A 72,089-nucleotide genomic window follows, 5' to 3' on the forward strand; every position below is an offset into this window, starting at 1 on the left:
AAACGGTCTGGTGAAATGTGTTATGAGGATTTTGTTTTGTTGTGCATAAATTTTGTTTCATGCAGCAGTTTCCAAACATATTTGACAATGGAACCTTTCTTTGTTTATTTAACAGAGAGTTTTATTCATTTGTCAATGTGTCATGGAACAGGTTTGGGAAATGCTGCTCTGGAAATGAGCTTCCAGAATTCTCTTTAATCATTTATGGAGCACCAATGTTCACAGTGGGAGGAATTAATTGAACAAAATCTGCTTATCTGCCTACTCTTCAGTTCAGCCACGATTCCAGGCTCCCTGACCACCTCAAATCCTCTGTCCTTTCGAATACTACCCATGGTGCCTGGCTCACTCGGCATTGTGGCTAGACTACAATACTTTTTGCTCAATGCTTTTGGGATTAGGAATTTGGGACTTCAGACTACTTTTTGAGATATTTGCTCAATGCTTTTGGGATTAGGAATTTGGGACTTCAGACTACTTTTTCAGATATTCTGACTGATGAGAAATCTGCTAGCAGTCTAGTCGTCAACCGTTTATAGGCCACCTGTCCTTTCTCCCTGGTAGCTTTCAAAATTCTCTTTTGGTGTTTGATTTCTGCAATTTCAAAGTGATGAATCTGAGTATAGGTCTTATTCATTCTAGTCTGCTCTGAAAATACTATTTCAATCTGATAACTTATGTGTATATGTGTGTACCCCAATTCTGGAAATTCTTAACCATGATCTCTTTGACAGTTTCTTCTTCACAATGTCCTTTATTCTCTATTTCTGAAAAAAAAAATTTTTTTTGAGATGGAATCTCACTCTGTTGCCCAAGCTGGAGTGCAGTGGTGTGATCTCAGCTCACTGCAACCTCCGCCTCCCAGGTTCAAGGAATTATCTGCCTCAGCCTCCCAAGTAGCTGGGATTACAAGCATCCACCACCATGCCTGGATAATTTTTGTATTTTTAGCAGAGATGAGGTTTCACCATCTTGGCCAGGGTGGTCTTGAACTCCTGACCGCATAATCTACCCACATCAGCTTCGCAAAGTGCTGGGATCACAGGCCTGAGCTGCCATGACCGGCCCTACTTCTGAAACTTTCATTAGAACTATGCTAGAGGCTTTCCATCTAACCACCATTTCTCCAACTTTCTGACTTTTTATCTTGTTACCTGTCCATGCTTCATTTTGGTTGAACTTTAGGTTTTTTTTTTTTTTTTTTTGTAATTTAGGTAATTTTTTTGTGATTAGGTCTAGAATTATTCTATTTATTGAGCTCTTCAATGCAATGGCTGTATTTTTTATTTGAAAGATTACTAACTGGTGTTTTTCATTTTCATTTGACCTTAATTTATAGCTATCTGCCTATATTTTATAATTTCTTATGGACATTTTTCTTTCTGTTCCTGCTTAAGGATTAGTGACAGACTTTCAAGTAATTTTAAGATGCTCTGTTATTTGCATTTTGTCCAGTGAATGTAACTTTGTTTTATTGAATGTACTGTTTCTCTTAAATGTTAAGGTTTCTGTATGTACATGGAAGATTAACTTTCAGGCATCTCCTGGGTGGAAATTATTTGCTAATCCTTTCCTCCCAAATCCGCCCCTGTGCCCACTGGTGGGCTTCTGTCCCTGGCGACCCTGGGGACATTGCAGAGGCAGCTGTTGGATCAGCAGGTCCTGCTTGTTTGGCAGCTTCTGCCCTCCCTAGCAGCTTTCAAAAGCCACAGCCGCAGCCAGCAGTCACTGTGTTCTCCTATCTCCTTTCAAGGGTGGAAAACTCCTAGACCAGCCCCAAGTTTCCTGCCATGAACTTGGATCCAGGTCCCCAACCTGCATATGGTGATTTTTGCCCTTGTCACCCTGGAGGAATTCAACTTCCTACGGTACAGTGGCCCATGGCTTTAGCCTTCATCCAGCTTGTTTTTGTTCTGTTTCTGGTTCACAGTGAGTTTAAAGTACAGCTATATATTTTGATTTGACATTTAATATTTTATCATTTTTATATATTTGGATTGGATGGTGAGATTTTAAAGCATAAGTTTATAGCGTCACTACAACCAGAAATCTTTGAATAATTATTTAAGCTCAAGTAAATGAGAACCTATTGTTAAAAATAGTGTTATTTGACAATCCACGTGTTGTAAATAATTTGTATGAACCTGTGGTCATTGTTGCTGTTAGGTTTCCAATGAATGATAGAAGGTATCTAAGAATAAAAAATTTTCCTTTGGAACAATCCAGGAAAAATCAAAGTGGTTGATCAATCTTTCTTTATTCAGGGTCTTTGTGTGACATAGGCTGCACATATCTACATTACTTTCAATATTAGAATTTAGTCTATGTCACCGGACTTAAGTTTTAATCAATGTTTACTGCAAAGTGTTTCTAATATGTTGTCTGAATATTTCCCAGCTAATATAAAAATTGCCTTCTAACAGTGCAACTCCTCATGAAATAGAATCAATTATGAACAGAAAAATCAGATTGAAATATTGTAATGTGCTTGAATCTATTGGGTATCTGTTCTAGTGGTCATTTAATCAGCATGAAATGATGTGAAGAGGTGATCTGCTACCTTATGATGGCAGAAGGATAACAGGATCTGAAGCCAAGAGCCAAAAGCAGAAGCTTTTGAAATTATAGTCTTCTAAGCTTGAAGATGAGAGGCAGAAGAGGTCCTCTATGGCTACATAATTAAGGGAGAATGGTTATCCTTAAAGAGGAATCCCCAGAGAATAATCAAAGGGTTCTATAATTCATTAATTGAAAAAGCCTGACAAAGGTGATTAAAGGAGTTTTTGGCTCCTTGATAACTGCTGGAGCTTTGTCCGTTTATGTGTAACGTATATGTCATTGTTCTTGCATAGTGAGCAGTTGGTTTCTTGATGCCATCTGGCATTTTTTGGCTAAATACAGATGCAACACCATAAGGTGAAATACCAATTTTAAGATAATAATAGTTTATATTTATCATAATGTACTAGTCCAGAATCCGAAGCTGGTAACTACCTAAAAATATGTCTTGATATTGTTTTTATTGTGCTTATGTTGTATTTTCTTTTTGATAACAGTAGGCAATGAAGTAAATCAGCAGTAATTAGATTTTGAGGGGGGAAGATAATATAATTTTAGTGAGCTTTTGTTGTTTGAATTGGCACACTATTTTGAATAGGGTTAGTGCATGGATGCAGTAGTCTAAAAAACATGTTTGGAAACTTTTAGTGTACTTTTCAATTAGATCACCAAGAATGGATTATTGGCATCAGATGTGCAATGATGAGCAACATGTATGTAAAAGCCATCATGTGTAGTATTCAGTCGAACACCCTGAAGCCCTTTCGGAGGTGAACTCTTAGTTGATAGCAAGATCAAGCCATTCAATAAAATATGGCATCATTATTGTAATCTTAGGGAAACAGAGACTCGTTTTCATTTTCCAGAGCCAATTGAAATTCTTTACTTATGGAATTTAGATTATTTCTTTCTTGATGAAGATAATGAATATGTAGAATCATATATTGAAAATCAATTTTAAATATACGTGGCCATTTGACCTTTGTTTTTCCCTTGAAATATGGCAATACATTGATCAGTGGCAGACAGTACAAGAGATGAACCTGCCTAGGTGTCTGATTCACTGGGAAGTTGTGTGTTCACACTCATACCTTTCCAGGGGGCTGTTGTGTTGACAGCGGTGGCACAGCCCTCCAGACGTGTGGAAATGCTTAGACAGCATATTTTAAAATTAAAAGCTGAAGATTCTCACAAAGGTTTTATTATAGCAAAAGGTAAATTTATAGTTATGAAGTGGTTGGAGCTAGATGAAACAAGTTATAATTTGTAGTTCCCAAAATAATAACTTAAAAAAATTATTTTAAAAACTCCTTATATTCATACTCTATATAAATATATTTTTCAATTTTTAAATTGATTCATAATTGAACATATTTATGGGATACATGTAATATTTTGATACTGGCATACAATGTGTAATGAGCAAATCAGGGTAAGTAGAATATCCATCACCTCAAACATTTATCATTTCTCAGTGTTGGACATATACCAAATTTTGTCTTCTATTTTGAAATACACAATAAATTATTGTTAACTATAGTCACTCTACTGTGCTATCAAAACCTAAAATGTATTTCTTCTATCTAACTGTATTTTTGCACTTGTTAACCAACCTCTCTTCACCACTGGCCTTCCCAGCCCCTGGTAACCATTATTCTACTCTTTACCTTTATGAGATCAACTGTTTGAGCTCCCACAAATGAATGAGAACATGTGATATTTGTCTTTCTGTGCCTGACTTATTTCACTTAACATAACGTCCTCCAGTTCCATCCATGTTGTTGTGAATAACAAGATTTTATTCTGTTTTATGGCTAAATAGTATTCTGTGTGTGTGTGTGTGTATGTATATATGTATATGTATATATACATATATATATATATCACATTTTCTTTAACTGTTCATCTGTTGATAGAAACTTAGTTTGATTCCAATCTTAGCTATTGTGAATAGTTCTGTAATAAACATGGAAGCACAGGCATGTCCTCAATAATTATCTTGAAGATAACTTACACAAGTATAAATAAACTCATTTTTCAATATTCCTCTAAAAGACTGTGAGACATACCTGATTATTCAAATTTCCTCCCTTTCTTCAGGTCATCAAATTCTTTGGTATCAGGTTCACAGTATTCTTGTGTGACACCTAAGTTCCATCAAGATTTGAGGAGATTTTAGCAACCATATAGTGGCCACATCTTCTCTCCAACTTCACCATCCCCTGACTTCCTTATGTTTAGACCAGGTTTGTCCAACAGGGTAGCAGCTAGCTACATATGATATAGAGCATTAGAACAGAGCTATCTCTAATTAAGATGCGCTGTGTGTGAAACACAGCCCAATTGCAAAGATAGTATGAAATAGGAATGTAAAATACCTTATTATTGTTATATATTATTACTTATTGATTGTATGTTAAAATGGGAATATTCTGGATACACTGGGTTAAATTATTAAATTTCATATATTTCTTCTTACTTTTTAAATGTGAGTACTAGAAAATTTAATATTAGATATGTGGTTCACATTACATTTCTGATGGTGCTGCTATTCTAGAGAGTTGCACTTCCATTGTTCTCCATAGGTTACCCTCTGGATCTTGTCATAAATGTCAAACTCCTATGATTTGTGTTGTGGCTAAGAACTACTATATGATTAAGAATGTGTGTGCATGTGTATAATATCACCTAATTATGCAAATTGAAACTTCTAAAAATTCAAAGCACCAACATGGACTGGACGTTCATTGCTTCCTGACAATCTTGTAAATGGCGTTTGACCAGCAACCTTTTTCATTCCTCTCAATAACAACAAACTCTCTTTAGTCTTAAAATTTCTACTCTCTACCCTAGCTCTCAGAAAATAGGCTTGCCTTGTATTTATTGTAAAGATTGAGTTCATAAGGTGTAAACTCTCTCAACACCTTTACACCTCACCAGTAAAATTTTCTGTGTCCTCACTAACATTGTTCTCCTTTTTTGCAGTCTCAGAGTGAAATATTTTTCTTCTGTTCAATGTTTTCCTTTCCACCTGAACCCACGATCCTAACTACTTTTAATTTTCCCTGCAATCCTAAACATTATCATACTCGTACCTTCAGTGCCTTATACAAGCTTTTTTCCTGCCAGCCTGTAATGATGGTCAGGTCTTCTTTATCTTAGGCACGATAATGAGTACACACACACACACACCAAAAACTTTCTAGCTTTTGACTGTTCTTTCTCTTCCTAATTTCAAAAAAAGAAAAAAGTTAGTGCTTGCTTTCTCCTAATTATCATTTTTTAAATTTATTTCTCAATCTATTAATTATGATTTCTGTACCTAACCACAAAAACTATTCTTACTAAACCTAGCATTGATCTTCTAAATGACAAATTTGTGGTCAATTTCAGATCTATGTTCCTTTCTACCAAAACTGACAGAGTTGGTCACTCCCTTCAGCAACAATACATTTATTTGTTTTATTTCTAACACTCTCAGGAATTTATTTTCCATTCTATCTCATGGGTAGCTTTGCCTCTGCTACTGCCATAAATATTGGTGCTCTACAGATTTTCTTAGTCTGTATATTTCCTTTTTCCATGTACTCTTATTTTGTGATCTCAAGACAACAAAAATGGCTCAAGAATAAAGTCACAGTTTCACAACCCTGAGTGCATAATTAGGTCACTTTGGAGAATTAAAAATATTTTAATGCCCAAGCCCCAGCACAATAACAATTAAATTAGAATTGCTATATACTTTAAAGTTTCCCAGATGAATCATTAAGCAACTGAGTTTAGAACCATTGACTTTTGTTGTTATCTGTATGCTGATGTCAAACAATAGCTCAAAGGCATTTAATTATTTTCCAAATCATTTACTTACATGTAAGACATTTGGTAGACCAAGTCAGGAAACAGAGATGGATATGGGATCTGTAAGCTTAAAAAGTATAACTGAACTATTTAAAACCTTCACTGTATTATTTTTATAAGACATAAAAAGGGAGACTGTTTTCATAAGCCCTATTTTTATAAGACTGAATTTCTTATAAGATCTAAGAAATTTTTCAAATGTCTCACAAGTTCTTTACAAATATACATATATTTATACATACATTCACCCTAGTCTTTTTTGCCTAGACACAGCTCCTCCCCAAATATACGATCCCCAGACTCTCTGGCTTTGAAAGTTTTCCCATCTCTCATTATCGTCATTTGTATAACAAAGGCCTAAGAGTTAATCAAAGCAAATAAAGAGCACTCTCCTTACATGCTGCAAAAGGGAAGGATTGAGACCCTCACTTTTAACTGTAATATATGCTTATATCTCTCTCTCTCACAAGTCATTCCAATGAAACTTTGGGTTCCTTGAGGGAAGCCATTAAAATAGGGTTTTTTTCCTACCACGTGATGTAGTATGTGGGTCCATAGGAGTGACTCAAATTACACATGAATAAATAAGTAACATTGTATGTTCCCTACTCAACCATAGTTACACTCATTGCATTCCTTTTTTCATTTATTGATTCATTACTTCCATTTCTCACCAAGCATTTATTGAACATCCTTTGCATGCTAATGCCAAGAGATTAAGAGATTAAGAAACATATCCTTTGTTTCAGTGAATACACAATCTCATACAGAATTTGTAAGCATTTGGATTAGTGGTGGGCGCATAGTAGGAATAATAAAAGTATTTGTTAAGTTAAAATAAAGTAGTACATGCAATGTAAGTATTACTGTAATTCAGAAGAAGGAGGGACTTGAGAATGAGAGCAATAATGAAGACAATTTGTCTCTGATTGGAGTATCTAAGGATTGTGAACTTTCCAGGTTGGAGGGGGCTGTTTCTAGACAGTAAGAAAAATTGTTCTGGAGCTCGGAGCTCAGGATAGAGGATTAGATTTAAGATGAAAATCCAGGAATCTTCAGGGTTTAAGTCATGGTTAAATCCTTGACAAAATCCAAGAGTGAAAAGGAGAAGAGGATCAAGGGAAAATCCCTGGGGAGATTAACAAGTCAGTGCAAACAGAGGTCTTCCAAAGGAGAGAAAAAAAGACTGGCCAGAAAGGTGAAGAGCTTTTCAGGACTGGCTCTTTCTCGTTGCTCAAATGTCCCCTTTTCAATGAGGTCTTGCCTTATCACATCATCAAAAATAATACACACAGCTTCCAAATCATGTTGTACCCCATTCCCTGCTTTGAATACAAACAGAAGTAAGGGAGGGAAGAGAGAAGAAAGAAGGGAAAAAAGAAAATCAAAGGAAGCAGCCGCTACTTGACAGCAGCTATTTTTGACTGTATTCACAGTCCTCATGTGGCCAAATCTTTCAATTTGCTCAAAGAAGCCAGAAATTCAGATATTTATCATATTTTATTATTTTGAAAATATATTATTTTTTCATATTTTAACAACTCTGAAATCTCAGCGTGTCTTATAAATGGTGACATCTTAGATTAAATGAAATTAGGGATGCAAAATTTTCTGTATTAAAATCAGAAAACATTGCTTGGGTCAAGCAATACACCCTTGTTGTCTTGAATAATAATTTCCCAACTGAGACTTTTAGCCTGGACATTTTCTCACAACACCTTCCTTATATAAGCTCCATTCTATGCTGTTTTTCAATTATATTCTACCCAACAATTAAAATGTTAAAACATGAATACTGTGCAGAATGGCCTAGTCATTATCACAATAGTTTACTTAAGGACAGTATTAAGTAGAAGACAAAGCAACATATTATCTTAACTTTTGGACAGTATACAGTGTGTGCCAAATGCAATATATTGCACATATACAAATGCCTAATCTTTGGCTTTTGTTCTAACTATAGGAAGCAAAAAAAAGAAAAAAGGAATTAAAAGAAAACAAGAAGGAAGAGAAGATATTATCAAGGTGCCTTTGTTTGGCATTAGTATCTTTGGCTGGTGAATACAGTCCTAGTTTATTCTCAGTCTATTTTCCTTTGAGGATTATGTAAACTGTCTCTTTATAGCCTTTACCAGATGTTAAGAAATTACGTAAATGAAACTATATATAAATAAATTCCTCTATGCTAGGAAAGTGAGTAAGTGGAAGAAAGTTAAACTGTATTTTAGCTATTCCAAGATTTAAGGGGAAGAATGCAAAATCTACATAATTTTCATTCTACTTAGGACAAAGAAGCCCAAGAAATGCAATTTTCCATAAGGGGAAAGAACTGTTGCTTCTTTTTCACCTCTCCTTTTCATCTTGAGGTCTGTTTTTAGCAGGAAATACTAGTTGAGCTCTAGCCAATGTGTTATGCTTAGAAAAGAAATGCAAATGCCTGTTATTACCTTCTGAAATGCAGGCAACAGCTTCATAGTTCTACTGAATATGAAGTAATAAGCTGTTCTAACTGCCATTTTCATCTTGTGATGTGTTTAACAAAAAACACATAGCAGTAAATGGTTGTGTTTGGTTCATGTGTTGACATAAATCAATGGATAAACTCTAGGTTACATTTAACGTGTATTTTATATTTTGCAAATAGTGCACCAAGAACACTTCAAACATTATGGCTTTTATTTCATCACATTAATGTCAACAATGAGCTTTGATGTTTTATGATGTTAAATCACCTCTAAGGCCTTAATTTATCAGAGAACCATCTAGAAACCCATTTCTTACAGAAGTTGGGGAAATACATGTGAGAATGATTTATTGACTGGCAACTTCTACTTTCTAAATTAAAAAATGCAAAAGAATATAAAAAGTAAAGATTAAAATGTTCTATTTAGTATATAAATTTTAAATATAAATACATATCTTTAGAAATCAGAATTTTAAGGACTGACAGTTTATAAGAAAGTACAACTTTTAAAATGGTTACTTTTTAAGCAATATTTTTAATATATGAAGGATGACATAGGATTAATATTTTAGTTCATGAATTTAAATATACTCTTTAAATATGGCGTCTATAGACCATGAAAGAAGAATTTCAGGGATAATGGAAATTATATTGTTGTACAGCAAAGAGAAAATTATGAAATACAGAGCCTATTTTTAATATAGCACAGTTTAAATTATAGAATTTGGAGTGTGTGATATGTTTAACTTCAAAGCCTACCTTTGCTATTCACTTGATATGTAGTCTTCAACAAGATTCCTTGCCTATCTCAGACTAATTTTTCTATCTACTAAAGAAAGGTAACAATATTTAATTCACAGAGTTATTGTGAAATTAAATAAAATAACAGCTATGATCTGTTAGTACCTGGTTAGCACATAGTAACTCATCAACAGTTGTGGTTCAGTTATTAATTCAACAAATAAGTATGTAGTGTTTGCTTTGTGCAAGATAATCAGAAGGTAGTTTTTCTATTTTGACAGGCTCAGGGTCTGGAAGAGTAAAAGATATAAATACATAATTAGAATAAAATGTATAGAAGTACGGACAAAGTATAAGGGCTACAGAGGACTCCACTTGGCCTTGAAGCTTCAAAGCTACTTGAGGCAGCCCGGGCAAATACTAGGGTCTTAAAGGCAACTGAGAGTCTGTCTGGTTCTTAGGAAAATCTGTAGACACTCATGGGGATCCAAGGGAGTTAGTAGAGGAAATTGCCAATGAGACAATATGTGAGAAGTCTTAAACTCGTGGACCTTATATTAAAGTGAGTGGTTCAAAAAGACTGAAGCCATTGCAGGTTACTTACTCCAAGATCCTATTATTAAGTGGTATTTTTTTTTTTTAACAAAATGGTAGTACAGGAATTATTGTTTTATTTGTGTCAAGTCAGCAGGTATTTATTGAGTACCTATTATGTGCTAGGCTAGAATCTCAGAATATAATGGTGGGCAAAATGCACAGTTCCTGCCCTTGGAAACCTTAAAATGCAGTGGGAAAGAGTAACGTTAATTTGATTTGAACCATTTTAATATCTTCAAAGGAGGAGCACTTGATGCCTGTGGATTTGACCTAATTAGATTGATTTGACCTAGTTGGAATACTTTAGAAGGACCTGTGGAACTGAGATCTAAAATATGAGTCATGTTTAACTCAGGATGGAAGGGAAGGTAGAGACTTCCACACAGAGTGGCTAAGGTAAAAAGGTCCTATCAAAGAAAGAGCTGGGGCTTTAAGAATCAGCTGCAGTGGAAATTTTAACAAAACATGTGGAAGTAAACAAGGATCAACCAAATGAGAACAATCCAAGGCTATTTATTCCAAGCTTGCTATAGCAAGGGAGACAGCCACCATCACTTGCATCTTGGCAGAGACTCAAGAGCAGGAAGAGGTGTGGGAAAACTTTAAGGTGGGAAAAAAGAAGTCCTGAAGTATGCCCTGATTGGAGAATGTTGGTTTTAGGGAGCTGTAGGTGGACCCATTAGACATGGAACATTTTATGTAATTGCTTAAGGCTTTCTCTAGTTGAAAGTTTGGACAAAAATGAGGGAAGGTGTCAGTTATTAATCAAGTCCTGCCCATTTTGCCCAATTGTTACAAGCGTTATTACCGGCTTCCTGGAATGGTAACTACAGATAGAAACTGGACTTCCTACAATTCTGACTTATAGTTGGGCTGGTTACTGTAGATAATGGCTTGGTTTGCTGGGCTATGTGCTTCAGGTTGTGGGTCAGAGTCTTATTGTTATATATAGTTTGGGTGTTATCTGTTTGTATAATCAGTCTCTCAAACCTATGCCTTTTCAAAACTGTAAACCAAATCAAAATGAATGTTCTATCAGTAGGGATCTACAAATCAGCAGAAGTATATGTGTGTGATACAATTAACCTTCATTTAAATATGCAACTTTATCCATATTAAGCAACTCAAAAACTCAAAACATCAGGAAATAATTTAAGTCCAACTAGTTCTATGTTGAGAAGGTGAAGCAAAAACATAAGAATGTATGGTACTTTGTACTCAGGGAGAACAAAAATATTTAGAACAAAACATTTTTTTTTTATTCTATCTACTTCGCTTTACATGAATTAGTTTATTAATGAAAAACTGAGGGAAAACTTTTTTTTAAATAACACCATATATTAGGTCCCCAAAACAACTTATAATTGCTGCATTCAGCCTCAAATTTAATTCAGTAATGAAATTCTTTTCTACACAGGCTTGTTTTTTGGTTCTACACAGTGATGATTGCTGGAATATTTTACACATAATTTTAAAGCATACAGCTTTCTTCCACACTCATCCTCCAAACCTAGCAGCACACAGATTCAACTTGTTGCTCAGTTCTATTTTAACATTTCTGGAATGAAAAAAAAATTAAACACAGGATAATTTTAGACATTTCATTTAGATGAATTTATTCTTTGAAGTATCTGTTTCCCTGGGGCTAGACTTTTTTAGACATCTCTTTTTTAGCCCTCCGCTGCCCTTTCTTGTGAAGGTTTCTCCATATGGTTCCCAGGTTGAAACTGGGGTCTCTAATCTCTCAGCTGCAGAGTTACATCCATGAGAAACTACCTATCCCATATATGACTTTTTTCAGTACATTCTTTTTGAAGAAAAATTCAAGTGTTTTTAAAACCGAATAATTTGCCTTTTTTTTATTTTTTAAGAATGACTAAGTTTTAATGATTGTGTTCTTAACAAAGACATTATTTGGATCTTGGCCAGCTAAAATCTCAATTCCATCTAAAAGTATTAAAATAATTTGCATGGAAAGATCAGTATCATGATAAAATCTTTCAATTTTAAAACACATTCAAACATATCATTAAAGATAAAAATAAATTTTCTAACATTCATTATGAATTTTGTCTTGTTGGGTGGTAACTGGAGAAATAGTTTCTTGAGCCTGAACTACTATTTGAGGTACACAATTTATAACCATGTTCTTGCTGCTTCTGTATAAGATATGTCATCACTACCATGAGAAGAAAAAATTCTACAACTCTAGGTCGGCACAAACATAATTAGGTTATTACGCACTATACTTTTCTTGACTCTAGAAAATTATTCTCTATTTTCTCCCATTGGAAATATTTGATCCTTGAAGAAAAATGGTGTATTAGTCTGTTCTCAGGCTGCTAATAAAGACATACCTGAGACTGGGTAATTTATAAGAAAAGAGTTTTCATTGACTCACAGTTCCACATGGCTGGGGAGCCCTCACAATCATGGCATAAGGTAAATGAGGAGCAGAGTCACATCTTACATGGCAGCAGGCAAGAGAGTGTGTTTGGGGGAACTCCCATTTATAAAATCATCAGATCTCATGAGACTTATTCCTATCACAAGAAAATATGAGGGAAACCGCCCCTATCATTCAATTATCTTCACCTGGCCCTGCCCTTGACATGTGAAGATTATTATAATTTGAGGTGAGATTTGGGCGGGACTCAGCCAAACCAAATCAAATGGTGTTCATTCTACAGCAATTTACAAAATGTTCTGAAGGGCCACAATTAGGGATCAAATATAAACTCTACCATGTAAATTTTGTAAGAATATTTTCCAAACACAATTGACTCTTCATGAACCAACTTTTCTCCTTCCTCTCCCTGTCGTTTATCCTCACACCTAAAATATCTATAAACCCACATGTGCCTGCATACTTTTTACTTCTAATAAATTAAAGGAAATGTCTCTCTTCAAGTTAAAGGCACATCTCTCCCATGTGAATGAGGCCCCCCACCGCCCCGTGTTCTCAGGGACCTCAGTCCATTGCTGATTTCCTCTAACTCGTGCTTCTTCAACCTTTCCCACTCTACAGGATCCTTTCCATAAGATTTCAACAAGAATTAATGTTGCCCATGTTTACTTTTTAAAAATAAATCCTGGTCCTATATCATTTTGTTAACTCTATTCTACTTCATAAGCACATTTTTTAAAGCCACTATTTCATTCACTCAAAAATAAAAAAATTCATTGAGTCTCTGCTATGTAACAGGCACTATTTAAGGCATTCAGTGAAAAAAGCTAACTGAAATTCCTGCCCTAGAAAGAAAAACAAAAAGAAGGAAAGGTGAAAAAATGGAGCAAGATTGAGTAGAGGACAGTGGTTGATGGAGAACTTAAACTGATAAAATAAGGCCTTGCTGGAATGAAAATTTTAAAATTCTCATTTCTTTCTATTTTCCTGTAAACTTCCTGTTTCCTTATATTTTCCTGAATCACCAGGACCAGGACCAAGGGTTAAATTGTACATATTCCCCACTGTATGACACAATGTAATTGGTGGTCTTTGATTCTATTGCCCTTGGTTTATTTCATTTTGTCTTTTTCTTTGTTCCTGATCCTCCATTCCCCTGAAAATAAACCCACTATGGTGTTTTTAGGATATATCCTTGGATGTATATGTGTCCATGTAAAAGAAAGAGAGAGAGATAGGGAAGAATGGGGAAAGGGAGAATATGTCTATAATAATTGTTTTGTGTACTTGTTTTAAATTTTCATCCATGATTTTCTGCTATGGAGTTCTGTTTATAAAATTTGTTGTAAAATGTGGCATACAATATATAAACATATGTATAATTTAAAGAATAATTATATATTGGATATCCATGAACTCATCTTTAGATTTAAGATATAGAGAATTAGCAGGAATTAGAAGTGCATGTATTTCTCTTCTCAAATTCAGGCCATTTTCTCCTCAACAGAGAGAACCACTATTCTGGAGTTAATATTAATAATTTCCTTAATTTTCTTTGCAGATCTGAGCAAACCTATGAATATACAAAATATATTGTTTAGTCTTGCCTGCTTTTGAAATTTATATAAATGGACACAAAGCATATATGTTCTTGTCACATTTTACCCCAAGGTTAAAAAAAGATAACATCCTATATTGTCTTCATGAAGCTTTACATTATTAGATTCTACTAATAATCTAGTAGAATCTATCTTCTATAACCTCTCTTCAATTAAGTTTTATATATAGTGAAAGATAAGGGTGGACATTTATTGTTTTCTCAGATGGAAATTCAATGTTCTAGCACCTCTGTGGAAAGCATTCCAATCAGAAGATATTAAAGAGAGATATAACAACATGGATTATCTTAAAAATTTATGAATAACTTAAAAAAAGATCCAGAATAATACTTTTAGGTCTTAGCCTATGACAGAATAAGTTCTCTGAATAAATTTCCCAAAGGAAAAAATGCTGGATAAAATATCTTTTAAAATGTTTTACTTTAAATGCTTTGCTGAATTAGCAGACAGAGAAAGCTTCAGAAGCCAAAAATAAAGTAAAAGCAGACACCATGTAAGATAATTAAATACCAAAGATCGCTCTTGCCCTAAGGGTTTAAGCTGAGCTCAGGAAATCTTAAGCTTCTACATTGCTAGCTGGAAAGGAAAAAGGACTAAAGTGATAAGGATGATGACCCTTCCAGGGTTCGGATTCTAACTGGAGCCTCCACATAAAGCTGGGACCCAAAAGAACAATATACTCAGTATCAGAAATAAACCAACTGTCCAGAAGATATAGTGAGGAAAATTACAATTTTAGACTTAAATGCTGTCAAGAGGATAATAAAAATTCTCTTTTAGAATTCATAGCCAGAAGGCAGCCTTCAAATGAGTTTATGACCTGAATTAATACTACCTGTGTGGTCTGTGAAAGCTCAGATTTAAAATTTACTTTAGCGTCATTTCAGTTTGGTTTAAAGCCAATTGCTGAAGCAAAACTGAATTCTATTTAGAGGGAAACAAAATTTCTAATGTTTAAGAAGTTCTAAGAAAATGAACAGTTTATACCCCAAAATGACAAAACACACAAGGAAATAAGTCACCGACAGCGACAGACAATAGAAAACAGCAAAAAGTATCTGACTCTCAAATACTAAATATTGAAATTATGAGATAAATTTATTTAATGCGCTGAAATAAATCAAAGGGAAAGTTTGCAACTATAAGCAAGAATGAAGGCTCTAAAATTAAAAGACCAAGAAAATACTGAGGTAAATCATTACATAGAATTTTCAGTCATTTATAGAGATAATTTTGCTAAGACTATTTCTTTACTAATTGAGTAAGCAGACTATTTGTTCAAACTGGAGAATGCGGCATTTTTTATATGAGCACATAGTTACTTTGTAGAAATAGTTAATGATTTGGGCACTTTTGCAAATACTCACTGTAATTTTGCCTTAGGAACCTGCTTGTTGGAGTTTGTAAAAAATGTACCCCCTTTGTCTAGGACAGGATTCATTGCAAGAAGTGTCTATCATAGCTCCATTTAATAAGGATTGATTGGACACCTAGTACGTTTGAACACCTACTATGTTTCTGGCAGCACGAATTTGTTGAGACAACAACAAAAGAAAAGAGTTAATAAAAGCCTTGCTTATCTCAAATATCTAAATTTTTTAAATTGCTATGTTGATATCTAAGTTGCCTTAAAATTTTCCTATAGTTTCTACATTGTTCATAGGCATAGCCCATATATAACATCTAATGTTAGAATATACAATATTAATAAAGTGTCAAAAGTTATGAAGATAAATAGTTCTATTTGTATCTTGTCAATAAAAATATTCAACAGTTTTGCTAGATTATAATAATACTATGATTTTACGAAGGCTTATTATTTTTAGTTAAGAATACTAAAATCTGCTAAAAGGTGCTTATCTGATTAAAACATACAATTTTATCCAAAACTTAGTATGTGATTCCTAAAATATTCTTACAAATAGAGCTTTATGTTAACCTCTTTCTCCATAAACTGGTAGGCATTCTTTTATGGGTGTTTGAGTAGTACATATTGTATATATTCATATTTAATATAATTAGAGATATCCAAAGCATTAATATATACCAGCTTGTTTTCAAAGAATTCTCAAAATTTATAATACTCAACTCAAATTTAGACTTATTGAGCACCTACACTGAACTAAGTGCAACTAGTCTTATAGTTCTCTTTACAATTTATCAACCATGTGAAGGAAATTCTTTTTGCCTTTGCTTTCTTTTTTGCTTTCTTCTTTTTTCTATTGAAAATTACACTAAATTTATAGTACAATACATGCTGTTTATAAGATTTTAATAATTCAAAATAATATAATTAGAATAGTCTTGATTATCTTACATTCTCTACCATGGATAAACACTTAAAATTTCAACAAATCGGAGGACGATCCAAGATGGCCGTTTAGGAACAGCTCAGGATTGCAGCTCCCAGCGAAAGCACAGAGGGTGAGTGGACGCCGCGTTTTTATTGCCCACAGACTAGGAAATTCCCGGGCAGAGGAGCTCCACGGTCGCCAGCGCGGCTGTGCCGGCCAGCGCGCCGCTGCTTTGCCCCGCGTGGCTGCTTTGTCGGCGCCCCGGAGCCGCGGTTCTCCGTACAAAATACACTGGTCTGGGTGCCCTTTTGGCTGGCGACTGGAGCCATGGGAAGTCGCCCATTCACCGGTTCAAAAAGGGGACTGAGCAGAGAACCAGGACAGTAGATTCCACGGCAAAAAAAAAAAAAAAGCGCCACAAATCTCAGTGCCACTGTTTAAGCCAGCGCAGTGAGTGGCCGCAGGGGAAAACAAACAGACCCCAGTGCCTCTTCAACAGGCGACTGGAATACCAACTTAAAAAAGGAGCTGAGGCAGAGAGCCAGGTGATCAGGCTCGGCTGGCCCCACCCCTACAAAAGAACAGCAACCAGAAACTCTGGATTGAGAGTTTCACAGCAAGTGCAGCTGAGCCCGGGACAGTCCAGCTCTGCGCGGAAGGGGCATCCGCCATTACCGAGGCAGCCCGCCATTGCCAAGGCAACCCGCCATTGCTGAGGCAGCCCGCCGTTGCCAAGGCAACCCACCATTGCTGAGGCAGCCTGCCGTTGCCAAGGCAACCCACCACAGCAAAGAGACTCCTCCTCAACAGAGGCGGGCCACCCTCGCCAAAGCAGTTCTAACTACACCCATTTAAACAGGACTGCAGGGAAGTTCACTCGGCAGCGGGGTGGAGCCCACAGCAGCTCAGCAAAGCCTCTATAGGCAGACAGTGACTAGGCTGCCTCCTTGCTGTGCTGGGCAGGTCTGAAGGAAAAAAAAAAAAAAAAAGAAGGCGGCAGCATAACGGAAACTCATAAATAAAGCCCTAAATCCCTGGGACAGAGCACCTGGGAACAAAAAGCAGTTTATGAGTTCTGCTGCAGCAGACCTAAAAGTACCTGCCCAGCAGCTCTGAATGAACAACAACAGAGCTCACAGCTCACCATTTGAACTCCTATAAAGAAGAGACCGTCTCCTCAAGCAGCTCCCTGACCCCTATATATCCAAAAAGACACCTCATAAAAGAGAGATCAGATTGACACTAGGCGGGTATCCTTCTGGGACAAAGATAGCAGAAGAAGAAAACTGGTAACAACCCTTGCTGTTCAGCAGCTGCTGCAGGTGAACCCCAGGCAAGCAGGGCCTGGAATGAACCTCAGCAGACCTACAGCAGAGGGGCCAGACTGTCAGAAGGAAAACCAAGAAACAGAAATAACCTCATCATCAACAAACAGAACGTCAATCTGAAAGATTTGGGACCCAATCTGAAAGCCAGCAACTACAAAGTCGACAGGTGGATAAATCCTTAAGGATGGGAAGAAACCAGTGCAAAAAGGATGAAAACACCCAAAACCAGAACACCTCTCCTCCTAAAAGGGATCACAACTCCTCACCAGCAAGGGAACAAGGTTGGATGGAGAACGAGTGTGATGAAATGACAGAATCAGACTTCAGAAGGTGGGTAGTAAGAAACTTCTGTGAACTTAAAGAACATGTTCTAACCAAATGCAAAGAAACTAAGAACCTTGAAAAAAGATTTGACGAAATGCTAACGAGAATGGACAAAATAGAAAGGAATATAAGTGAATTGATGGAGCTGAAAAACGCAACACGAGAACTTCGTGAAGCATGCACAAGTATCAACAGCCAAACTGACCAAGCAGAAGAAAGGATATCAAAGGTCGAAGATTAACTCAATGAAATAAAACGGGAAGGCAAGACTGGAGAAAAAAGGGTAAAAAGGAATGAACAAAGTCTCCAAGAAATGTGGGACTATGTGAAAAGACCTAATCTACGTTTGATAGGCGTACCTGAATGCGACGAAGAGAATGAATCCAAGCTGGAAAATACTCTTCAGGATATTATCCAGGAAAACTTCCCCAACCTAGCAAGGCAGGCAAACATTCAAATCCAGGAAATACAGAGAACACCACAAAGATATTTGTCAAGAAGAGCAAACCCAAGGCACATAATCGTCAGATTCACCAGGGTTGAAACGAAGGAGAAAATGCTAAGGGCAGCCAGAGAGAAAGGTCGGGTTACCCATAAAGGGAAGCCCATCAGACTCACAGCAGTTCTCTCAGCAGAAACCCTACAAGCCAGAAGAGAGTGGGGGCCAATATTCAACATCCTTAAAGAAAAGAACTTTCAACCCAGAATCTCCTATCCAGCCAAACTAAGCTTCATAAGTGAAGGAAAAATAAAATCCTTTGGGAACATGCAAGTACTCAGAGATTTCGTCACCACCAGGCCAGCTCTACAAGAGCTCCTGAAACAGGCTCTACACATATAAAGGAACAACAAGTACCAGCTCAACTAAAGGGCAAAACACCCAGCTATCACCAAAATGGCAGTATCAAATTCACACATAAAAATATTAACCCTAAATGTAAATGGACTAAATGCCCCAACCAAAAGAGACAGACTGGCAAACTGGATAAAAAGACAAAACCCATCGCTGTGCTGTATCCAGGAAACCCATCTCACATGCAAGGATACACATAGGCTCAAAATAAAGGGATGGAGGAAGATTTACTAAGCAAATGGAGAGAAAAAAAAAGCAGGAATTGCAATTCTCATCTCTGATAAATTAGACTTTAAAGCAACAAAGATCATAAGAGACAAAGAGGGACATTACATAATGGTAAAAGGATCAATGCAACAAGAAGAGCTAACGATCCTAAATATATAAGCACCTAATACAGGAGCACCCAGATATATAAGGCAAGTTCTTAATGACTTACAAAGAGACTTAGACTCCCACACAATAATAGTGGGAGACTTTAACACCCCATTGTCAACACTAGACAGATCAACCAGACAGAAAATTAACAAGGATATCCAGGAATTGAACTCGGACCTGGACCAAGCAAACCTAATAGACATTTACAGAACTCTGCACCCCAAATTCACAGAATATACATTCTTCTCAGCACCACATCACACCTACTCTAAAATTGACCACATAATTGGGAGTAAATCACTCCTCAGCAAATGCAAAAGAACGGAAATCGTAACAAACGGTCTCTCAGACCACAGTGCAATCAAGTTAGAACTCAGAATTCAAAAACTAACCCAGAACCGCACAGCTTCATGGAAACTGAACAACTTGCTCTTGAATGTTGACTGGATAAACAATGAAATGAAGGCAGAAATAAAGATGTTCTTCGAAACCAACGAGAATGAAGACACAACATACCAGAATCTCTGGGACACATTTAAAGCAGTCTCTAGAGGAAAATATATAGCAATAAGTGCCCACATGAGAAGCAAGGAGAGATCAAAAATTGACACCCTATCGTCAAAACTGAAAGAGCTAGAGGAGCAAGATCAAAAAAACTCAAAGTCTAGCAGAAGACAAGAAATAGCTAAGATCAGAGCAGAACTGAAGGAGATAGAGACACAAAAAACCCTTCAAAAAATCAATAAATCCAGGAGCTGGTTTTTTGAAAAGATCAACAAAATAGACAGACCGCTAGCCAGATTAATAAAAAAGAAAAGAGAGAATAACCAAATTGATGCAATAAAAAACGATAAAGGGGATATCACCACAGATTCTACAGAAATTCAAACCATCGACAGAGATTATTACAAACAACTCTATGCACACAAACTAATAAACCTGGAAGAAATGGATAAATTCCTGGACACTTGCCTCCTGCCAAGCCTAAACCAGGAAGAAGCCGAAACCCTGAACAGACCCATAACAAGGTCTGAAGTTCAGGCAGCAATTAAGAGCTTACCACGCAAAAAAAGCCCAGGTCCAGACAGGTTCACAGCTGAATTCTACCAGACATACAAAGAGGAGCTGGTACCATTTCTTCTGAAACTATTCCAAACAATACAAAAAGAGGGAATTCTTCCCAAATCATTTTATGAGACCAACATCATCCTGATTCCAAAACCCAGCAGAGACTCAACAAGAAAAGAAAACTTCAGGCCAATATCCATGATGAACATAGATGCAAAAATCTTCAATAAAATACTGACAAGCCGATTGCAACAGCACATCAAAAAGCTTATCCACCATGATCAAGTAGGCTTCATCTCGGGGATGCAAGGCTGGTTCAACATACGCAAGTCTATAAACATAATTCACCACATAAACAGAACCAAAGACAAAAACCACATGACTATCTCAATTGATGCAGAGAAGGCCTTTGACAAAATTCAACAGCCCTTTATGGTAAAAACCCTCAATAAGCTAGGTATCGATGGAACGTATCTCAAAATAATAAAAGCTATTTATGACAAACCAACAGCCAATATCATACTGAATGGGCAAAAACTGGAAGCATTCCCCTTGAAATGTGGCACCAGACAAGGATGCCCTCTCTCACCACTGCTATTCAATATAGTATTAGAAGTTCTAGCCAGAGCAGTCAGGCAAGAAAAAGAAATAAACGGCATTCAAATAGGAAAGGAGGAAGTCAAATTGTCTCTCTTTGCAGACGACATGATTGTATATCTAGAAGACCCCATCGTCTCAGCCCCAAACCTCCTGAAACTGATAAGCAAGTTCAGCAAAGTCTCAGGATACAAAATCAATGTGCAAAAATCACATGCATTCCTATAAACCAATAACAGACTTAAAGAGAGCCAAATCAAGAACAAACTTCCATTCACAATTGCCACAAAGAGAATAAAATACCTAGGAATACAACTAACAAAGAATGTAAAGGACCTCTTCAAGGAGAACTACAAGCCACTGCTCAACAAAATAAGAGAGGACACAAACAGATGGAGAAACATTCTATGTTCATGGTTAGGAAGAATCAATATCGTGAAAATGGCCATACTGCCCAAAGTAATTTACAGATTCAATGCTATCCCCATCAAGCTACCAATGACCTTCTTTGCAGAACTGGAAAAAACCACCTTAAACTTCATATGGAACCAAAAGAGAACCCGCATAGCCAAGTCAATTCTAAGCAAAAAGAACAAAGCGGGGGGCAACACACTACCAGACTTCAAACTATACTACAAGGCTACAGTAATCAAAACAGCATGGTACTGGTACCAAAACAGAGATATAGACCAATGGAACAGAACAGAGGTCTCGGAGGCAACACAACATATCTACAACCATCTGATCTTTGACAAACCTGACAAAAACAAGCAATGGGGAAAGGATTCCCTGTTCAATAAATGGTGTTGGGAAAGCTGGCTAGCCATGTGCAGAAAGCAGAAACTGGACCCCTTCCTGACACCTTACACTAAAATTAACTCCAGATGGATTAAAGACTTAAACATAAGACCTAACACCATAAAAACCCTAGAAGAAAATCTAGGCAAAACCATTCAGGACGTAGGTGTAGGCAAAGACTTCATGACCAAAACACCAAAAGCATTGACAACAAAAGCCAAAATAGACAAATGGGACCTAATCAAACTCCACAGCTTCTGCACAGCAAAAGAAACAATCATTAGAGTGAATCGGCAACCAACAGATTGGGAAAAAATGTTTGCAGTTTACCCATCTGACAAAGGGCTGATATCCAGAATTTACAAAGAACTAAAACAGATTTACAAGAAAAAAACTAACAAGCCCATTCAAAAGTGGGCAAAGGATATGAACAGACACTTTACAAAAGAAGACATACGTGAGGCCAACAAACATATGAAAAAATGCTCATCATCACTGGTCATCAGAGAAATGCAAATCAAAACTACATTGAGATACCATCTCACGCCAGTTAGAATGGCGATCATTAAAAAATCTGGAGACAACAGATGCTGGAGAGGATGTGGAGAAATAGGAACCCTTTTACACTGTTGGTGGGAGTGTAAATTAGTTCAACCATTGTGGAAGACAGTGTGGCGATTCCTCAAGGACATAGAAACAGAAATTCCATTTGACCCAGCAATCCCATTACTGGGTATATATCCAAAGGATTACAAATCGTTCTACTATAAGGACACGTGCACACGAATGTTCATTGCAGCACTGTTTACAATAGCAAAGACCTGGAACCAACCCAAATGCCCATAGACGATAGACTGGATAGGGAAAATGTGGTACATATACACCATGGAATATTATACAGCCATCAAAAACGATGAGTTTGGGTCCTTTGTAGGGACATGGATGAACCTGGAAACCATCATTCTCAGCAAACTGACAGAAGAGCAGAAGATCAAACACCGCATGTTCTCACTCATAGGCGGGTGTTGAACAATGAGAACACATGGACACAGGGAGGGGAGCACTACACACTGGGGTCAGTTGGGGGGAAATAGGGGAGGGACGGTGGGGGGTGGGAAGCTGGGGAGAGATAGCAGGGGGAGAAATGCCAGATGTAGGTGATGGGGAGGAAGGCAGCAAATCACACTGCCACGTGTGTTCCTATGCAACAATTTTGCATGTTCTTCACATGTACCCCAAAACCTAAAATGCAATAAAATAAATGGGAAAAAAAATTTCAACAAATCACCTTTTGGCCATCTATTCATGTATATATTCACATATAGATAAGTTTACAGAATTATTTTTACATCAGATGAAATCATAAATGTAGTTCTCTAACTTAATTTTTTTACTCTAAAATCTTTCAGATATGTCAACAATAGATCATTGAATTTAAAATATGTACCATGTATAACTTTGCCAGTCCAGCTGAATGGAAATTTCAAATTTTTTAAGTCTAAAAAAATATACATGATTACCACCCATTGTGGATACTCTATAATGAAAGGTCAATAAGAATCAACCTTCATCTTAAGATCTAGAGATAACTGATTGAATTTCTATTGCCCAAATTATGGGCAGTGCAACGCCTCTCCAAAGATTTCTATGTATTGATAGGAAGTACTTATTTTCATCATTAGAGTGGGTTGAGTTCCCAGTGACTTGGTTGAATGATCATCTTCATCATTCTCTTTGTATTGTCTCTCTCTTGTTCAGAGTCAGAACCCAAGTCTTCCTGAATACCCACGCCAAAACTCCTAAATACAAAAGCCATTTGTGTAAGACTGAAGATGTGTGGGCATGATGGGAATTGTATCACAGCAAGGCAAACAAGTCTACTTTTTATAAAATGTGTTCATATTGCTGGAAAATTCTTGGTCATTTCTTAAGTTTCGGTTACAACTTTCCATCATGCTCCTCTTTCAGTTCTTCTGTGCTCGCCCTCTTATCCCCAAATTACTACTTGATTCCCAATATGTGACAGATGGCTTTCTCCTTGTGACCCTGGTCTTCCTTCTCTCCCACCCCACCAACTTGAACAGGTTATTATATCCTCTATCCAGCTGTTCCTATTCTTAAAGGATAAGAGATTACTTTCAAAATTGGTATGATTATGTCCTTTGGATTAATAAATTTTCACACTGATATGCATTTTTTTAGCCCTTGTATGATTAAGTTCTTAAGGAGTTAAATTTTTAGAGTCAGATTGCTGTATAAATGGAAATTCATCTTTTATGTTTGACCATATGTTAACTAACTACCATTCTGAAAATTTGAACCAATTTTTATATTTTTATATTTTTTTACAGCCCTTTTTCAGGTGAGCTTTGAAGTGCTCTCTATTGGGAGGGACAGCTTCCTCCCCTAAGCCATGAAGCCAGTGATCTACCAGACTGAACATTCAAAATCATATTTTTCTCTTTCCATTGTGTCTATAAACACTGTTGATAAATATACCCATCTTTAATACTTGTAAGGATTAATTGCAATATCATATGAAAGTGGGAAGTCCTCAGTAAACACTAAATCTAATACTAAATTTTAAAATATGCATTTGTAATATCACTACTACAATTTGTGTATCTGCACTAGGGTATTCTTATTTCTCTACTTCAGTCTTGTAACACTTAACTTTAGAATTCTCATACCACTGATCACATTGGAACAAAACAAATTTAGACACACAAAAACAATATATCACACATCCTATGAGTTTGTTATAACCTTTTCCTGAAATCTGAACATTTCCTTAAAACCTTGAAAACTGAAGAAATTATTCCAGTCCCCTACTCACTGGTTCTATAGAAGCTCTGTGCAAAATTATTCTTCCATCCTACTTTTAGAAAAGTAATGAAAATAGTACCACTTAGTGGAAAGAGCCCAGTCTTTGTAGTTAAAGTACACAAGGTTCAAATTATAAGTCTTCTACTTATTAGCTGTATAATCATGTAAAAATAAATTCTCAGTTTCAGCCTCAGTTTCTCCATTTATAAAATAAGGTAACATTATTTATCTCAGAATTTTTTTGTGACATTTAAATTGCACAGGCCAGACAACAACCTGTTAAAACAGATGTGAATGCCCTTGACATTCAATACATACCAATTTCCTCTCTTAGTTTACTTTTTATGTTTATTATTGACTGTGCTTTAAAAAATTTTAATTTAAGAATGATTAAGTCCATTAAATTTGGAATAAAGATATTTCTGGGAGACAATATGATAGAATGATAGAGTATTAATAGCATATGTTTGTAGTCAAATACATCTAGATTTGATTATCGACGCCGCCATTTCTTAGCTCTGTGAGTTTGGATAAATTATTTAATCTTTTATATGTCTGTTTCTGGTGTAGCCAATAATACCTTCCTCCTAAGTTTGTTATCAGAATTTAATTTTAAAATGGCTTGGAGAAAGGTGTGCGTAGTCACCTCCCAGTTTAGCAACCACTGTCTACCTGGACGATGAAGGTTTCCCCTTTGTTGTGTTTAAAGTGGTTGCCAGTTAAACCACAGAAATATAAAATTTACCTAGTCTATTAAAATATAAAGTCTGCAAAATATTTACTTCTAATCGTTATTTGATTACATATTTGTCTCAGGAACAGAAAACTGAAATCCCGCAAAAGGTTTATTTCATAGTAAAGACATTCATACAGAATTACAAAAAAAATCAATGAAGGAGAAATGACATAGTGACATTAACTTTTTATTTCAGGGCCCCATCCTATAACATATCTGTCAACACACTGTGTAATCCTTTGTGTATCTGCTTTAGATACTAACAAAGTCAAAACAACTGATTAGAAAACTGATTAAACACAGGAATAAAGACAGTATAAAATATGTAAAAATAAAGTTGATGAAAATGTTTTCCGTTAGTTTATTTGTTGAAGTAAAGCAAAATTTATCCAATAGTGCCATATATGGACTTCTGCTCACTTAGGGGTCATATTCTTATGGGACCAACAGAATTTTCCTTTTTGTTTTTGTAATAGGAGGTATAACCTATTAAATTAGTAATGCTAAAAATGATTATTACATAGAGAGCATTCATTCATTGTTGAGCTTTTTTAAGAGGCGGGGTGTGTGTGTGTGTTTAATCTTTCTCCTGAACATCCACTATCAAATACCATTCACTGTGAGAAACAGTCATGTCTTCATTCTTACCTTATCCTTTGGGACTCTGTCTTGAATCCCCAAAGAGCCTGTAAAGAGTGCCTGTTGTCTGGATGAATGGGGAGCAGGTGTGCAAGTGTTACTCTCATGGGCACTTTATCCTCCAGCTGAAAAGGGCTCAAACTGTTCTTGTGTCACTGGTACAAACTCATAAAATTTGAGAGTGATGGTCCTACATGTTCATGGAAAATGATTTAAATCACACAATTATGTTTACAATGATGAAAATGGCCTGGGTCTCAAAACTGGTAATACTATCAGGAGGTCCTCACAAAGTTGATAGTCACTCATACCAGAGATAGGTTTATGTTGACAACTTCCTCCCCTGCAATAACAACAAATTAAGGCCTCAGTTAAAACAAATAAGTGACCCTGGAAACAAAGGCATTAGAGCAGATGACAGGAAGAGCTACTATTTATTTCCAAGCAGTATTCAAAGAAAAACTCTGCCAGGAATTTTCAGAAATGAGTAGTTGTTTTGCTTAATCTCAGACCATCTACTGGAACAATGCATTTTTAAAATGTTCTAAATTGTGGAATTCATTTTTACTGTTTTTTTTTTTTTTTTTTTTCTTTTTTTTTTTTTTTTTTTTTTTTTTTTTTTTTGAGACAGAGTTTCGCTCTTGTTGCCCAGGCTGGAGTGCAATGGCGCGATCTCGGCTGGCTCACCGCAACCTCCGCCCCCTGGGTTCAGGCAATTCTCCTGCCTCAGCCTCCTGATGCTTTTCTTTTAATAAAGAATCTAGACTTCCAGAAATCAGAAAAAAAGTGATTAGAGATACACTATTTGCCAAATATAAGTTAATAGCTACTGTTACTTTGAGTGGATTTATGTTTCATCAGATATATTCAGCAGATTGTTTGACTTCAAAATTTATGTTTCTTGTTTATGACATTAGGAAGCTAATTTGAGCTACATAAATCCCTCCCTCTTTGAGTAATTTTTAGTGTGAGACAAAATGGAGCTTTTGAGTAAAGAGAAATGATACATTGACTATACCAGTACAGTGAGGTAAAAAATAAAAATCTATACTAGAAAACTGGGAAACAACCCAAGTGTACTTTCTTGCATTTCAGTCTGATGACAATAACATTTGGGAAAAAACATTTTGAATAAAGAGTGTGATGCTCAACAGGGTCCTAAGACAATTATCATAAATTGATTTGGCCTATTGAAGAATAAAAAACCAATTTATTAAAAAGATTTGAAAGATACCCAGAATTGTGTGGAAGGCTGGAGAACTAAACCCCAAATCAAAAGGAAGGTGGGTGGTTAGAAGCTCAGCCAAATCAAGCCGCACATCTAGGCCAGGAGGACCACAGGGTTGCGACTGCAGAGCCCTGGATGCCAGCTCACATCCCTGGAGCAGCAGATGCTGGTTCTAAGACATCACACTTGTAGCTCTGAACACTCCTGTTATCCAGTCCCTAGAATCTGAAGGCCTCTGTCACCACCACTGCTACCAAAAGATTCTTCATGGTCTTTGCACAGGAATGTAAAAAAGTGAGTATGTAGCTCTTTTAGCCCCTATAATAGGAGACAATTAACTCCTCTCTTCCTGTAAACGGCCAAGAAATTTTTGTCATTCATGCTAGCATGATATTAAGATCATTCTTTTCCTCATCATTCAAATTTAAAAAGTTATTGCTTTGTAACAAAATACAGTCATTGCTCATACAAATCCAAACATTCCATTACTCTCTTAACAAATGGAGCACCTCAATTTCTCATTAAGGGATGCACTAAATTCCATCTTCAGAATTTGGGGATGATATATATTTATCCTCAATATATTCAGTCAATATTCAGTCAAGATACTGATTCAATATCATATTCAATATCTTACTACCTATGAAAAAATTATAAAGTTAATGACTACTCTTGGAAAAATAAATTGTGATACACACACATACACATACACACACACACACCATGGAATACTACTCAGCTGTAAAAAGAAATGAAAGAATGGCATTTGCAGCAACCTGAATGGAATTGGAGACCATTATTCTAAATGAAGTAACCCAGGAATGGAAAACCAAACATCGTATGTTCTCATTCATAAGTGGGAGCTAAGCTATGAAGATACAAAAGCATAAGAATGATACAATGGACTTCGGGGACTCAAAGAAAAGGGTGGGAGGGGGTTAGGGATAAAAGACTACACACTGAGTACAGCATACACTGCTCAGGTGATGACTGCACCAAAATCTCAGAAATCACCACTAAAGAACTTATTCATGCAAGCAAACACCACCTGTTCCTCCAAAACCTATTGAAATAAATAAATACAAAGAAAGACCACTCTAATACTCTGTATACAATAATGGTATACCCTATACCCTATATATAGTAATGATATAGAGAAAAAAATTGTAAAGATATGTGTATGCACACACACACTATATGTATATACACACATATACTATAAACACATATGTTGTATAAAGTATGTACACACATAAAAGCACATATACATCTACATATATCTAGCTACATGTATGATGCATATATACAGGTAAATACACACATGCATACAAGAAGTGACTACAATAATCACTCCCACAGTTTCTTGTAGGTCTTAGCTACATATTTGACTCCCCTTTTCTACTTTATATTTCAGGGTCCTTTAACTTTGACATGCATTTCAGTTGGCTGAAGAGCCAACCCTATGTAATATTCTTCAACTGTTAGTATCAGACATAACAATAAAAGGAATTATCCCAGAGATTATCTGTTTTCCATCCATAATCCTCCCAGCCCTTACTGAATAGTAGCAATCCCAACTCCCCGTGATAATAAGGATCAATGACCCCAAAAAACATCAGAAATCTGGTTTTGTCTATTCACTCAATGGTGTGAAAAAATCCCAAAATAATAAGTTGGCAGTTTTCTCTTCTAATTGAATATAATCATTATTGTGTCACTTGGTGAAATATAAAACAACAGGGCCAAGAATCTTGGGAATAGAAAACAAAAACATCTTGTGAGTGGGCTGTTTGGTATCATAGTGAGGAATTCCTTATGTCCACCTTTGCATTCTCAGATTCCTAAATTATGTCTACCGAAGAAATAGCACTATTGGTTATTGGTTTAAAACATTTACCATTTCCTAAAGGACAGCATTCCAGCCTTACAAGGCATTGCTTCCAGATGGTGGGATAAATAAGCCTTTTACAAAGCATTCAACCATTCTGTAAGCCCAGCAACTTCTGGGAAGTGGAGTCTTCATAAGAGCTATAAATTTAAGGGCATTAGCTCTAGGCTTTGATTCTTTAATTGTACAGTGAGGAGAAGACATGTGGTGAGGGGTATGATGGCATATAAACCATTAGTGAAATTTACTTATAATGATGCTAGGAAGAAGTATGATAGGAAAAGCAAATTTATGTCTAGAATAAATGCCTTCGAATGAGATCAAATTGGAATAGATACTTCCACCCATGAAAAAAATCAGTTTATTATAATAAACCAACCATCAGGTAACTAACTAATTGTCCTGAGATAATGGGAACTCGAGGTAGATTGTTGTTACTTGAAAACTGAGAAGTCAGTGATGGCAGTAGCTGAGTGAATCTTGGTGAAAGCAACTCTATTAACAAGTTCTTGCAAACCATTTATACGTGAGAATATGACCCTTTTCATCAAGTCACTCTGCTACTAAGAGACATAATAATAGATGAACCTCTTTGCATTTTGGAGGCAATGTGTATTACATGTAGGTATAAATAAATATAGCACTTTACCTTTGACCTAAAAGCCTGCCCCTTTTGATGGGGTCCTGAGCAAAATGAGCTCCATTCAGTCCAGACTACAATGCATACAGTTTTACCATTCACCTGCCACATTGCTTTGAACTCATCAAACATGTATTGGCAACATCTATGAAATGAAGCGCAAGGATATCTACAGAGCTTGTTAATGTCCGTGAGCTTTTTTGTGGGCATTCTCATGTAATACATTCTAAGACCATTCTATAAATTTTAGTTCCATATCTGTTTCTGAAAATTCATTCGTTACAGACAAGATTTTCATGTGTCTTTGATTTGGACCATCATTTCTCCTTCCACTCTAAGAGAAAAATAAGATCTTTCTCTTGACTTTTTTTAATGCTGGGCAAATATCCTTTCTTTGCTATCTACTATGGACACACTTTAATGGGGCTCCAATGCATCCATAGACCCTTTTAAGCTCGTGCCAGAGCATCATGAAAATGTATTTGTAAAATAAGTAAAATTTTTTTTTCTTAATTTTATCAGTCATCTCATCATTGGAAATGGGTTGGCAAAACAGCACATATAGGAAAGCAACAGTATAAGCAACTAGTTTATGCAACTGATTTTCTTCTACAGAAACAGTAGATCTAGTCCCATTTTTCCACTTCCACTTGTTGCTGTAGTACTGCTTGGAATGACTTTATGTCTATGTAGGTTAGAGAACATCTAGTTCATATTGGGCATCTTGGATTACATGATTACCTAGTTTTCAATGTCAACCAAGTTACAGTTTTTTAAAAGTAAACAGTTGCCAAAAATAAAAATAAGGGTGTGCTCTGAAATAAGGGCGGGGCTCTCCACTCCCATCCTTCTACTGGTTCGCTTTCTTTTTCTTTCTTTTTTCTTAACTTGCTCCTATGCTCGACCTTGATCACATGGACTTTAATCTGCTAAAAACATTCTGAGAAACCTTGAAATCACTGTGTCAGGTGAGTTGCAGAACTGCATTCATTGCAGCCTGAACTAAATGGAACACTTTTTCATTCTATGAACCCAATCAACACTGGCAGACTTTCAAGCCAAAGATTAATATTTAACTCTTAGATGTAATATATCTTAACTCTAAAATGCAAATAAAATACCAATTACTATGTCTCTCTCTTAGTAAAATAAGACACAGGAACAAATTCCTAGTTTTGAAGTGGATGTCTTTATATACTTCAGTGATATAGACTAGAGGTTGGAAAACTGTAGCTTGCAGGTCAAATCTAGCCTGCCACCTGCTTTTTGACAGCCTGTGAGCACTGTTTGAAGGGCTCACTGTTAAGCCATGGGTACCTACATAATGTCTTTGATATTGACCTTTCACTTCAAATCCTAAAATATGTACCATCTGGCCCTGATCTATGGAAACATCACTGGGGTGAATAATCTGTATTTTCCTCCTACTCTCTGGCACATATATATATATGTGTGTGTGTGTGCACGTGTGTGTGTGTGTGTGTGTGTGTGTGTGTGTGTGTGTGTGTGTGAGAGAGAGAGAGAGAGAGAGAGAGAGAGAGAGAGAGAGAGAGGCATTTAGAATTCTTCTCTGAAAATCCTATCAGTATAGGTAACCGATGATGATACCCTGTAGGATAGTAGAGAAAGATACTGAAGAGTAAATTAGGTCACAAAGCTGATATAATCTTGAACAAGATGATAAAAGTATACTGTTTTCTCTGCCAAGTAAAAGCATGCTATTTAAGAAAAAAATAGGATTGGCCATCTCAGCTGTATGTCATTTGCCAGAGATATATTGATTTTCTCAAAAGTCATGACCCGATTAGCCTTTGATAATCCATTGTTATTCTCCTAGTTAAATTTGTCTTTTATATGATGTAAATTCGAAAGTTAAAAGAGGATACTATAGAGACTGACACCCTTGTATCTTTCCAGCTGTCTTTGCTGGTGGCTTTAAGCTTCATAATTCCATCAGGGATACAATATTGGTTTTTTACTTACTCTTTTGCTAAGGCAGAGAAGTTCAAAGGATTTCCACTTGATCCTTCATTTTAATGAAGTTCTTACTAAACATACAGTCAAATGAGACTTGCAAATACTGGAAATATCATTGCCAAACATACCTTCAAGAATTGAGTGAAGAACCAAAGTATTGGTTCAGAGTCAAACTGGGCATGATGGACTGTGTAATGTATATTTAGCTCAGTTCAAAATTCTATTTTATTTCCTGAATATCCTAAGTCCTGCTTTGGTGGTAACTATCTTACCCCTTTACTTAAGGGACTTTATGCATTTGAACTAAGTCAGGTATGAAAGCTGACTAAGTGTACAACATTCTTTATTGTGCTGGTTAAACCTCTCTTTGCTTGAGGTGGAAGTATTTAGGTTTTACATATAAAGGATGACTTTAGTCATTGTAATAGGCAGAATAATGACTCCCATAATCTCAAGCCTAGGAACTCCGAATATGGTAGGTTACATGGCAAAGGGAATAATGTTTATAGATGGAATTAAGTTTAACTTAAAAGTAATCATTTAAGCTACATTTGTAAGTTACATAATATGATCTGCTTAACTTAAAACTGAAAAATTATTCTGGACTATATCCAGGCATGTCTGATGTAATTGGAAGGATCCTTACATGTGGAAGAGGTAGGGACAAGAGGAGGTCAGGGCAATGAGATGTGATGTGATAACAATTAACCCACTGTTGCTGGCTGTGAAAAGGGACAAAGAGACCATGAGCTAAAGAATATAGTTGTCCTCTTGAATCTGGAAAGGGCAAAAAAAATATTATTCCCTTAGAGTTTCCAGAAAGAAATGCAACTTGGGCAATACCTTGATTTAACCCAAGGAGACTCATTTCGAACTTCTGAACTAACAAAGCGATGAGATGGTGAATGTTTTCAGCCAGTAAGTTTGTGGTAATTTGTTTTGACAACCATGAAAATCTAATACAATGGTCTATCGATCTATTTTATTTCTATGAAACCTGTAATCTATTAGCCATGGCAAATATTCCTTCGGGTCAAACTCTTTTGATTTACCATGCTGGTTATGCTTTTTCTCTACTAATTGCATCCTCTGTTCTTTTCTTTAGGTACCTCTAGGCCGCCACCATCCAGGGATCCTACTACCGTCACTAAAATTAGGGAGCCCAATGCAAATGCAGCATCTACTAATACCTCTGAAAACAAAAATCCACTAAAGTGCTTTTCAGAAAGGCTGGTGTTTCCCTCACCAATGGATTTCTCAAAACCTTGAAAAGAAAGTGTCATATAGATCCACAGGAAACAATATTTGTTGGCGGGAAGGGTGGGTCATTCCTTTTCTCTGTAAGTCTTTACATTTTTTCCTGTGCATTTTACCAATAAATTTCTGTAATTGCAAGCAGCTTCAGCTAGTACCACATTTGAATCAACGTTTTAGTAAGCTAATTATTATTAAAAGTATATCTGAGGAAGTCTGATTTCTTTGATTATTAATGACCAAAAATGCACATAAAGACATTTTTCTAATATATACATTGTTAGTACCTCAGTAAACCTCTCTCTTTAGATCCTAAGACAGAAGTTAGAATAAAATAATGGATTCCACCATAACAATATTTTCTTACTTCAGGTGAGATTTATATTTTAAACTCATAAAGGCAGATCATTATGTAAAATAACCAAACAATTAGTCTTTTGTAGAAGCAAAACTCTTGAAAAGCTGACGGTATCCACCTTATTACTTTTAAAGCTTAGAAATTTGCTTTCTTTGTTTTCTTACAACTATAAATGAGATAAATACCTAGTATGTTATTTTGTACACTGAAGTGAAGAAAAAGAATTATATTCTTGTAACTATTATTCCATCTTCCTGTAAGGTGTTTATTAACACCTTACATTAATTATCTTTGCACTTAGACTAATACTCATCATCGACATCTACCTTCTGTTTCTTTTTCAAATTCATATTCTATTTAAGTTTTTTTGTGACAATGTACACGTCAGATGTGTAGGTTCCATTCAGCTGTTACAAATATTTCAAACTATTTTAAACCAGGTGTAAAATTTTCATCTTTCTCAAAACATTCGTTTAATTTTATAAGAAAAAAGGTATTATTTCAATCTAGAGAAGTTTCAAGATTAATTTCTAGTCAAATCCTCCTTAAAAGATTTATTTCCTCAAACAAAGACGAGTTTAAAATAAAAATATGATGCTCTTTGGGAAAGCTTAGTGGTGAAAATGTGCTAATGGATTAATGGTTGCTTCAGGGGAAGGTGTAATTCACATTCTGAGAGGAGCAGCTGTTCCATGATGAATGGATTGGGGGCTGTGCTTCTGGTGTTTGATACTACACAGAACATCTGATGGACATCTAGCAAGAGTTGATCAGATCCTGATTTTGTTTTGTTTTGCTGTTGTTGTTTGTTTCTTATCATACCCTAGAATATGGCTAGCTATATTAAACTGAAGAGCCTGATCATTATGTCTTTCACATAGCAGTGGTATTTTGGCTGGTATTAATTTTGTTGTCAAAGATACAGCTGTTGTAGGAAATATTTTGAATTTTTAGTACCATCTGGTGTGCTGAAGGAAGAAGTAGTGCTCTGAGCATTGGCATCAATCCACTTTCTAAGTGGCTAATACTGGTGCTTTGAAAAAGGTGCTGTCAAAATGAGAGATGAGAGAGTCACTAATTTGAGCTGTTTTCATCCTTGTATCATACCACAAATACTGAATACGCCAATTAAAACAAACATCTTTAGTATGTGTGCGTGTTTAAAAAAATTCAGAATAGTTGATTATTTATATGTAACATTGGAATTATTAATAGTTCATGAGCAGAAACTTATCTGCCACAGAGTATAATAAAGCCAAAATGAGGAGGTATACCAAGCGTGGTCTATACCTTGGTAAGGAAGGGGATAAATTGGCACTCATCAAAGTTAAATTGGTTTTCTCTTCCATCATTCTTTATCATTGGATATTTTATTCAGATGTTTACTAAACTCATCTTCTTTTTCTCAGAATAGGTATTTATTAAGTTGGTAGAAATGAAAAACATAATTACTTATGACATAATTTATTTTACTTCAAAGGCTTGAGATATTTTTTGCAATGATTGTTTCCAGGACCTGAGAGTTCCTCAAAGGTCAAAATATAGTAGAAATAAGACAGCTAGGCACTTGTTCAGGACACACATCTGTAAAGAGTACTAAAATATCATTGGTATACAATAGCATCACAATTATAATAAATGTAATAAAATAAAGAAAACGTGTTTACTGTAAATTCCTATACAAAAGAATATAAGTGGTAGGAGGAACCATTTTGATAGGACAGTTGAGGTTTAGGGTGATGGAATTCAGGATCCCAAAATATGGCATCTTGGTATTTGAGAAAACAGCAGAAGCAGGATGGTCTCTCTCCCCTTCCCCTCACCCTTTCTTTCTGAGAGCAGATCATGAAACAGTTCTCTGACCACCCTCTGAGTAAATAATAGGATTATCATGTGTGAGGTGTCCACCCCACATCCCAAGGAAAAGAACTTCCTTATCTCTGAAGTCATAGGAACACAGAGAAGAATCCGAACAAACAGGCCTTGCTAACTTTCTCCCAGCTTATTACCGTTAGATCACAACGCATTTTGTTCAATCACACTTCTCCACAACTGTCAACATTTTTTAAATCAAACTTAGCATAAAAATATACAAGTTTCTCTGATTCTTTGAGTCTTCATCCCCTTATGAAGTCTCCCATGTCACATAAAACATATTACATAAATTTGTATGCTTTTATCTTATTAATCTGTATTTGATTATGGGTGCCTCAGCCATGAACCTAATGAGGAGTAAGAAAAAGAAAGTTTTCCTCTTCAATAAGTATGAGAAATACCCCAAGGGAGGATACTTAAACAATAATAGATTCTTGTTAAAATAATTTTTAAGGTAAGTGTATTATCTGTTGTTTGTATATAATTTTGGGTTCCGGGGGTGAATTTCTAGAGAGAATAGTTTGCATAGTGATGGGTTACCTCTGTCCACTTCCCATGCAACACTTGTGCTCTTTTCCAAATAAATGGAACTTTAGGTAAGTTATAAAACTTACCTAAAAATATTATTTTTGAAGAGGCACAGAAGGATTAACTTTTTAGGGTAATTGCAGGTATCATAATAATCCTGGGTTGGAGAGATATTACATAAGTTATAAAAGCACCATGCAAATATCTGTAAGTGAAGGGGTATATGTGAAGCCTGAAGTGCTGTGGCAGTTCAGAGGAAGACAGGATTTTATTCACTTATTCAAGTGGGTTGAATTAAGAAAAAATTGCCATAGAGGAACTGGCATTTCAGCTAAGAATTGGATTTCAGTCAGTGATTTTAGTGACAAGAGATGTCTAACAGAAGGAAAATATGAGCTAAGACTCAAGTAGATAAAAATTCAGGGTGTTTGTGAGGCAGCTGGTAGTCTGGGGTCACTGACCTGTGACGTCTTTGTAGGAGGATAGTGGGAAAATAGACTGTAAGGATTGAATGTAAGCAAAACATGGAAGGGCTTAAGTGATGAGTTTGACTGTTTATTGGAAACCCCTGAAGGTTTTGAGATATATACAGAAAACTAAGGCCACAGGTGGAAGAAAAGATGCTGGCAGGGAATAATGAGAGTATACAAGTGGGAAACTCATTAAGTGTCTACTACAGTTATTTAAAGTTGCCGGTATCTTGAATTAAAATAAATGAAAATGGAAATGCAGTGACAAATATAAGCAGTCGTTTAGAGATCTAATCACTAAAACTTAGCAACAGAGCAGATGTTGGAATTGTAGTAAGGTGAAGGCCATCAAAGAATGATTGAAATTCTACAACAATTATTAGAATAAAGCAATCCAAAAATGAAATTTTCATAGAAAAACTGTGAGGTGATGATGAGAGTTTGATATATATTAACTTGATTTTAATTTGACTTCATATTATTTATACTATTATATGATGCACAAAAGTTTCCATCATATAATGGAGGAGCACGTTGGTGAAATAACTGCCATTTATTGAACAGCTACAATTCATTAGTTATATGACAGTTATCTAATATAAGGTTTACATGTATTCCTCCCAAACAGCAAAATAACCCCTAGGTGTTTTGGTGTTTACCCATCCCTGCTACAAAATAATGAAACTGATGTTCTGATAGATTACATTATCTTGTTAGGGTGATATAAATAACAAGGAGTAAATGTGGAATGTGAATCTACTTCTGTCTGACTTCACTAAACAGAAGAATTGAAATACGATAGGAAGAAGGTAAGCTTAGACTAATGGATGAGCATCTGACTTCAGACAGGGGATCTTGTCTTTCTCAACTATAAAAGGAAATAGGCAGAGGCTGAGTAATCTCCCTCAAAAATAGATTTGTTCTATTCAATGAATAATATATGACAGTCTTCTGATTGATGGACAGTAAGTTAATTTTCCAGTGATTGTAGGGCACATTTGATTTCAGAAACACTAAATACTGACATAACAGGCATTTTAGAATTAAGACTATATTGTATGATATGAGGTTGGCTATTCTTTTAAGATTGATATTTTCTATAGTTTGCTTCTATTCCTTGCTCAATGGAAGGGATATTGGATTGAATTAAATAATTTTTGTAGCATTTAGATAAAAATATGTTTATTTTCTTTTACTTCTCTTATTCAGCCACCACTTACAGTTAATTGATCTTCAAGGGTTCTCCATTTTACCAACTCGTAGATACTGCCTAAATCTCTCTATTCATCCCAGTCTCCATTACTGTCATCCTCCCCAATCTATTACTGGCCCTGAACACATTCTTTCTGTTTTATAAAACTAACTCTCTATATTGCAGTCCTTGTGATAATTTCAAAGGATAATTCACTATCTTGCTGAAAACTCTTCAATAGGTTCTCCATGTGCTTTACATAAATATGAAAATCCACAAGATGGCCCAAATTAAAGACTGCATGACTTGGGCTCCGACACTCTTTTCAGAGTCAGGCATAGATACTGGGCATATGAGAGTCCTGATGACTTTTGGCCCTATCTTTTCTACTCAGGATCATTACTCTGCTGCAAAAACTACAATTACTGTTCATTTCACCTAAATTTTTGATGCATTTTTTTGTTTATCTTTACTTCTTAGAGTTATACCAGTTTTGGTCTTTCATGTACACATTCACAGATATCATAACTGGAAGTCAAGGGAAATTGTTGGGGTTGGGAGCTGGGGTCATGAACCAGCATTTCTGATTTGCCATACTAAACTAGAAATACTCATTGTTGTTTAAAAAGCCTGTAGTACATTTCAGTCTTTGGAGGTCATGTATTAGATAGCACTTAAAGGAAGATCATTAAGGTAATGGTTCCAGAGAAGTTAACTTTCTTCTGCTACCATATTTCTCCTTTTTGGAGTTTATTTGAGAGTCAGATTCAGGCCCCCAAAATACACAGACAGGAGGGGGTCATATTCCAGAAACAAACCAAAATAAAGGCTTTGCTCAGCTAAGACCTGTTTCTGTATATATCAAACTTTAGAGCTCAGTTGTATAAACAAGGATGTTATATGTTCAAATTACTATATTTTATTATACAGCTTACATCTAACTTGAACACAAAATATGAAAGCATCTCATTTGTTATGTGGAAGTATTTACAATTTGTACAACCAAAGACATTTACTTTGTTCCATGTTCAAACTATTTTTTGAGGTTTAAAATCACCAGAACATAAACTATGTTAGAGAAATAAAACTGAGAAACTAAAAGAAAGGCAGCAGGAGGAGAAGGGGACTAGGAGAACAACCACACCAAACTTAAGACTTCTTTTGAGAGAAACACATCACTGAATTGAATTCATCAGAAGGAGACTAGCAAAACATTGAATTAATTAATTAGGCACTACTCTCTCAAGAAAGCCACTATCCCTGTGCTTTCAGTGCTGGTCAGGAATTCTTGCAGCACTTTTTCTGATAATACACAACTTCCCAAACTTCCTTCTTCACCCCTTAAACATATTTATTTTGTGCCCCATTAACTCTAGATGACTGTAAGCTAATTTTAAAAACTAAACAATCAAATTATTTCAAGTGGTTTTCATAGGTTAATGTTATTCTTCCCATTAAGATTGAACTGTTGTGCTCAAAGAAGTTACTCAACCGATGCTTATTGCAGGCAGCATGGCAGCCCAGCGAGGTGCCTGGGACCCTCAGTCTTCATCAGTGTCCCTTAAGTTGTTCACATAAGCAATCACTTAAGCAGGCTGCGGAATGTCACCCAGACCTGTTTGTTCAAAATCTCTACCCTAGGTGTGCACACCCATGGGCAAGTGAATCTACTGGAGAGAGAGAGTAGTGTTCTAAAAGATCAGCTAATCTAAAGCATTTCTCTACCCAGGTCTAGAAGAATTAGTTGCTACTAATATTGCATAATTTGAGGGAAACTATGGAAATTTCCCCTTCTGCTGGCCCCAAATATGTCAATTCTACTCTACTCTCCTCCCCTAACTTGTCTGTGAGTGAATCTCAAATTCTAGAACTGAAGTTTCGTTAAGTAAACCTTTCTTGCAATGTAAATTCAAATCCTAATTTTAAATTTGTGAATACCTGGGAAATACAACAATTACATTACTAATACAAGAGTAGTGTTGCAAGAAAAATAAGAGCCGGGAAAGGGGTCTGAGATATGTGGATAAGGTAAAAATCAAGGTAGAAAAATTGCAGAATGAGATGTTTCCATTTTCCCTCTCTAAAATACTTTTCCTTATCCAAAGCTTTGAGCTCATTATAAAGTGAAATGTCCTTAGATGCTTAGAGTCATTTGAGACCCTCCGAGAACAAAGAAGGGGTGTGTGTGTGTGTAGGGGGCGCATATACAGTATCTCATAAAACTACACATAGTTGAAATTCTGCTATCCACCAAATCACTGTCTCTTAATGCCAGAGAAGTAAGAGACACCTCCAGACATTCCACATAGCAGATTACTGTAACAACATCTTAAGAAGCCTCAGACAGGGCCCAGAGACAGAAAAATAAATACAGGAGTTTAAGTGCAGTTGGTTTCATCCAGGAACATCAGCTCAGCAGGGACAAGACATGAAACAGACCTATGCTTCAAACATACCACTGAGTATCTAGACTATTTCCTGATATAAGTTTCTTTAATATAAATATCATAGTAATACAAATATACATACTTTTACTAATGTCACTTTAACTGTTTCTGGGCTGTTTTCATAACTCTGAAAACACAGTGCCCTTGGTTAAGAAGAGTTGCTTTTTGAGTCTTAAAAAGTATTATGGCTAATGAAATTATGCCTTATAATTCCATTTAGGAATGAAATAATATTCTAAGAAAATGTGTTTTTTATTGATGATCCATTCTATTTTAATTTTCATTTTACACATTGACAAATCCTTGACAAATTACTATAGTAGAAAACAGACAGCAACTGTTAAGTAACAACTTGGTCCCCATTGTTAACTGGATCTTAACTTATCTTATTTAACAAATGTGTCATTATTTAACGATGATAAGGAATGACTGCAATGACCTCTTGTATATTATCAGGAAATTTTAAGAATGTTTAAGTGTCATAAAGAGATAATTTTGAAAGCTCAAATTTTGCCATACAGAAATAAATACTGTCAGCATTCTGATACATCTCCTTCTACAATATTTCTTGTGATTCTGAGTATGCAGTTTTCTGCTTGTATATGTTACTTTCTTTTAAATTTGCAATCATTCTGATTTGAACAAATAATTTTTTTAAATCTTATGAGACAATTGGAAACGTTTAATCACTAAGAAGATATTTGATCATATTTAGTAATAACAGATAATTTTTAAATGTAATAGTGTTATTGAAATTATGTTTTAGAGATAAAGAGTATTAGTAGTTGGAATGATATAATGCCTTGGATTTGCTTTAAAATAATCCAGGGAAGAGTAAAATGACATAAATTATGAGTTAACAGCTATTGAAGATGAATGACAAATACATGGATGTTTGTAACACTATTATTTTAAAAGGTTTTAAAATATTTTAAGTTATAGGTTATAATTAGTGGTATTATGTATACGTGTGTGTGTAGATACGCACCCATTAATAAACACTAACTTAATTTTCAATTAACTTAAATTTTCTATACCTTTATTTATTTTTATGTCAGTTTAACCTATTAAAAGCTGAGATAGGTGTGTAATGTCACTCAAAACAATTATGTTGGGTGAATTTTTTCCTAAGGATTTTTGTTTTGCTTCACCCTGAAACTAAGTTTAATTGTATTAACATATGTCATTGCACTTTGTTCTTTTTTTATTGTATACATTTTATTGACATATGTCTCTCTAGTTCCTGTGAGTCTTCTTTGCTTTAGGTTCTTTTTCTTTTCTTTTCTCTTTCTTTCTTTTTGAGATGGAATTTCACTATGTCGTCCAGGCTGGAGTGCAGTGGCATGATCTCAACTCACTGGCAACCTCAGCCTCCTAGATTCAAGGGATTCTCATGTCTCAGCCTCCTGAGTAGCTGGGACTACAGGAAGGTGTCACCACAACTGGCTAATTTTTGTATTTTTTGAAGAGACCAGGCTTCCCCATGTTGTCCAGGTTGGTCTCGACTTTCTGGGCTGAAGCCATCTGCCCACCTCATCCTCCCAAAGTGCTGGGATTACAGGTTTGAGCCACCTTGTCTGGGTTGCCTTAAGTTCTAACTTCCATCCACACTTGTTTTTTCTTTTTATTTGTCCCTAGTTGATAATTTTGGAACGTTCCTGTGTTGTGGTGGTCGTTGCTGTTGTTTAACATTCTCTGACATTTTGTGTTTGAACTTAAAAAGTATTTAGTGTTTTCATAAATGTTAGTTTCCCTTTAATTGAGGGTTAAAGTTGATTAATTTTTTTTCATAACTTTATGTTTAAAATAGAAGTTCTCATCCTGGGTTTTATTGGTTTTGCTCACTAGTATGTACATGTGGATGTATTCACAAACACACACATGTACACACAACATGTGGATCATTTTTATTTTCTTTTAAACTCTGCAAGAATTTGGTAGTTATATAAACCACTTTTAGTTCTACTAGTTATAAAAAGTAGGCATTGTAAAAGCTGAGGTGATGGTTACCCCACTTACTTTGATGTGATTTTAATGCATTGTATGCCTATATCAAGATGTCTCATGTATCCCATAAATATATACACTTATATAGCAATAAAAATTAACAATTAAAAAATTAAGCATTGTAAAACAATTGTAATCTTGTTTCTCTAAATTTGAAAGCCAGGAATGAAAAAAAACTATATGAGAAATTCAGCATATCTTTACGTCTCTGTTCATAATTGGTCCATTAGCCATTATTTGTTGATATATTATAGGCTTGGTTTCAAAATATTATTATTAAATTGTTTATGTAAAAGAGCTTTCCTTTCAGGTAGTTTTGATTCAGAATTCATTTCTGTAAAATGCATAACAAAAATATCTGGACATGTTTTATTGATTTTAATGTTCATCTGTAACTTCATATTGTGACATATGTATACGTATATATATATATATACACACACACCCCTTATAATGTTTCATATAAAAGGCGTGTATATACACGCCTTTTATATGAAACATTATAAACATTGTTTTACAATGCTTAATTTTTTAATTGTTAATTTTTATGGCTATATAATATATATATATATATACACACACCTTTTATATGAAACATTATAAGATGTATTTTGTAAAGCATATTATAAAACACAGAATTCATTTCATTTTATAGCGTTTATTCTTAAATTTATAGTACTTGTGGAATTTACTTTTTCAAATGATGATGAGAAACTATAAGAGGAGAGGACATATTTCTGCTTATTCAGTGAGGCCAGAATTATCTAAATACCAAAACCACTCAAAGACTTGACAAGAAAAGAAAGCTACAGACCACTATACTCTGTGGACTTAAACACAAAATTCTTCAAAATACCTTAGCAAATAGAGTTCAGAAGTCGATGTTAAAGGATGATAAATTTTTGTTAAGTAGGGTTCATCCCAGGGATATCACATAATTTTATAATTTAATATTCAATCAACACAATTGACCATATTAACAAACTAAAGAAGAAAAAGTATATGATCTTCTTAGTAGATACAATAAACCATTTGACAAAATTCAAACTTTATTCATGATAAAGAGGCTCAATAAACTAGGAATATAAAGAAACTTCCTCTACCTGATAAAAATCATTTATCATAAGCGTACAACATCATATATAATGGTTTCCTCCTATAATCAATAACAAATCAAGGAAGTTGGCTCTCATCCCTTTTATTCAACAATCTACTGGAAGTTCTAGATGAATTAGAAAGGTAGAAGTAACATTCTTTTTATTTGTAAATAACGTGATCAGCTATGTCAAAAATCCTAATTCTCAAAAAGCTATCAGAAATAATAAAAGAATTTAGCAAGTGCAAAATTGTTTAGAATTTAAGATCTATATAAAAACTTTATTACTATGATAAAAACTTTATTACTATGCACTGGCAAAAATTGGAAATTAAAAATATTTTAATACTATTTAGAATAGCATCAATAATATGTAGGAATAATTTAACAAAACATATGCAAGATCTTGTAAATGACAAAACATCATTGTACAAATTTAAAGAAGACTAAATATATAGAAAGTTAGATCATGTATATGGTTTGAAAGACTCAATATTGTTATCATGTCAGTTATCTTTATTTTGATCTATAGATTTCAGTGCAATTCCACCTAAACTCCTAGCAAGCTATATTTTAGAGTTTGACATTGTATATATAAAATAGGAAAGAGTGGAAATCATCCAATAGCCCAAACAATTTTTTTAAAAAAGAAAACAAAGTTGGAGAATCCTTCCTGAGTTTGACACTGGAAAGCCGGTAATTGAAACAATATGTGATTGGCATGAGAATAAACATATGGATGGAAAAAAATATAGATATCAGAAATAGATGCACAATTGTACATAAACTCATTTTGAACAAATGTTTCAAGGTGATTCAATGAAGAAAAGATAGTCCTTTCAACAAATGATGTTAAAACAATTTATATACATTCAGAGAGAGAAAGAAACTTTGGTCTTTATATCACAAAATACTGAGATTTAACCAAAAATAAAAATGATTTAGCAAGTGCTAAATTTAAATGATTTATTTTTAGTTAAATCTCAGTATTTTGTGATATAAAGACTAAAATAAACTAAAAATGATTTATTTTTAGTTAAAGCTCAGTAATCAGACTTAAATGTAAAAGCTAAAATTATTAAAGTTCTAGGGAAAAAAAACTAAGAACTTAGCTTTTACATTTAAGTCTGATACTGATTTTAACCAAAAATCTCAGTATCAGACTTAAATGTAAAAGCTAAAATTATTAAAGTTCTAGGCACAAAACCAAAAGAGCATCTTTTGATCTTAAGGTAGCAAAGATTCTCGGTACATAAAAAAGCATAAACCTTAAATTAAAAGAAAAGTGATCATTTAGTAAAATTAAAAACTTCTGCTCTTTTTCAAATGACACTTAAAACAATGAAAGGCAAGATACTGATTGAAAGAAAGTCATTTTCAAAATATATATCTGATAAAAGACCTATTCCAGAATGTATATAGAATCTTACAATTCAGTAATATGAAGACATGGCAATGGGCAAAAGATTTGAACAGACACTTTTCCAAAGATATATGAATGGCAAATAAACATATGAAAATGTGCTTAATATCATTAGACATTAGAAAAATGCAGATTAAACCTAAAGTGAGTTGGTTTTTAGAACTGGCTAAAATGAAAAAGACTGACAATACCAAATGTTGACAAGGATGACAAGCACCTGGAACTCTCATATATTGCTGGTAGAAATGCAAAAGTGTGTAGTCTCTTTGGAAAACAGATTGGTAGTTTCTTATAAAATTGAATATTCACTTACCATGAGATGTGGTGATCCAACTCCTAGGTATCTATCAAAGAGAAACAAAAACCCATGCTTAGATGAAGTTCTACTGCAAAATTTGTAGCAGCTTTATTGTAATAGCCAAAATAATAAATGTCTATCAACTTTGGAATGAATAAATACATTATAGTATATCCATAAAATGAGATAGCAATAAAAAGAAACAAACTACGATATGAACAACAATAAAGATGGATATCAACAGCATTATGCTAAATAAAAGTACATGCTGTATGACTTTGCTTACATGACACTTGGGTGACGGAAGCAGATAAGTGGTTTCCAGAGGCCAGAGCTGGAGGAGAGAATTAACTACAAAACGGCACAAAGACACTTCATGCAGTGATGGAAATGTTCTATATAATGATGGTTGTATTAGTCCACTGCTATAAAGAACTGCCCGAGAGTGGGTAATTTATAAAGGAAAGGGATTTAATTGACTCACAGTTCCACATGGCTGGAGAGGCCTTAGGAAATGTACAATCATAGCAGAAGGCAAAGGAGAAGGCACCTTCTTCACAAGGCAGCAGGAAGGAGGATTAATGCAGGAGGAACTACCAAACACTTATAAAACCATCAGGTCTCAGGAGAACTCACTATTATGAGAACAGCATGAAGGAAACCATCCCCATGATCCAATTACCTCTATCTGTTGTCTCCCTTGACATGTGGGGATTATGGGGATTATGGGGAATATAAATTCAAGATGAGATTTTGGTGGGGACACAAAACCTAACCATATCAATTGTGACAGTGGTTACATAACTAAATACATTCATCAAAACCTGTTCAAATATACATTTTGAAGTGTTGGATTTTATTTTATGTACACTATAACTGAATAAAGCTGATATTTTTAAAGTATAAAGAAGGCAAAATAAAAACATGTTTGCACCAAGAAAAATCCTCTGAAGTCAGTATTATTCTAACTAGAGCACATGAAGAGCTTCAGCAACTTTAAACAGAAATACAGCAATGAAGGCAGGCCGAGGAATTAAGAATAATAAACTAATACATTTGTTACTTTTTAATAAATTCACAAAATATTTAGTAGCTACTATGTCTGTACAGCATTGAGCAAACTAATTGAGATATAATATTTATTTAATCATGACATTTATCTTTCTGTGCCTCAAATTGTAGTTAAAAGATAGACTCATAAACAAGTAATTATTGTAGCATGAAGGTGGATGTTGAAAATATTTTGAAAGTGCTGTGTGAGTATAGTGGACAGAGCTGGGATTTGACTTTAGCCTAAGCTCCATTTTAGTAGGTAACTCGATAAATATTTAGTGATCTGTTGATTCAATTCAATTGCTCTTGATTGAGTATATGCCCTATATCTAGCACTGTCCATGTAGTTGCTTAGAGGAATTTGCCCACTTGAAGCACTAAATTTTTTGTAAATATGTTATTTTCTCTAAAATGATTTGGAACTCCAGTTATTAAAAATGTTACCCTCATCTCGCTCTTAGTAAGACAGAATTAACAGGAAGTGAAAATAGAAGATACAAGATAATTGTTTTACTCTTGAATGTAAATATCTCAGTTTGCCTTGGCCTTTTGCAACTAGCAGTTGGCCACTGTGATAACATTCTGTTTGGTTGGCATTATCGCTCAGTTTCCTTCCTTGTAGAGAACGTTATGCAGATTGGCTGCAGCTGTGCTCCATCAGATTCTTTTCCTCTAGGCTACAGGGTCCTTTGACCACTACTCCTAATTCCCCTCCCTTCCTGCTCAAGTGTATTTCATCTACAATGCATTTAATGTGAAGTTTGACAACTTCTTTTTTCCTGAAAGAAGTATAAGTGCTTTTCTCTTTATGAATATTTTTCATAGATTAATTGCTTCCTCTTTTATTACAAAATTTCTTGGAATGTTAAATGTACTGAGAAGCACAAGGTCTTTAACTCCCTTTGTCCCAGAGAAGTAAGATTCCCAGCAGACTGCAGATTCTTCCTGAAGTGCTCTGGAGGCTTTGGCGAAAATGAACTCTTCTCAAGTAGTTAAGTGATAATTCAGCAATTCTCATAGAAAATAAGAATCCAGTATTTTTAAAATCTAGAGTTTAACCCTGAAATGTGTTTACCTTCCTCACAAAGATGTTATAGAAAGACATTTTTGAAACTAACAATCTTTCTTCTCTTCAAGTGAAATTATAATGAGCCATGTAAGTTTATTTGTATATTTCTGACTATTGGTAAATAAAATTAAATGCACATACACATTTATCTTTCAAAGGAATAGCTTCATACCTTTATTTACAAATACAATTGTAGCCTTTTATTTTTTAATTAATGTATTTGGTTTTTTTTCCTGCAGTATTAGCAGGAAGTCCAGTATGCTACCCATGTCTTAATGGTCTAAACTCTCTAGGTATTGTTATAAAGGGCCCTCACTCCATTTTACTCACAGCAGGAGAAGAGAATACCAATTTGATCACAACACAGTTTTATCGTTTCTCACTACCATGTGCTGTTTTATTCTCCCAAATGTCCTGACAGATAGTGCCTGTGCTGTGCTGTAAGGGGTGATTACATTTCCTTACAGTTTAATTGGTAAAGGGTGCCCCAGATATGATGTCTTAAGGGTACAGCTTTAAGCACTCATCACTTTTAGTTCAAATTTCTAGCAGCTACCTCCACATAAACCTAGAATCCTCATATTCCTTTTCTTCTGGCAACCACATGCATTCCGCTAAGGCTACTTAGAACTATTAGAACTCCCTTTCAAAGGGACACTCCCTCAGCACTCCCAGAATGATTTCCTGTCCTCATTGGTACCTTGAGATTGCTGGCAATTTTTCTTGCTAAAAAAGAGGAACACACTTTGGTAGGCCAAGGTGGGTGGATAGCCTGAGTTCAGGAGTTTGAGACCAGCCTGGCCAACATAGTGAAACCCCAGCTCTACTAAAAATACAAAAAAATAGCTGGGTGTGGTGATGGGCACCTATAATCCCAGCTACTAAAAAGGCTGAGGAAGGAGAATCACTTGAACCCAGGAAGCAGAGGTTGCAGTGAGCCAAGATCACGCCATTGCACTCCAGCCTGGGCAACAAGAGCAAAACTCCATCTCAAAAAAAAAAAAAAAAACAGAGAGAGGATGTGCGCACGCACACACACACACACACACACACACACACACACCACACAATCTGTGGTAGAACAATGCCTTTAATGGATATCTCATTATTTTTAAATGTGGTGATATTATATATGTATGTATATTGGGATATCTCATTTGTAAATATGGTGGTATTATATATGTATGTATATGTATCTATGTACAGTCAGCTCTCTTATCCACAGGTCCAACCATGGATTGAACTGAATCACAAATTAAATATATTCAACAAATAATAATCAAATTATAATACAATAACAAATAACAGTTTTAAAACAGTACAGTATAACAACTATTTACATAACATTTACATGGTATTAGGTATTGTAAATCATCCAGAGATCATTTAAAGTACATGGGAGGATGTGCATAAGCTCTATGCAAATATTACATCATTTTATAAAAAGGGCTTGAACATCTGGGAATCTAGTGTGGGTGTTCTGGGACCTATGCCCTGTGGAAACCAAGAAACAACTGTATGTGCATATGTATAATATAATGTATTTGTATGCAGTTTATATTCTATGTGCATGCATTGGTTTGAGCTTATCAACAAACTATAAAATACCTATTAGTTGAATTCCTATTATGTACCAGCCACTGAATACAAACTTAATAAGGCATAATCTGCCTCTTTAAGAAATTAAAGATCCAAACAATAAATAAGCTATTATAATGTTGTACAGTAAATACGGTTTTAGAGTATTCTATATGCATAGAATAAGATATTGGGGGCAACAATCAATAACACATTTTACAAGAACGAATTTTGCTCAGGGAGGAGCAAATTCAATAGAATCATGGAGCTATCAGCAGATTTTACTCCACAATTAAGCTATAAATTCATCACCTGATATTCTTCTTTTGTCTTGGATTCCTGACGTTGGGAGAGTTGTTTTGGGTTTTTTGTTTATTTTTAACAGCAAAAATTATATTCCAGTTTACTTTAATATTTGGCTTTTTATTTCTGCTATGGAGAAAAGCATGCATTGTAATCTCAACAGGTATGTTTTTATAAGTTTGATGACTGGACAAACCATATTAGTGACAATAATGGTATGTGGAACCTGCATATTGTTTGTAGGTTTTTAAAAATCTAAGCATATTCAATTTAATTGAAGCTTCTGACACAATCAATTTGTTACATTCAACAAGATCATTTGTCAATGAATGGGTTGACCTCCATTTAAAAATACAAAGTGGGCCATATGTGACAGCTCATATCTGTAATCCCAGCACTTTGGGAGGCTGAGGTCGGCGGGACTGCTTGAGCCCATGAGTTCCAACATAGTGAGAGCCCCAACTCTACAAAAAATTTAAAATGTAGCTGACTGTGATGGTATGTACCTATAACTGCAGCTACTGGGGAGGCTGAGGTTGGAGGATGCCTTAAGCCCAGGAGGTTGAGGCTGCATTGAGCTGTGATCATGTCACTGAACTCCAACCTTGATGACAGAGCAAGTCGCTAACTCAAAAAAAAAAAAGTTTCATGTGTTGCTTTGTAATAATAAACATTAAGAAGTAAGCTTATCTCTTTTTTATTTCATGTTATCATAGATTATTCTTTACAACACACATATAGTGGGAACCACAGCGGAACAGTCAAATGGTGTCAACCATATTCATGAGAATTTCACAACAAATTTTTATATCATTATTGACACATGAAATTATGATTAAAACCGGAAGCTTTGCTATGTTTTCATTAATACTTTAGTAACAAAGAAATTATTATTGCTTTAAAATATTTATTCTATTTTGGATTTTTATTATGAGTATTTAAATCAAAAGGGAAGAAATAGTAGAAAATGCATTTTATAATTTATTAAAATTTAGAATTTTAATCTATTTTTTGGAACCAATTACTAGCCTTGTCTATTAGGTAATTGTAGGAGATTTCACATTATCAGATATTGAGCAAGACCAGAAATACTGTGGAAGCTGTTTATCCTCACTCTGCTTGTGTGCAATTGTATGTGAGTGAGCCTTCAACCACTACACAAGCAGATCTCTACGTATGAAACTTAAATGACTGCCTATTAATTCAGCAGAACTTAAAAACAATTTTGAACAAAAATAAATAAGCTAATGAGCTTCTTGATTGTATGACATCATCTGGGATGAGGTTAGGGAGGAGTTTAGAGAGGGAGCAGGTTAACTTTGACCTCTACAATCATTTACCTAATGCTTCGAGTTCAATAACTTCATTCAAAATTTTGCAATAAGATTTTGTATTATGCTTAATGTGGCACCACTTGAAAACCTCAATTTGATGGATACCTATTTTACAAAGAAGGACCTTTTTAGGGAAACAAGAAGTGTTCTATTCTACGCATTAATAAGGTGATTAGATCACAATGGACACATGTAAGCAGTTTTGGGGGCACATGTATAATCCTAGCTAGAAGAGACTTTGGCAAGGGAAGCAAGTACTGGGCAACATGTTTATAGAACTTGTGATAGAGCCTCCAGAAAAACACCAACAACAATATTTTGCCCATCATTATTGTTAATCCTTATAATTTTTCCTTCAAGGAGAGATTTAAAAAGGCATTTGGCATTAATTTTGTTTTGTTTTCAAGTAATAGCTACCTCATTAAACCTCAATTTGACAGTGTGGGCTCATATGCCGGGTTATGTTAGTTCAGCTTTTCCCTGTCAAATGGGAATAATTCAAAGAAACTCGCCAAAGTGAAACTGACTTCCCAAAGTACTAAGAAATATTGCTTCAGAAAAAATAAAACTGCAACATTTGGTACAATTTATTTTGCCCATCTTCTTGAAGCATATTCGTTTTATTAGCATTAAAAATTACAGTTGTGTCATTTCTGCAGCTGACAGTGGTTTGGTTCAAACCAGAGTCAGTGGCAGCTGCAAAAATAAGGAAACATCTTGTCTGTTGCCATGAGAGGATTACAGTATAACTCACAGCAAGCCAGCTTTAGGCAAACTATCTCAGGTTTGTCATGTAAAAATCAAAGTCACGTGTCTCTACATGAGTGATGTTAGTTGAAAAACTTCCAGCCTACTAAGCAGAAATAGGTAACCACAAAGCCATAAGGCTTTCTGCATTTAAAGGACAAACCAGTAGGGCATTCTCTTCTTGTAGAGCAGTTTTCATCCCCAAAGCCTGTCCCATTCCTGCAGTGCTAATTGACTTCTCACCCCGCACCAAAGATACTCCGAGGAGACACTGGTTGGAGAATTGCTTCCAGCACTGTGAGACTCTCCCCTAATAAGAGTGCAATCTGCTCTTCCCAGGCCCTACTGCTAATTCCTAACCCCTAGAAGAGTGTTTTGTTTTGTAGACAGAGTCTTGCTGTGTTGCCCAGGCTGAAGTGCAGTGGAGCAATCTTGGCTCACTGCAATCACCACCTCCTGGGTTCAAGCAGTTCTCCTGCTTCAGCCTCCCAAGTAGCTGGGACTATAGGTGCCTGCCACCATGCCCAGCTAATTTTTGTATTTTTAGTAGAGACAGGGTTTCACTATGTTGGCCAGGCTGGTCTTGAACTCCTGACCTCATGATCCACCTGCTTCGGCCTCCCAAAGTGCTAGGATTATAGGAGTGAGCCACAGCACTTGGCCTAATTGATTTTCAACCCATAATCACAGCAAGGAATCCATTTTCATTCAGAACCTATATGCATATATGTGTATGTTTATATACACACACACACACACACACATATTTATATGTTATTTTAACTGACACAAAAGCTTCATGAAAAATATTCATCCTTAGTATTCAGTTGGTGCAAAAGTAATTGCAGTTTTTGCAATTAAAAGTAATTACAATTACTTTTGAACCAACCTAATATATGCAATGCACTCTGATAGTTTCTATTTTATTCTATTTTGTTTAATTTTATACAGTTGCTGCAACCCACCAAATTGACTACATGACACACAAATTTGTCATGATGCACATTTTGTAAAATACTGCCAGAGTTCAGTACTTCTCAAGTCCGGTTATGCTCAAAATCACCTGCGGTCTCAAAAGAAGTCAGAAATGGGGAGAAGGAAACTGGAAGCGATTGCATTAAAGGCAGGCAGATATGTTCTGCCAAGTATTTGCTGTATGACCTTTGATAAATTACTCAACCTTTCTGTTGAATGATGATAATGGCAGTCTTCCACAGAACATCCTGGTGTACATGAAATGACATAATACCAGCAAAAACATGTTGCTTTAAGTCTGAAACATGGTAAGAAGGCATTAACACTATCCTTAAGTCTTAAAATCATACTACTTCTGTAGTTGAGTTGTATTACTAATGTGTTAAGGGGATTTTTCAAACATGTCCTAATCTGCCTGAAACATTGCGCATTCCCTAGAGCCAAAAGTAGATTAAAACCCAGTCACCTCATTAATACTTTGCCTAACTACTAAATCTGAGGTGTCTAAACAAGATACTATTGAAGTGACCAAGTCTTAACCTGGTTGTGGCCTCCACTAAAGGTAGTAATAAGGTGACCAGGTTTTAACCTGTTCTTGGCCTCATGTATGTGTTGGTTTTTCAAAGCAGGTGAGAATCTGCTTTAAAAGTCTATTAAAATATCAAACCATAAGACTAGTTCGGGTTTTTTTTTTTAATTAAAGAAACATGAACTACAAATATAAGGGAAGAACTGAACAGAGTTCAACAGGAACGCCTAATAATAATCTTTCACATAATCCTAGCCCAATTTTCCTGAAGAACTATAGTAGATTGAGTCCACATTGTTCAAGTGAATATTGAGGCTTTTCAAGTGAATAATTTTCAATTTAACACACAATATCCTAAATCTGTAGGTCTTAAATGGAATCAAGTAATGAGTATTTATTGAATAACTAATTCCAACTATACTTAAGCAGAGTCCTAGTATGCTAAGAAATTTTGAAGTGCAGTTCCTTCCTTCGAAGTACTTACAGTATGACTTGGAAAAAAATATTTTAAAAGATATGGTATTTATAGAAGACCTGAGGTATAGGAAGGCAACAGATAAGGAAATGATTGTCATTAAAAGATAGTTACCCACAGTTACCAAAAAAAGAGGGTGCACCCAAGACAAGGAACCTCTCTTACCACTCCTATTCAACACAGTATTGGAAGTTCTGGCCAGAGAAATTAGACAATAAAAAGAAATAAAAGGTATTCAAATATGAAGAGAGGAAGTCAAATTGTCTCTGTTTGCAGATGAGATGATCATATGTCTAGAAAACTCCTTTATCTCAGCCCAAAAACTCCTTAGGCTGAGAAGCATCTTCAGCGAAATCTCAGGATTTTTGCACAAAATCAATGTGCAAAAATCACAAGCATGCCTACACACCAATAATAGACAAGTAGAGAGCCAAATCATGAATGAACTATCATTCACAATTGCTACAAAGAGAATAAAATACCTTAGTTTCTGTATTTCAGTTTCATACTGAAATTTCATACTGAATACTGCTGACAAGGGATGTGAAGGACCTCTTCAAAGAGAAGAGTTATTCAAAGAGAACTACAAACCACTGCTCAAGGAAATAAGAGAGTACACAAACAAATGGAAACATTCCAATTCCATGCTCATGGACAGGAAGAATCAATATCATGAAAATGGCCATACTGTCCAAAGTAATTTCTAGATTCAATGCTATTCCCATCCAGCTACCACTGACATTCTTCACAGAATTAGGAAAAACTATTTTTAATTTCACATGGAACCAAAAAAGAGCCCATATAGCCAAGACAATCCTAAGCAAAAAGAACAAATCTGGCGGCATGATGCAACCTGACTTCAAACTATACTACAAGGCTACGGTAGCCAAACAGCATGGTACTGGTACCAAAACAGACATATAGGCGAATGGAACAGAAGAGAGAACTCATAAATAACACCACACATTTACAGCCATCTTATTTTTAACAAACCTGAAAAAAACAAGCAGCATGGAAAGGATTCCCTATGTAATAAATGGTGCTGGGAAAACTAGTTAACCATATGCAAAAAAACTGAAATCAGACCCTTTCCTTACACCTTATACAAAAATTAACTCAAAATGGATTAAAGACTTAAATGTAAAACCCCAAACCATAAAAACCCTACAAGAAAACCTAGGCAATAACATTCAGGACATGGACATGGGCAAAGATTTCAGGACAAAAACACCAAAAGCAATTGCAACAAAAGCTAAAATTGACAAATGGGATCTAATTAAACCAAAGAGCTTTGGCACAACAAAAGAAACTATTATCAGAATGAAAAGCCAACCTACAGAATGAGAGAAAAATTTTGCAATCTACCTATCTGACAAAATTCTAATACCCAGAATCTACAAGGAAGTTAAACAAATTTACAAGAATAAAACAGCTCCATCAAAAAGTGGGCAAAGATATGAACAGATGCTTCTCAAAAGAAGACATTCATGTGGCCAATAAATGAAGAAAAAGCTCAACATCACTGATCATTAGAGAAATGCAAATCAAAACCACAACGAGATACCATCTTACACCAGTTACAATGACGATTATTAAAAAGTCAAGAAACGACAGATGCTGGTGAGGCTCTGGAGAAATAGGAATGCTTTTACATTGTTGGTGGGAATGTAAATTAGTTCAGCCATTGTGGAAGGCAGTGTGGTGATTCCTCAAGGATCTAGAACCAGAAATACCATTTGAGCATGTTCTCACTCGCAAGTGGGAATTGAACAATGAGAACACATGGACACATGGAGGGGAACAACACACACCAGGGCAAGTTGCAGGGGCAGGAGGGAGAGGAGGGACAAATAGCTAATGTATCAGGACAAATACCTAGTGCATGTGGGGCTTAAAACTTAGATGACAGGTTGATAGGTGCAGCAAACCACCATGGCATATATATGTAACAAACCTGCATGTTCTGTACATGTATCCCAGAACTTAAAGTGAAATAAAAATTAAAGATGAAAAAAAAGGGCTTGTACCATGTCATGAGGAGGCCACATAGGGAAACACCTCAGTCATTCAGGAGGCAGAGGGAGGGGGTCTGTGGGCAAGAGCAATTATTGAAGTTTCCTGGGAGGGAACAGGTGAAGAGGATAAGCAGGTTTAGGACTGGATCATTTGAATAAGTTTAGCATATTCGGAACATAGTGGCTATAGGTCATCGTGGCTGTTGGCTGTCCTTGGTTGTCTGGTACCCAGCCTTGGGGGATTAGGGCAGGTGGATAGTGTCTTGGAGTGTAAGAGTCTGATCAAAATGGTGGTGGTTGGGGTGTGGGCTTTGAGTTGGCTTTGAGTTGGTTGGTTGGTATTTGAAAAGTGTGGTCAAGAGCAAATTGTTTACCATCTCTTGGAACTGATGAACCTTAGCAGGGCAGTCCTTCCAGAGTCAACAAGGGCCCAGATGTCAAAGCATCAGAACCCAGAAAATAAAAGACATGGTTGATACAGAAACAATCCCAAACAGGGTAAATATAAATAACATAGTTTACAACTAATACATGTATTATATACCAAAAGAATGAAAGAATTTAGGGAAATATTCTCAATTTGGGTATGCATTAGGATCACCTGTGGATTTATAAAGTACTCACATTGAATGCCTATCCCAGACACTGACTTAAGTTGTCTAGGGTGAGGCCTGGGCATCTCCTGATAAGAGCTCTTTTTAAGAACTCTCTCAACTGATTTTAATTTGTAGCCCCAGTTAAAAACTACTGACCTCTAGATCTGAAAATGAAACTCAGAAAGAGTAAATGATTTGCCTACAATCCACAGCTAATATGTTGGTAAATACACCTCTCTTCCAAATTAGAATTTAGTTACTTTTGAAAGAGGAAACACTACATTACTCTCCAAGTAACCAATATTTTTCCTATCTGATAACCCAAATAAAAGTTTTCTTTTGTATCTAACTTTAAACATTCTTTGCATTAACCAAGTATCAACTTAATATTATTGCAGAGAAATCTGTGAACCCAGGCACAGTTGAGATCTAGAACCTTTTTCTGTCCAGCACATCAACTGCTGTCAGACTTTTACCAATACCACCCCACCCATCTCATATGGTTATGGCTAGCCTGTGAATAACAGTGGTGGCCATAGGGCTAGGAGTTATCCCATCATGGTATTCCAGTATTTTATTTTTAGTGATTTGTCAAAATGATGATCACATGAACTAAGCTGGAACAATTAGAGTGCTTCCACCAAGATTTCAAATTTGGATGCTGGAAGGATGACGTGTCTCTGCCTTGTGGATTGTAGGCTGTAAGCACCAAGCACTGAGTAAGCTTCTTTGAGATCCTATCTAAGGCATGAGAGTATGATGCCATCAGGAAGAGAAACACAAATACAAACAGAATCACAAGATGAATAAGCTGATATCATTGTTTAAACTTCTGGAGTTAGTCAGGCTTAAATGCAAACATCTCCACCCATGGACTTCACAACTGTATGAGGCAATAAGTTTGCTTTTATTTAAGTTATTTTAAATTTTGTTTCTGTCACTTTTAACTACTCCTTACTAATTCAGATGTTTTCAAAAATATGCATTATTTGGGGCCACAGTCCTGTTCAATATAACCAGGGAGTACTGAAGACGATTTTGAACTGGGTGTGCTTTTCTTTTTATCTGTACAATTGCCTCATTGTGTTTGCAGGTTCTCCAGAACTAAGTTTAAAGCAAGGCTGTACTTTAAGTTAAAAAATCACCAACAGTCCTTTAGAGAAGACTGAGATCACAATGACAAAAAAAAGCCAATCAATCAAAATCAATTACTAAACATCTGCTGTGGATCAAGAAAATGTGAAATGTATAGGGAGACTCCAAAAATAAAGAAAACATGGTCACTGCTCTGAGAATCTCAGGACTTGTGGGGAAAACATGGATTCAAAGTAGCCAGCACTCCAAGATAAAGAATGCATGGGAAGTCGCCAAATGAGCAGTATAAAAATATTTCAGGGCTACATTTATTTAAAAGAATGAGCAATAGTTGTTAGATAGAGGTGATCAGAAACACTTGTTGTTTTACAGGAAGTGAAACTTGAACTGTCCTTTGAAGAATGGGATGATTTAGCAGAGAGATAATTTTTGCCTACAAAGATAAAATTCCATGTAGCATGCTTGAGTTACTTCAATAGTGGAAATATAGACTGATAAAAATTGAATTTAATGCAGTAGAAACCCATCTCATTACCTCCAGCTCCATATCATTATTTTGCAATTTGTATTTGTTACAATTAAAGAAAAAAGATTTATTAAGAATATAGTATATGTCAAATACTGTTTGAGATTGTTATGATTCTTGTCCTTAAGGGTTTTAATCTACTTAGAAATTTCAAATAAATAAGTTAATATTTTGAGTAATATCTAAGACAAGACACCTAACCCAAATTAAGGAAAGTCAGAGTAGGATTCTTGGGAAAAAAGGAGCATCTAAACTAAAACTTTATTAAAAGTTGAGTAGGAGTAGCAAAGTTTCTGAAAGAAGAAATACCTGTATATGGCAAATCAAAAGAACGTCAAAGTGGTGATATGAAGGTTCTTGTGAGAGTAGAAGGGGCAATAGACAGTTTAAATAGTATAGAGAAAAAAGGCCATGATAATGCCATAGAGCAGCCGCGCTCTAGTAGCATGGGCCCCCGTGGGTCTCCAAGACACTTTCAGAGAGTCTGTGAATCAAACAATTGTTGTAATAATGCTAGTACATTATTTGTGTGTAAAAGCTCATTCTCTCATGAGTGTACAGTGGCATTTTTCACTGTACATTTGGAAGAGTCATGTAAAAGAATGCACCAATATGTTCCAAATAACAAATCATGATGTTACAAAAAACATGCATAGATAAAAATCCACTAAAAGTGCAAGAGAGGTCAATGTATAGACTAGACAGACTATAAGGCAGTGGTCCCCAAACTTTTTGGCACCAGGGACCAGTTTCACAGAAGACAAATTCTCCATGGACCAGGGGTTAGGGGGTGATGGCTTTGGGAGGAAACTGTTCCACCTCAGATCATCAGGCATTAGATTCTCACAATAAGCATGCAACCCAGATCCATCACATATAGTTCACAACAGGGTTTGTTTTCCAATGAGAATCTAATGCTGCACTTACCTGACAGGAGGCAGAGCTCAGGCAGTAATGCAAGAAATGGGGGAGTGGCTATGATTCCAGATGAAGCTTTCAGTGGCTCATGCCTGTAATCCTAGTACTTTGGGAAGTTGAGGCGGGCAGATCACCTGAGGTCAGGAGTTCGAGACCAACCTGGCCAACATAGCAAAACCCCGCCTCTGATAAAAATACAAAAATTAGCCAGGTGTGGTGGAGGGCACCTGTAATCCCAGCTACTTGGGAGGCAGAGGCAGGAGAATCACTTGAACCTGGGAGGCAGAGGTTGCAAGTGTTTGTGTTTGTAGTTTCTCAAGATCTAAGTTTAAAGAAAGGCTGTACTGCCAGTTAAAAAATCACCAACAGTCTGTGCCATTGCACTCCAGCCTGGAGAAAGGCTGTACTGCAAGTTAAAAAATCACCAACAGTCTGTGCCATTGCACTCCAGCCTGGGCAACAAGAACGAAACTCTGTCTCAAAATAAATAAATAAATACATACATACATATAGATGAAACTTTGCTCGCCCACCTGCTGCTCACCTCCTGCTGTGCAGCTCGGTTCCTAACAGGCCACAGATGGGCCACAGAGGTCAACATCCCTGCTATGAAGCATTCATGAATTTGATTTTACATTTCATATTGCAACTAATATTTAAGAAACTATCACTTTTTGAATTTTGTTGTAGCATAAAAGATGAATATTCACAACTACTAAAATGGCTATTTAAATACTCTTCCCTTTTGCAGCTATATATGTGTATGAGACCAGATTTTTTTATATACTTCAACCAAAGAAGAAAATCACAACAGATTTGTCAATCTAGCTAACTTCTGTAAAACCAGACCTTTAAAAAGATGTTCAAAACTGTCAAACAATTCTACTTTTATAACTAATTTTTGGAAGACCATAGTTATTTTTCATAAGGAAATGGTTATTAGTGTTATTTTTAAATGAATTAATTCATATATTTCAGTTTTAACTTTTAATATGAAAATTGTGAATAGAATAACCCACATAAGATCTTTTGGGTCCTTAATTTTTAGGGGCATAAAGGAGCTCTGAGACCAAATATTTGAGAATATCTACCACAGATATTGCCTTAGGGATTCTGTTTTAAACCTGTTTGAGATCTCATTTTTCCTTGACCCTGTGTGATTGGCGAACATTTGGAAGTGGAAATGACTCAACATTTATTGAGAGAGCTTACTAAGTATTCATTTATTCAGTCCCTTTTCCAACTGCCTATTTTTATAAGCCTGCATGAATAAATGAATTTTGCTTTCACTTCACTACTCAACAACAAGACTAGCTCCTTTTTGTTCCGAATCCTCATTTCCCATTGATAATGTGTCAGAGTAATAGCTGTTATTATGACAGTTTAAAAGAATCGTGTAAGGATCAATAAACAACAAGATCAAATTCACAAATGTATCTACCTCTGCAGAGCACTCTGTCTTGATAAAAACTGAAATTGATGGGGGAGACAGTTCTGCTCTGCAAGTGACTACCCAGTGGGCTTTGGGTTTTCCCGTTATAAGACACAAAGCTTTAAAGAGGATAGAAACATTAAAACATTTGGAACAGCAAAAGTTACAACTTGTTCTCCAGCTCTGAATACTTGTAAAGAAGATTATAATGAAAAATCCCTTATCTTTAGAAAAAAATAGTCTGATTTCTTTCTTTGCTTTGAAGCTTCTGATTATTTCTGGCTGCTTGCCTCACATTTTGATCTTTGGATAAAGATGCTGTCTCCAGGGCTCCTATCCTTCTGAGGTCCACTAGGAAAATCTTTCTGAAGCCTTTTACTGGGATTTTGTATTTAACACATGGCTGCTGAAAAATTTCAGGAAATTCAGTTGCAAAGCTTGAGGATCCTCTGCAGGAAAATGTTTTAGACATGCAATGGAGTGGTGCGGGGGGCAAAAAGTGACAGCTGTGGCAAGGACTCAAGGCAGACCCTGTTCCTTGCACCCTCCTGGCCTGTGGCATCTCAGTGCCTGCAGACTCAGCCTCCCCTACACACAGACAGTTCACTGGGCTGGTTCATGAGAGGTTTCTAAGAGGTACTTTGGAACGGGAACACGCTTCTTGCTGGAACTGAGCTGAGACCACCCCCTTCTTTTCCGTTACAAATTTTGTCAATTTTGATTACATGTTAGGTCAGAGGTTATCATTCTTTTCAAGTCAAAACTTAACTTCTGTGAAATTCTGATTGTAAAAGAGTTTTCTCCTTTTCTTTTCAAATAGTATTATTTTTAAATTGTTGCCTATTTTAGATTGAATTAAATCAAGCCTAGTAGAAAAGGATTTTTATGTCTGCTCTTATTTTAATGTGGTTGTCCAAATACCTTTAAAGCAATTTATATAGTAATCTTCCAACAGCTCCCTTTTCCTGCTTGCTTTTACTTGTAAAAGAGTATGCGTGTGTTAATGTTTTATATTAATTTACATTTTTGCAATCCTTTTAAAAAATCATTTTTCTCTAATCAATCCTTCAGCAGCTAAAACATGTATACACAATTAGATATGAAATACATGAGTGCCCTCTCTTGTTCACCTCAAAGTAAAACAGTTTTAGTAATCAAATATTTTCTTTCTTTAGTGGTAGGATATAAAATCAGCCATATTTAATAATATAAGCTAAAATGTTTCTCTTCTCTTTTTGACAATATGATGTGTAAATACATGACCTATTTCATTAAGAAGAATGTATTGGAAGAAAATAATTTTAAAGTGAATACAGTTTCCGTTATAGTCTTTGTAACACAACATTGTTATAAGTTTTAATTTTGGGGAGGGGCAGATCTCAGGGGGAACACTGAATTCAAGTAAGCCTAGCTTTTAAAATAAGTTTTATTTTCATTTTGAAAAGGTCACTGAAATGATTGCACTGGAAGGAAGTTCTAAGTTCCCAGAGTTAAATCTGTCAACAGTAATATTCTGATTTTCATTGTTCTTGTACAAATTGAGGAAAAGCAACACAAACATGCCAGTTTTTTGGAGCCAGTCATTTCTCATATTGCTGCTCTGTAATGGAGATGCACAAAAGAGCATACTATGGTATATTAATTAAGTTTCAACTTCTATAGCACTAGCTATCTTCCTCCAGAGGTTATTGAATCAGACAAAATGTACATAAGTCTTTGTGCTTGATATGAAAGGCCAACTATGGGTGGAGATTTCAGGATAAAAAGATCTTAGATCAGAAGAAACTTAATGTACAGGCCTAATATTTATGCCTAATATTCACGAGAATAATGAGGAATGCTCTGCTATGATTTTAGGAATCTTATGCCACTTCAATTGCATTTCTTTGAGAGTTACAAGTAAGAAAGAATTACTTGTAACGTTACAAGAAAGAATTACTTGTGAAGATGCTTCCTGGAATCTCAAATGAGGCAGTTTCCACCATAAATCCTTCACATCCTATGAAAAATGTTTCCTTAAAGCATGAAGGAAACTTATACTTATTAGAACGATTTTACAAAAGATAGCTACAGGTTTAAATCTAAGAATACACACTCCCTGTCTGCTCCATCCCCCACCCCACCAGTGTTTCACATTCTTGTCAAGTGTGCTTGTTGCCAAATGAGCAATCTTATACTACTACCATTGCACATGTGGTGATGGCTTGCACCAAGTCATAGAAATACTGCTAAGGATCAAGTCTGAACACACAGGACAGAGAGGGTCCCTCAGTAGTTGGCTGCAGCTGTTTGTAGAGTCTAGAGCCACATGTTCAAAGATGGCCTAATATTCTGAGATACACTGTTAGTAACACTATTTTAATGCTTTCAATATTATATTTCACTGGAGAAGGTCTACCAGGTTAAGTAATAACTAGATCATCTGTTACTAGAGGTGCTACTCACCTGATGTTTTGCCTTTATCAGGAAAATTAGTAGAGTAACTAATGTTCTCTTCACAACCACCCTGTCAGGTAGAAAGTATTACCATCTCTGTTTTACCCAGAGTGGTCAAGTAATTTCACCAGTGCTACATGGCTAAATTCACCACCTGAAGTTATAACTTGAACACAGGCTGTCCAGCTCCAGACACTGCTGGACAATGTTTTACTCCAGTCTTTTACCACAAAAACCGCTAGCCATTCTTCAGGGCACTATCATTAACCACCTTCTCTAAGAAGCTTTCTTGATTCTTTAAGCTAATCATTCTCTCTCTCTCTCTTAACTCTCATAACACTATTCTTAACTTTTTTCTAACATTAACAGTCTGGTGGTGGATTTATTATTTATCCATTTATTTTTTTTTACAACTAAACTGAAAGTTATCAGGCAGTATCTAGATGTAATCATTTTTGTATAAGAAGGCATTTACAAATTTGCTGGTAAGGAATGAAATAGCATTTTAAATAAAGTTATTAGGCTTATAATCTTTCATCAATGCATTCGTTCATTCTATTAATATTTATTAAGCTATAATCATGGCAGGCTTACTTTTAGGTGCTGAGTTTACAGCAGTAAATACATAAGTCAAACTGCAGGCATGATTTTATGACATAACTAATGGATCAAATGTGATGAAATTTCTAGTTAGGAGTCTTTTATTAATGCACAACCTTATTATTAGTGGTTTGTTTTTAGCAGAAAAGTAACTTGCGGATCTACTTTACATAATTATTGACAGAGTAACTTAGGGAATATCCACTGTATGTAAGGAGCTTTCTGAAGAGCATCATAATATATAAAACTTAGAAGCATTATGACAGAAAAAGGAACAAACCATTTCTACTATAGTAATAAACAAATGGAACATGGAATTGTCTCATGTTTGAATATCGACAACTACTTGGAATGAGTTTCAGCTGACATTGCAAAATCTTTGGCAGAAAGCATGTGGAGTTCTTAAGTAAAAATGAACCAAGACCCAGTTCTTTTTCATTCATCCAATAGATCAAATATCCTCCCATATGGGTTCAACTTGATTGGGAAAAGTGCAACTTCTTTAACGTCCTTACTTTCTGGGCTAAGATTTCCCAAAGAACTCTCTGTAAGGTACTGTCCAGACCTGACCCTGTTTATCAGATAAAATGAAACCAAATAACTTCAGGTTGTTTTGACCACTGATGAATGAGATTTGGAAACTGACAGTCTGGAATCAGTCCATGAGGAACTGCATTCACATTGAGCTGGCTGTGATTGTGTGTGGTATACCACTTTGATTTCTTCTATTTCGCCCATCTCTATGGATAATTGCTAGCAAATTCAAATTTACAAAACAAATAAAATAATCTGACAGCTTGTAAGGGTGGGAAAGGATGTTGGCTCATTTCCCTAAAGACTTATCTCATAGAAAGGCCATATTTTATATGAAAAAGAAATATAATGCAACGTTTCTCTGCCAGAAAAGGCAGCCAAAATTTTTATATTGTTCTGGGAAGAAAATGACCTTTTGCAATTTCCATTTACTCTTCCATACCAAACCTAGGACTTTATTCTTTTGGAGATGGAAACAGTATTGCAACATTTTCATGAAGTGAATCTTCAAATAAAGTACAAAGAAGTTTCACTGCACAAACCCCCATCCTTCCTCTCCTTTCTCAGTTCAGGCTCATTGTTGTCTTTAGTACCTCTGCTCTCGGTTTTGGCTTCCTGATCACCTACATCATTTGTTTCTCTGTCTTTTCTGACCCTTCACCACAGCACTGTGGTATTCACTATCATAACATGTGGGCCAAAATGAGTTCATACTGACTCCCAGAGTATGTAATTCCATAGGAATTTTATGATTATTGAGCAATAATTCTTGTATATCTATTTTACAAAATTATCTGGGAAGCAAATTAGAGTATTTCCTCAAGGTTCATAAAAACATGATATATTTTTAGGAATTCTGACTCCATGTTGGTGCTTGAAATTTATTACCTCAATAGTCTTGACAGGCAAGAGGATGAAAGAGGTAGAACTGTTCAAAGTTATTTTCAGCCTAAATCTAGGTTTATTACTAACAATAGGTTCCCATTGTGCCACCAATGTGGCATCCAAAGTAATTAGAGTAGAATAGACAGGCAATTAAATTGAAAGCCAACGATCTGCTGAATACATATTTTGGTATCATTTTGTCCTACCTTAACCTTCTTTACATAGTCAGGCATAGGTAAATGTAGTTCTCCTCTTCAATAACTTACCGTGAATTTTTTTCTTGTTTGTTTTGTCCCGGGTAGAATGCAGAAGGAGACGGCTATTCAAGGTAGTTCTCAGGACGGTGAAAAATGAGTTAATATTTATTTCTTCCTACATGAATATTAAAGCATGCTGGACCAGGCACAGTTGTGCATACCTGTAATCCCAGCACTTTGGGAGGCTGAGGTGGGAGGATCACTTAGGCCAAGAGATTGAGACCTGCCTAGACAACATAGCAATACCCCCATCGCCACAAAAAAAAAAAAAAAAAAAAAAGAATAAAACTTATTCAACCAGGAAAATCTGATTAAACAACAACAAAAACAAAAGAGCTAGGCATGGTGCACATGACTGTAGTTCTAGCTATTTGGGAGGCTGAGGCAGGAGGATCATTTGAGCCCAGGAGTCCAAGCTGCAGTGAGCTATTATCATGCCACTGCACTCCAGCCTGGGCGACCAGAGCGAGAATATGTCTTTCAAAAATAAATAAATTCATATAAAGCATGCTTTACACACATTGTTTTATTCAATGCTCATAAACAATCCATGAGTAGGTTCACACTGCCACTTATAAGTGAACCAACTGAGTCTTCAAGAGGATAACCTATCCTAATCCACCACTAATAATTTTTACCTCTTTAAATGCCACAATTCCAAGCAATGATTTGTGTAACAAAAACTTTTGTCCACTCTAACTTCTCCTTGAATAATTATTTTGCACACATACAAAAAAAGACATACACTTGACCAAGCGCAGTGGCTCACGCCTGTAGTCCCAGCACTTTGGGAGGCCGAGGCAGGCAGTTCACAAAGTCAAGAAACTGAGATCATCATGGCCAACATGGTGAAACCCTGTCTCTACTACAAATACAAAAATTAGCTGGGCATGGTGACTCACACCTGTAGTCCCAGCTGCTAGGGAGGCTAAGGAAGGAGAATTACTTGAACCTGGGAGGCGGAGGTTGCAGTGAGCCAAGATTTTTATTCCATCTCAAACCAACAAAAAAAAAAAAAAAAAAAAAAAAAAAAAAAAAAGACGCACATGTGCACACACTTAGAATATTGTATATATCTACACCACAAGGCTCAAGGAAGCCTTCTATCCTAAAATGGAAATGCAATTAAGCATCTCAGTTAGTAACCCTTAATAACATAGTTTCGACATCAGTGTGATTAACCAATTAACTGTAGCCCTTACATGGTATTTTTTTCACCTGCTAAGGTTAGGTGTGGTCACTCTTGTTTCTCACCATGCTTTCCCTTCCACACCACCAAACTTCTTGACTGAGTTGTCATGGCCACACTTGACACACTTGGTTATTTTCCTATGGATTCTAATAATAAGCCAATTAGAGACGCCTGGCAGTTGGGGAAATGACTTTGGTAACTCCCTTCTGCACAGTATGAGCCCAACTGATGACAGAACAGGACATTTACTTTCTTTCCTTTGTTCATTTTGTTGTTTTTCCTGCAATCCAATGAACCCTTTCTTTCCTAATTAGTTTTCTGCTCAGCAGCTTATCAAGTTTGTCTCTTCCAAACTAAATACATCAAACAATTCTAGATCATTTTCAAGAGACAAAGTTAAATCACTTGGGGAGGGCATAAAAATAGCTCTGACTCAATCTCTATCGGGCTTTGGGGAAATCTAAAATATATTCATTTTTCTTTCAAATTGGCTGTCTAGTTTCATTCTTCACTTTCTAGCATGACAGTAAAGTGCATTTTTTTAATCAACAGCATGGCAGCGTTTAGATAGGGCGGGGGCAATCCTATTTTCCTATTTCACTGGATGAAGACAAGCAAAACAGTATGCTTTGTCAGTATGGATATTTCTCTACCAAGATAGTCCCCAGCATGGTTCTACATAAATGTTATTAAACTCCACATTAAACAGCCTGTGTGTATGGGTACTGAGCCCAGAAATGCCTGACAGCTAATGAATAAACATATACTTTATTTCTAGTAAGACTTTTTTAAAGGATATGGTGCCTGAAAACTTTTGGCAAAAAGACACACTCACTTTTTATTTTTAAAACGCATATGCTCACATTGGAAACACAAGTAAACCAAGCAGGGTATCACTCCAATTCTTGAGTTTATAAATAGGTAAATTTTCGATGATTTTGCCTGAAGAAAGTCAAAGAGATACCACCTTCTTCAAAGAAAATTCTGCTGCGGCACTTCCTACTCGAACTCCACGTTGGAGAAAGAGCTGGGTGTCCTTTACCCAGCTGGGCACTCTCCAGAGGGGGCTTATCTCTTTTTCAAACACATGGACTTGTGAATACAATTGTGAATACAAAGTTTAAAAGGCTTCCTAAAGCACAGCCATTTTAGTCCTTATTTGGAAAGAGAAATGTAGATATGCATATACATATGAAACAAAGACAGCAGGTTTACCCAATATAGTTTGGAGCTGGAATTTTCATTTCGTGTGTGTGTGTGTGTGTGTGTGTCTGTGTGTGTGTGTGTGTGTGTGTCTGTGTGCAAGTGCGCACATGTGAGCGCACACTTACGTTGTTTTACTGCCTTATCTATATATGCCTAGATTAAACAGCTTACCTTCTTTTACCATCATGGTGGAATGAAGGAGTACTTACTACTTTTTCCTCTCACTACTAATGAATTTATTATATACTTTTCCATAATTTATCTGTGAAATCTCAGTCCATCCTCAGTCAGTGATAGCACAAAAAGCTCCTTACTCTAAATGTATAGCACAAAGTTTACACACGCAAATAGTATATACTGAAAAAATAATAAAACTTAAAAGGCAAGATGATGTAAATATATACTACATGAAATTTTCAAGGACGAAGGCTACTTCGAACCACATCATGGTGCCTTTGGTTTACCAGACAAGAAATATTATGAATAGTTGAAGCTTACATCAGCCCCAAGTACAACAAGGCATTTGAGGGCCGAATCCCTGTAACAATTCAGACATGCTGAGAAGGAAGTTCAGGGCAATCAGGTTTGGTGACTGTTCTGTGGACAACAACTTGGGCTCATCTTTACGTCATCACCTAACCCTGGAACTGTGATTAACAACCGCTCAGCCCAGGACTTCGCGCCTCTTGATGAACTCTGCTTTAGAACAAAGCCATCATTCTAAGGAGCAGTTTAGTATGCTGTAATGAACTGGAAGAAGGCAGAACATAAAGGCAGGGAGATATGGGTACTCTGCAGGAAAGCAGGGTCATTAAAAATAATGAGCAATCTTGACTTCCTTCTTTTTATTAACTTTCTGCAAAGGACAACCGGACGCTTTATTTTTTAACACGGTCTCCACTTTTACTAATATCCGTTAGCAGATGGCTAAACAATTTTCCACAACATGTTCCATAATGCTTGGAACCATGCTGCAAAACACTCAGGGTCTTTCCCCCTTATGCTTCATATATCTTAAAACTGGCTTTTCTAATAACTGTCTCTAAGCTCAACAGAATTTGTCATCCCCTCTCCTCTGAAATATACAAAGGTAACATTTTAGGGTAGAACCGAAACCGCAGAGCAAGGGCAAACAAACAGACATTAAATGCCCATCCTAAAGTTCCATTTATTCTCAGTTTCTCCCTCAAACTGGTCCTGCAGTGCTAATTCATGCCTAGGAATCTCTAGGAATGGTTTCGACACTTAATTGTTGGCACAGTTTTGCTTTCAGAATTCTGATAGGAAAAGAGAAGTCTGAATGAACCGGATGGTTGGTAAAAGGCCAGAATTTTAGTCTTGAAGAGATTTCTAGCATGAATTATGAACCTAGCTGCTCTGAGTTAGTACTTTGTTCCCTTGGAGAATGGCTGCCTTAGTGCCAAATAACAGAACCAAACTCATTTTTTCCCCTTGTAGTTAATAACCTAAGCCAAGCTTTTGATCAAAGGGAAGGAAGCGTAACTGCTAAGACATAGGGAAATTGTCAGCTTGACTATAAGTCTCTCTGACCTATAGATCCAAATGACCTAAGTTCCTATTAATCAAAGGGTGGGAGAGGAAGCAGTATTGGAACACCACTTACATACCAGGTACATGTCAAATACTTCATTTACACTGTTCTATAAAATCCTCAGAGTAACCCCAAGAAATTGACATTTTTATCCATGAGTGATATGTAGAAAGTTAATATTTATTCATTCATTCATTCAACATATATTTATTGCACAATAAATATATTGTAGGCATGGTACGGGATGCTAAGGGTATAATGATAAACTAGATAGATGCAATGTTTGCTGTCAGTTGCAGTGAAGTCTTACAGTTTAGTGGGGATGATAGATGCAGTGAAAGCTTACAGTTTAGTGGGGATAATAGACATTGTATAAATATTTACAAGCCTGATGAGCATTTTAGAAGGGGAAGCATAAAGTGCTAAACAGATGTAGAAAACAGAATTTTCCTCCATTCTTGAACACATGATTATTGAAAGCCTCAAGATACCACAAGCTTTGAAGTCTACCGCAAACTTTTGGCTTAGGATACTAAACAGTGCTCTTACAAAGCAATAATCTTTCCTCTCCTGAATGCATATTTGATTAATATAGTATCACTAATGGTGAAACATAAGTGGAAGACGCATGATTGCTAATATTACCACAAGTGTGTTTGCTTACTTAAGTAGAGCAAAGCTAAAATTCAACAAACAATTGGTATCTATGATTATAGATTAGTACTGCCTAATAGAACTTTCTGTATTGATGGAAATGTTTTATATCTGTGCTATATATGGACCTTGCCTAATGAACATGTGAAAAGTTGGTCCATGGAACTACAGGATGAAAATTTTTATTTGATTTTATTTTAATAAATTTTAATGTTAAAAGCTATATGTGGTTAGCAGCTATCATATTTGACAGCATAGTTATAGATAATTTCCATGGGGCAGAAAGTATCCTGAAACTTGCTCTCTCCATCATTGCATTTGGAGAGGTTTGGGTCTAAGTCACTCTAGGAAGCCCAAAGGAATCTGTTTCTTTTGGAGTCATACTGAGACTCTCCTAATATACAGGAACCTTATATTTTTAGAATGGCTCCAAGAAATATTTAGTCAGCAATAAGAAACCAAGTTCAATCTAGACTCTAATAAGATGCAACTACAAACAGATCTGGATGAGCTCTTGAACCAAACTATCCTACCAGTGTTAGTAAATTTGGAGGTAATCCAGCATTGGGTCATTTCAGACAATAACAAAATCCCAGGTTCCTCTGCAAACCCTCAAATATTGGGGATTTGGAAACCAGTTAGGGCAAGAGATAAAAGGACAGATTAATCTCTAGTTATCCCAGTAACCCATAAGAGAGGAGGATTCAAGTTCCCCCCCGAGTCAGAGCATGTCTGTAGGAAACATCACACACATACACATACAGACACACACACACACACACATACACACACACACACACACACACACACACACTCATACATATGAGCATATATAAACACATGCCTTTGGGTGTTGGTGGATCAGACTTAGTCACCATATGTGCCTGAGACAGTTATTTTGCCAAGAGTTCTAATCAGGGAATGAAATAAAAGAGAGATTTAAACCTAAAAAGAAATGAAACTAAAATTGTTTTAGATCCTTTTGCCAAAGCACCCAACTCATTATCTGAGCTTGTTTTAAATAAGAAAATGTTGTCTATCAAGCAATAGATATCCTGTCAGATATTCAATTATTCAATGATACAATTTACTAGCTTACTTGGGCTCTCATGTTTGGTGGGTCTCATGGCCTAAGGGACTTGTTTTTTGTTTGTTTGTTTGTTTGTAAATAACACACAGATAGGTTGGTACAAAAGTAATCTTCAACTTTGCCATTACTTTCAATGGCAAAACCACAATTACTATTGCACCAACCTAATACTTCCAATTTGCTCTTGGATGGCAATGATTTGACTGTTTTTCTTTGTGCTTTGGGTCTGCTGCCTGCTACCTCCTTAGCCAGCTACTTGACTTCACACCCCAACTATAAGTTGATCATAACATCTCTAACATAACTGCAACTTATTACTCACTCAGACATTACTGGCTGCCTACCGGCTCCAGGGTTGCCATAAGGTGTGGCAGCCATATCAGGAAGCAGCAGGAAGCAGTCACAATTATCTTTCGCTTTATTCTTAAGCAAAGAAAAGGAATCAGACCCTTAAATATATGATACCCGTATGTAAGTATGCTTGCCAGTTGCCAATTATCCTCTTGAAAATTGGTCGTATGCAAGCATGATTCATTTCCATTGAAAAACTTGGCTTGAGGCATGACTGATAGCAGATCAGTTTATGAGGTAATATTAGGTTCCTTCTAAAGTAATTGTGCTTTTTCCATTAAAAGAAATAGCAAAAAAGCAGTTACTTTTGCACCAACCTGATAGTAATAAAAGCTTCTTTCCATTGGAAGCCAACAATGTTCTAAACATATTTAGCATATGCCTTCATTATTATATCTCATTTTTAAAACAATTATTTCTATTTTTCAGGTGAAGAAACAACATCTATGAGCATAATCTACTTGTCAAAGGTCTTATATGATATGTTTGGAAATCACAAACTCATTTAATCCATACAGCCTGGGCTATTTCCATTTTGCTGTGCCATGTTTTGTGACTAAGGTCCCTGAGAAAAGAAAGAGTTGAGAATGGGGTGGTAGAGGGGAGAAAGAATGCCAAGTTGTCCGATTTCATCAGGTTAATAGAAAGTGATAAAATGTCTGTTTTTCAACATAAGTCCTTTAACTTTGTCTAGCACAATACTAGACACAAATAAGGTATTGGATAAATGAAATAAAAATGTTAAAATCTGTTCTCAAAATATTCATTTGAAATATATTTTTGAGCCAGCATTATGTATGAATATTGTATTTAGCACTGGAATACAGGAAAAAAAAAAACAAGAAAGAAAAAGTCTTTCCCTTTGAGGGCTTATATTCAGGTAGAGGAGACCAAAAAAAAAAAGTAAAGCAATGAACAAAATCATTTCAGATGGTGGTGAGGCGTATGAAGAAAGTAGACACAGTGGGTGGGGTGGCTCTGGGCTCTGGAAAGACTGCGAAGGGCTGGAGCTCTAATTTAGACTAACTGATCAGGCAGTGCTTAACGGGGAGTTGGTCTTTAGTTAACAGCTGACTACCAACAGGAAACCATCAAGATCTGTGAGGAGAATATGCCAACAGGAGAAAGCGTCTCACTGAATGGATAGCAGGGAAGGGAAGAATCAAAGATGTTTGCTGGAGTTTGGTTTCAGCAACTGGTTAGGACATTAGTCATTGACTGAGAATGGAAGACTTGGAGGAAACAGACTGTGTGGGAGCGAAATCAAGAGTTCTATTTAATTTTTAGAAGGCATTTCTATAATGCTTACTTTTACAACGCAGGTGCAAAATAAAGTGTCTTAACTCTGGTCATTTTAGATAAAGATTTTAAACATTTAGTGAATAGATCAAATATTTTCATTTTGTACAAAAACTATAAGTAATATGTTCTGGCGTGGTGGCTCATTCCTGTAATCTCAGCACTTTGGGAGGCCAAGGCGAGCAGATCACAAGGTCAGAAGTTCAAGACCAGCCTGGCCATGATGGTGAAACCCCATCTCTACTAAAAATACAAAAATTAGCCAGACACGGTGGTAGGAACCTGTAATCCCAGCTACTCAGGAGGCTGAGGCAGGAGAATTGCCTGAACACCGGGGGTGGGGAAAGGGGCAGAGGTTGCAGTGAACCCAGATCGCGCACCACTGCACTCCAGCCTGGGTAACAAAGTGAGAATCCGTCTCTAAAACACAAAAACAAAAACCTATAAGGAATATTTATAATTATTCTTTTAAAACTAGTTTCGTTTTTTCAATCTTAATAAAAGAAAATGGAAATCTTTAGAAACATCATTTATACTTTTTCAGCTTTCTAGACTATTAAGTACTAAATTATATTCCTGAACATATTTTTAAAAGAAATGTCATACTCAGTCAAAATTCAG

At 35.8% G+C, this 72,089-nt stretch overlaps 1 long non-coding RNA gene across 1 annotated transcript; it reads left to right on the top strand.

Annotated features, from left to right (window-relative positions):
* Positions 1-24,942: 24,942 nt before the first annotated feature.
* Positions 24,943-48,318, top strand: LOC116530419. The gene is made up of 3 exons (XR_004259984.1): positions 24,943-24,954; positions 34,288-34,299; positions 48,198-48,318. It is a non-coding gene; the product is annotated as an uncharacterized LOC116530419 (long non-coding RNA).
* The last annotated feature ends 23,771 nt before the right edge of the window (positions 48,319-72,089 follow it).

This window comes from Sapajus apella, unplaced genomic scaffold (assembly GCF_009761245.1).
Source record: "Sapajus apella isolate SASKATOON/1434 unplaced genomic scaffold, GSC_monkey_1.0 scaffold66, whole genome shotgun sequence".
Taxonomy (NCBI): domain Eukaryota; kingdom Metazoa; phylum Chordata; class Mammalia; order Primates; family Cebidae; genus Sapajus; species Sapajus apella.